Source organism: Convolutriloba macropyga, chromosome 5, assembly GCF_964194025.1.
Source record: "Convolutriloba macropyga chromosome 5, txConMacr16.3, whole genome shotgun sequence".
Lineage (NCBI taxonomy): Eukaryota > Metazoa > Xenacoelomorpha > Acoela > Convolutidae > Convolutriloba > Convolutriloba macropyga.
The window spans coordinates 3,103,043-3,175,131 of NC_134472.1; the positions used below are offsets into that span (position 1 = coordinate 3,103,043).

The 72,089-nt window shown below is 35.0% G+C and overlaps 1 protein-coding gene across 1 annotated transcript; it reads right to left on the reverse strand.

Moving 5' to 3' along the window:
• Positions 1-27,989: 27,989 nt before the first annotated feature.
• On the reverse strand, positions 27,990-52,697 carry LOC142339722 (sodium-dependent dopamine transporter-like). The gene is made up of 9 exons (XM_075389953.1): positions 52,485-52,697; positions 45,254-45,614; positions 40,799-40,948; positions 38,035-38,232; positions 35,657-35,827; positions 34,594-35,118; positions 30,764-30,942; positions 30,361-30,551; positions 27,990-28,315 (listed from the first exon to the last, which is right to left on the reverse strand). Exons 2-9 carry the CDS (start codon positions 45,564-45,566, stop codon positions 28,111-28,113), a joined length of 1,932 nt encoding a protein of 643 aa, XP_075246068.1. The 5' UTR covers positions 45,567-45,614; positions 52,485-52,697; the 3' UTR covers positions 27,990-28,110.
• Between the last annotated feature and the right edge of the window lie 19,392 nt (positions 52,698-72,089).

Genomic DNA, 72,089 nt, shown 5'->3' on the forward strand with positions numbered 1-72,089 from the left:
AAGGACGCTACAGCCGAGGTTGTGCGAAATAAAAGACTTCTGCAGAGATCGAAGAATGGGAAACTCAAGGAAACTTACTGAACTTTTGCATCCAAAAAGCCATGATAATGAGACCAAGGACTCGCTGGAACTTCATAACACTTCTGCTTGTAATTATAATGCGCTTTCACTTTGTTAATGCAATTCTTTTAGTTTTTAAAGTCCGAGTGGGTGGTGTAGAAATGGAATATAATAAGATATCTTAAGAAAATTAGGAAAGTTTAAGAAATTATAGCAAATTATTAACTTGGGTTACTTCTAAGATGTTCCGAATTCAATTATAATGAAAGAATAATGGCTAAGTAAGTTAGAACTGTATACGCGGTTTATTGAACAAACATTGATTTTGATTAGTACTGATAGTTCTGTCTTTGTCTAAACAGAACGGATTTAGAACCTTTAATGAAATTTAAGATTTTCCTGCTCAAATAAAAGGTTACCTACCAAATTGGAGATAAACCCAATTCAACCATGTGATTTTTTGGGGCAACCATGAAGGAAATCGGACTTGATAATATCTATAATATTTACTTTTGAGGAGTATATATACCGCTCGATTTTTGTTGATTTTCCGAGCTTCTTTTCAATTTAACTAAAGTCGCCTAGAGGGATAAAATAGAGGAAAACAATACTTAGCAAATACTCAGGAAATATTTTCAACACTTGTTGGAATTTAGAGGATAAGGCCCCCGAACCACCTTAGCTGAATTTTAAATTGTACAAACGGTAGATTGCAAAAACTGAAACTAACATCGCAATACTTTAGAGGAAATGAAGAAAAATGACATGCAAAAGAGTTATCATAATGTTTGTCTATCCTAAAATAAATACTAACCGATATTTTTTGAAGGTAGTTAAGCAAAGGAAGCCCTTACCTATGGAATATAATTTTTCTTGCAAAACAGATAAGAACGGAAAAATAACGAGAAATTTGGGAAATCCAAATCTCATTTTTCGGCTATTTGAAAACGATAATTTCAATCAGAAATCAAAGTAACTAACAGATAATTTTGGAAAATATAGAAAAACATACATTTCACTTATTTCCAGAATCGGTTTTAATTAAATCAAAATGGAAACTTTATATTATAGATAAATTAGTTAGGGTCTTATTTTCTTTTTGGTCAGAATTTCTTGCTGTCCATAATGAGCTATTAATATTTTGACTTCGTTTCGGTTGAGCAAACTTAAGATTTCAATTAAATCTAACAAATTTAATCTAGATTTCTAGTACAAAAAAAAACAGTTTACTTTGCAAGCGTGTGTTTCTGAGACAAATTTTAATTAGAAAAAAGGAAATATTTTAATTAGAAAAAATATTAGAAAAAAAGGACAGCTGAGAACAGGCTACTGCCTAATGTTGCTCCGCTGCGATTACGCAGAAACAATTTATTATTATATTTATTATTATATTATTAATTGATTACGTTGAAAACAAAACTCTGACATGACTTTATCTATTTTTGGTTATTTGCCAACCACATATGCGGGTAAATTTAGAATATTTTGGAGGAAATTTCTCAAACTAATTTTTTCCTTAAAATCTCTTTTTTACTTAAAGCTCCTACTCGTGATTTGCGCGTGTTTTAATAGGCGCGCATTATCTTTTTTTACACTACTGATTATATATACTTCGAACAGTTTGATCAGAGCAAGTCATTAAATTTAACTTTGAAAGTGAAGTTTTAATTTCTGTCTCTTTCTGCAGTTTCTAATTCAGATAATTGCGTTTTGTTGTCCTTATAAAATAAAAAAAATATTCAAAACAGGAAGAATAACAAATAAAAGGACAGTTAGCGTGGTGAAACAAGAAAAGACAACAAATACAACAACAACAACAAACATGCCACCACAAGTCCAGTGGAAAGACTAGTTGAACAAGCTGGGCCGAAAAGACTGTTAAAACATGCCAACCGAGTTTGCAGAAGTACAGGATCGCAATCTATCAGTTAAAGTGTGAAAAAGAATCATTTTTAAACTAGACATTTTGCCAGACAATTCCGACAAGTCATGTACTGCCGCTGAAGTTCACAAATACCAGAATGCGCCTCAGAAGGGAGGAAATTAAACAGACGTTAGTAATTTTGATGACTTTGATGAAAATAAAATTAGCAACAAAATCATGTTCGCAAATTTGAAAACGATTCTCATCGAGCAATGATGACAACGGAATGACATGTACACCTATTGTAGGCCACAACAGATACTGATTGAGAACCAAAAAGGATGACAAGAAGAACAGTGCTCTGCAGCTGAGACAAGCAAGTCGGCGACAGAAGCTGTGGCTGCGCCCGAACTGCAGAACACCATTGAGGCTACTATCAAAAAATCATACAGTAGACCTGTCTTAAGTTCAACTCAAACGTTATTGGGAATTTAGTAAAAAGCTTTTAACTCTGCTGAAAACAAATACACTGTGTCGATTGAACGTCATCTCGGTGTTTTTTGTAATATTTTGTAATACAATCGTTCCAACCTCATAATGCCAAATCTTGTACAACAGTTGTTTATAATTTAACAGCATAAAAGTTTTTGCACAGTTGTAGAATGGCAATTTCTAACTTCAGACATCTTAGAAAAAGTTTAATTACAAAGCTTAAGAAAATACACCAAAACCACAAACCTTATTTTCCAGAAGTTTTGATTTGGATAAGAATAAAAATACAACGGTTAAGTAAGTTAGAACTTTATAGGAAGTTTATTCAGCAAATATTGATCTGGATAAGTAATGGTAGTTCTGACTTTCTCTCAATTTAGATTTCTCAGCTGTTATTAGAGTTTATTTTCCAGATAGGGGTGAACTTGTTTTCACTATTCGGGTTTACGGAACTTTTTTTTCAAATGATTAGTTTTTGAAATAAAACTTGGACTTGGTGAAAAGAGGAAAAAGGATAACTTGATCTTCTTTAAAAAGTAGTTTCATTAAGAGGGATACAAAAAAAACAGTTAAACAGTGAACATAGAAATAAAAAAGGGAGCGCAAGCAGGGATCGTGTGTTGTTAAGGGACATTCCAAAAAACATTTGAGGTAAAAATTGAAGATTTTGTATGAGACATTATAACAAAAAGAGAAAACGACAAGAAAAAAAATTACATCAGAACTGCCGTAATGACTGCTATTATTTGAAACCATTCATTCAAGAAACGTAAATCAATTTTATCAATTGCTCTAAAACTTATCAATTGCAAATTTTTCCTTTTGTTTCTTCACTTTTTATCCTTAAAAAAATCTTCGATGAGTAGAGGTTTACAATAAACCAGTTTTTCTTATAAACAAAACCTAATTTTCCATGAAGAACAGAAACTATATATTAACTCAGTACAAAAAACACGATAAACAAAAGACAAACGCAAAACAACAACAAAAACAGCAACAACAACCACAACAACAACACCCAGCTACTCGTAGTGGCCGCACAGCTATACCTTCGAGAAAATTCTATAACCTCCCAATTCTCCAATTCAATAAAATACGAGGCCAACCAGCACTAACAAACGAACAAGTGGTGGATGCACTCAACAATAAGTTTGGTGTCTTTCCAACCGCCGATTGTACAAGAGCCTTACTCATGAACCTCCAGTATAACGAAAAGGAAAGCATGAAAACATTTTCAAAAAGAACTACAAAACTGGGAGAAGCAGCAAATGGTCACTTGAATGCGGCAGGGCGGCAAGAGGCAAACAAGAATGCCCTAATTGATGAATTAATAAATAATGAGAAATGATATACCTCTCTCACAGACTCTCACACTTTCAATGCATCCGACCAATAGTCCATATAATTTCATAGCCCATATCATCCAAGGCAGACATGAAATTGACGATGGAAGTAAAAAAACGTCAATGAAAGTGGAAGGAACGCTGAAATCCGAGACCTGCAACAAATGTGGGCATACGGCTCAAGGATTTGATGGCTAACCAGATCAAGATTTTCAAAAAAAATTGTTGGAGGAGAAGCAACGGTGCTCGCAAACAATGGGGAGGATCCTCGATAGCAACAGCTATTCTTTAAGAGAACTTGCACCAACCCAGATGATAATGAACCAGTCCATCCAGATTGCAGTGAAACAACAACGTAAAATGCTACCATTGTCAAAACATCGGGGCATTTTGCAAAAAATTGTTGCGATAAACTATGCAAGCTCCAAAAAAGCACGATGGTGGAAACGCTGAAACCCAACCAGATCGTCAGGAGAGCTGGACGACATGAAATTCTCAACAGAGTTCTGCAAGTATCTAGAAAGCTAGTGTTAATTTTGGACCAACTGCTTATGTCGACGCAAAGCTGACTGGTGAGTTGCACTATGTGTTACTTGACACAAGGCAGTTACTTGAAAATTATATCTAAACAGATTTTTATTCGCCATCATTGTTAATGTGTGATTTCCAGGATAAAGACTTGTCAGTAACCAACAATCGTTGCCCAATTCTGGCAAAGTTCACTGGAATTCTCGCTTTTGGACCAAGAATGGTTGTTAAAATGGAATTTCTTATTTCTCCGGACAAATACGTACCCTTAATCGTAGGTACACCAAAAATAAACGTCGATTTGCTTTTGATCAAATGAACATGCGATGAGCACGGAAATAAATACAGTCAATTTTGGTTTCTGTTGGAATAGGAAAAACCAGGACAATTGAAATTATTTGGCGTGGTAAGTGAGACTCAACTCCACAAAAAATGAACCATAAGCAGACGGACTTCATAAGCCAACGTCAGAGGACATGGTGAACGAGATTTGCCCACTGATAAAACCAAAACCAACTGACGGTGGAACTGGACTGCAGAAACTGAGTACAGTGGAGACGCTGGATACGCTCGACTAGTTAAACTCGCTCCCATCAACTAGCACCAAGAAGGATGGATGCTCTGAAACGAGAAGTAGAAGACATGCTCTCTCTGAACCTCATCCAGCCATCTAAGAGCCCCTATACCAATACAGTGGAGCCATTGTACTTGCAAAAATAAGAGATTGTAGCAACAGAATGTTTTTGGACCTTAAAACACTTAGCGAAGTGACCAAGAAAAATGATTTCCCTTTACCCAGAATGAATCAAATCCTGGAACATCTTTTTTGAGCCGAGGTTTTTTACGCATGTAATTGGCCTCGGATGCTCTAAGGTTGCCCTGCATAGTCAGTGGCGCCAAAAACTGCTATTGTATTTTGTGAACATGGTCATTGCGAATTTATGTGACTGCCATCAGGACACTGCATTGACGCTTGTCAACATTTGATCAGAGCACGTTTAAACAAATTCCTTGAGAACTTAGTTCTCATGACTTCGGCGATCTTTACGATATTTTTGTTTTCAACAAAATGGAGGAAGAACCTCAAGATTATCTTCAGATTGTGTCTGAAGCCCTGAGAAAAGCAAATTTGAAGTTGAGGTCAAAAACTGCAAATTATATCCGAAATCTGTCATATACTTGGGTAAAATCTTTTTGCTCTAAACATATCTCTGATATCCGTGGTAACAACCAACGCCTTGAAGGAATGGGAAAAAACAGATAGAATCACGAAATTTATATCATTCATTGAATCTTGCATCTTTGCCGGAATAGCAAACCTGTAAACGAAATCAAAAAGAAGAACCAGAGATTCACCTGGGCACCATACAGTCATGCAGCTTTCGAGAACCTAAAACCTGTAATGCTCGAAAACACAAATTTATCCCAACCAGACTACGGCGAACTGCTCGTGCTATATACAGATTCATGTCAAGTTTCTTTGGGATAAGTGCTCTCAAATGCCATAGATGGTGTTGAGTATTCTGAGGACTTAAAAAATGAGTGCTATCAACAGCCGTGCGCAAATCTTGAACAACGAAACAAGAGGATCTAGCTGTACTCAGGCCATCAAATGATACATGCAAGATCTCTGTGAAAAGAAATTTGTGTCGCGTACTGACATTGAATCGCTTCAACGGTTGTTACGGCAAGAACAGGATGGAATGATCTGACGAAAGAAAAAGAGATTCCAAGAAATTTACTTCCAATTGATCCATTGTCTAGGTGGAAAACATGGGAACACAGAAGACAGACGGAACTTCACGACAGTGTAACCATACACCAAAACTGTTCGAAGAAGAGAAGAAAGACTGGTTTGGCGGCTGCCCCCACTGAAATTTTAAGCAGGTCACTTGGCCGTATCCAAACCTTTCAATCAGAATTCGACAGACCTGATTTTGACAATGGGACTATAGAATGGACAGAATCTGATACAGATTCCGATAGCGGACCTCAGAACAAGAAAAACTGCTTCCGAAAGATCACAGTGAAAGAAAGCTTAAAAGTAGGCAAGCAAAGATGGCTATGAACACCAAAATCCCTACCGAATAATTCTCATAACCTCGATGAAGCCCTCATTGAAGAGCGGGCTTCAAGAGGAAATCTTGGTTTCGAATGGTTGGTCGACGAGGAGAGTAATTACTGCAGCCGACGAAAGGTGGAGGATTTTGATTGACCGCAGCAGCCTAAATTCCCAACAAATCAGAATCAAAACTTCCAAAAACCACAAGAAAAGCGGTTGATTATTCAAGCAAAATCGAGAATGGAAGATTTCCAATGACCACAAACTCTGACCACAAACCCTAGCGCATCTTTAATCGAAACAACGAGACGTCATTGGCAATCATTCTAGAGGAGGGCAATTAAGTGGCACGAGAACTTCAAAAGTATAATCTATCAATTAAACTCTATTTCAACGGGCCAGTGGTGACCAAAGCGCAGTCTAATGCAGGTCAACTTCCCTCGCAAAACTTAACGTGAACACATCAGCGGTATTTCCAGACGCGGAAGTTGCGGTGGCACTCTGGTGTGTATGAGAACAATACCTGAAGGAAGAAACACTAAAATCAGACATTTTGTGTACCCATCGGTCTAGGAATGAAATTCATAGAACACCAAATTGACTCATTGATAAAAGAATGCGATTCGCGTTCAGAGAAAAATTCCAGGTCGAGGAGAAAAGTTTTTGGTGGCTAATTATGAGAACAGACGTCGAGAGAAAATTCGAAAACTGTTTAACCTGTCAGTTGCAATCGACAGCTAGAAAGACGAAGAGGAGAGCACCATTGCAAGCAACAAAAGTCAGAATCCGTTCCGATAAATTTGCTGCAGTTATTTTGGGGCCAGTGACCAAAACAAAAGGAGGAAGCTACAAATATCTTCTCGTACTGAGGGACTATTTCACCAAGTTTGTAGTCAGTGTGCTTTTGCAAAACACTATCACAGAGACTGGAGCCAGAAAAATCGTGAAAAATTATATTTTGTTGTCTGGTGCTGCCGATTCAATTCATCCTGATCCGGGCTTAAACTATTGCAGTAAATTGATTCTGGAACTTTAGAAGCTATTGGGCATGGACAAAACGATGACCTCGCCTCAACAGCTTCAAAACAATGTGGATGTTGAACAGATGCTTTCGAGTTGCTGGTGATGTTTTTCGAAGTACGGTGCAAGGAAACCAAACACTTGGAACGATGTAATTGCTTCAATATCTGAGCTTCCTTCAAAGCAGTACAATACGTAAAATTACAGGACATGCCCCAATTGCTCCAGTGTACGGTGATCGATGCAAGTACCCAAATGAATCACTCTTACTCAAGTGATAAGGTAACAAACGTCAAAACTTTGAATTTACTGGCGGCTAAATGAATGCTTGAGAAAATCATGGATGCAACTAATAAAGGCAGAAATACTCATATCATAAAGAAGTCTTCCGAGATAACTGTAGCGGTGGTGATTGAAGTTTTTCTTAACATTGGACGGTCCCGATGTTATGATGCCCACTCAAAGACAATACTAAAACGAGAAAGATTGAAAAATGGCAGATTGTTCACCATTACGAGCTTAAACCAGTGAAGGAGAGCCAAACGAACGAAGGGTCTCGAAACGTTCTGTACAAGGAAAGCGACAGCCAGATAGCAACATAAAATTGACCAAGAGAAAACAGCTAATCAGCAAATGTTCTCGGGAGCTCCTGTACGAAAGCTCTTTCTACAAAGAAGTTAAAATTATAGAGGAATGAAAGAAGAGAAAGATTTCAAGCGCATTCCTTTGGGAGCGGAGAAGCTGATCACAGTTGCCAGAAATGAGGCAAGGAAAGAGAAGCAAGATTTAAAAGAGGCAAAAGAAAGTGAACAAACTTGACCAGATGACACAAGCGACATAACAAAAGACAATTTCATGATCGAAAAGCCAACCTTTTCACCGCAGACCGGGTATCATTCGGAGATCGATCAACCCTGAACTGAAGAAATTCCATGACCCTCATGAACTGAAAGGAGTGACACCAACAACAACAACTATTAAATTCTTCACAACTAGTCATAGTCTGTTGTCAGAAATAGAAGGACACCAAAGCGAGCAAAACGGTTTCCTAAGGGATACGGAATCTATTGATAATGGCAAAGCATTTTATCAACATGAAGAAAAATTCTAACAACAAACTTGACACAAAAACTAAACACACAAAACTAAACACCCATTCACAGAAAAGAGTGAGACTAACGAAAACATTACTGAACACCGAGCCATGGCTTGTTGACAAATACAGAAGGACGCCAAAGCGAGCCAAAACGGTTTCATCAGGCATACGGAATCAATAATGATTGACAAATTATGACTCAGCATAAAGGAAAACTCTACTAACAAACTTGACACAAAAATTAAACACTCAAATGCTAAACATCCTTTCATAAACTGAAAGAAGTGAGAGGAGCGAAAACAACGCTCAATTTCTAAACACTGAACCATGGCCTGTTGACAAAAACAGAAGAACGCCAAAAACGAGCAAAGCTGTTTCCTAGAGATATAGAATTAATAATGAATGACAAAGTCTTGATTCAACACGAAGGAAGTTTAAACTGACAAGTTTTACACAAAAAATAAATACTCACGAGAACAAAATATTTATCTTTATAATTTTTTTTTACGATCAACAACACTAACAAAAATGTAATCACTCGCGAAGCATTATGAAAAATATGGTAGGAGAACTTGTAGGAACTGACTAAAGTCCCAATTAGAAATGGAATAAAACCTAGTCTCAGCAATTCACAGTTGTTAAAACGGAGATCAGACTATAGATAATTATTCAGTTTCAAAAAAATCTTATTTGAAAAAAAACTTTCCAGCCAATCAGAAACAAATTTTTACGGGGCTAAGCACAGTATACCATGGAAGAACAAGTTTTGAGAATCCAAACAAAAAAAATCAATTATTTAGAACCAAAGTTCAATGCAACACTACATGCAAAAAAGATTTACACGAAGAAAAAGTGCAGATCGTTCAATGTGATAATGCCCGAACTATTTATATTAAGAGGTGCAATCTCTATCTTGATATGCATTTGACTCTAGCAGGAGAATTAACAATTCGAGAGAACATTGATTTCCACAAGCTTCCATCTCTCTAGTAGACTCAATTGAACTGTAGGAAAATGCAGCGCTCATCTGTAACCTCTGACAAAAATTGGAGCACATTAACAAATTCTTCAAAAAGCGTTAGAAAAATATAGGCTCGTGTTTAGAGAGGGATGCACTTGCGATATTCCCATCCACATTTTTTCAAAGGAGTGCCCCTTCTGCAACCCATTAGCAATTCAACAACTGCTTCAGTGCCAATTTTCAAACGTTATTTTGTTTTCGTCTCAGAAACTACAACAAATTTGCCTCAAGCAGATAAAGGGCAGATCGTTTAAAGCCCAGAGTAAAAACGACATTAACTCTGTGAACAACAATTTTCAGTGACTGGATATCAACAAACTGGTTGTCTGGTCGGTCTAATCTCCGCTCATGTGGCAGCAGCTTAACAAACCTGCAAACTTTACCTCATCAATCTGCCAATAACACCAATTCAAAATGATCAGGCACTTTCCAATTTTCTTCTTTTTTCAGCTACTACAAAATAATGGATAATGAACACTAAACAAAAACTCTTAAGAGCTACAAAGCCTTAAGAATTATTAAAGCCTTCTTAGAGCTACAAAGCTAACTGTTTCTCAGTTACAAACTATAGCTTCACTGCAATGGGATAACGGAAATATCTGATGGCGGAGTAGTCCTTTCACTCTCAAAGTACACCTGTAAAAAAGAATAGGGGCTGATTTTCACCGTGAAGCTGAGCCGCTTACTCCAAGACAATCTGAATCTACAGCTACCGAAGATACTGAAATCGACCACGTCGAACTGCAAGCAGATCCACAACTAGGCATTGACAGCAAAGTTTTCACAGGTATAGTGCCAGATTTCCACAAAGAGAACCAAGAGCTGTCAAAACAAAACCAAGAGAGAGCAACTGTTAATAATGTAGCAGACTTCTTGGGACTTTTTCTATGGATTTTAACCCATTGTATCACGTTAATTTTTTAACTATGGAATCGGAAGAAGTCGTGTTCTAAACCAAAGCGCAACTATACGTCAGCGATGAAAATGAAGCAACATCGAACAGTCAGCCAACAAAACAGCACACAGAGTTTCTCTGCACAGTCAGGGAGCAGAATATACCAGGGTCTCCTTCTTTTTAATAAGTGCTCTTCTAACTTTGTATTCTTATAATTGTTTTCACTTCAGAATTTTCTCAAAAGGTAGTAATCACCTGTGATAAACTTCAAAATATCCAAGAGCTGAGCCCAAGAGGCAAGTGCAAAAGTTAGAAAAAAAGACTTACAGAAAACACAAAATTAAGAAATTTTGGCCAACCTTGAATTCTTGATGAACTGTACAAACCAACACTACCAATAAACTTAGCAGAAAAAATGGTTGTCTTCACAGATCAACATTTAATTTCTTTCATTATTTTCTCAAACTAAATTTGTACCAATTTTAAATTAATGCAATTTTCGGACCCGGTAATATTAGACAGTGATTTAAAATCATAATTCGAAACTCCAAAAAACTCAAGTTTTGAACAAAGGTCATGGAACCTGTTTTTTAGACCTTAGTTAATACGTATGAGTAATTAAAAACCCTTGAAATTGGGCCCGGTTTAACATTTTTCGGCATTTTGCAGGCTAAATGAAGCCTGCGGACTCAATTGCTTCACGATTTTAACAAAAAAGGTTTTGGGGCCTTTCTGTTAACCCAGTTCCTTGATTCTAAACCAACTTGCTAATTTACAATCTTTGTTAATCTCAGCGATAACAGATTTTCCTTAATTTTGATTTCTCTAAGTTCTTATCATTCTGCGAAAGAGTTGGTATAGACTCAAATCTCGAACAGAAAATTACAATTTAATTACGAAACTCCTTCTAGAATAAAAACTCCTTCGACGAAAATCCCTCTGGTTTTGTAAGACCTATATCTCAGAACTAGAGACTGGCATTAGCTGCCTATAGCAACAATTGCAACATAGCTACATTTAAAAAACCAGGTGGTTTTAGACAGATTGGACAAGAAAAAAAATTAAGTTAAGATGTCTTTGCATTTTGAAAATCAAAGTGGTTGACGACCAACACCAACAGCCGAGTGTTCGTTAAAAAGTCTATCGCCGCATTACTCTGGAGACTGAAGAGTGAAGCCGCTCTGAAAGTGTTGTTGTCAGTTCGTTGAAAACTTGCCAATCAGGGTATAGCTCAAAAAATATAGAAGGGCGAACCATATAGACATTTAACAAGTTAGGCACTAAACCTGAAAAACTGATGCAATAGATTCTACGTTTTTTCAAGTGCTTGATATTTGTCTGGTTAGGTTGTGGAGTGAGCAACGACAGTCTTCTCCTCAACATCACCACGTAGTAGATCTTAGGATTACTTATTGAAAACTTAGTCTAAACTACCTGTATTGAGAGTTTGCTACACTTCTCTGTCATAATTCATTCTGCCATTTATTTCATAAGTTCTATCACTTTTCTAATTTAGATCAAAGTTGAGAGAAGCAAACTCGGAATCAAATTTTGCTCATACCTTTAGTATCCAAATTATTGTCTCATATTCTGTATCTTAAAAGCAGTAGAAGGACCTGGTATATCCTTTTCAATTACTTAGGATAATAGGTTTGCAAAGTTACCATCTCTCCTGTTCCTTAATTTAACGAACACTGTTTTACTTTTTTTTTTGGATTTGACTAGGGGAAACCCCACTCCAGATTTTCATATTTGAAATTGGCGCCCATGGGGGGATTTAAAGTTTTGAAAAAATTGGACGGTTGGGAGAAAGATTGGAAATCCGGTTAATTAGTAATGTTTTTTTACGAAGCTTCAAAGGTTTGTTTTACAACTTGAGAGGCCTTGAAGCTCTTATCGATTGTTTTTTTGCTACCATTGTAAAGAGTGCTAAGTTTTTGAGGCGGTAATTTGTTTATTTCTTAAAATTTCTTTATAAAATTTGATATCAGAAAATTTTATTATAGTGAAAACTCAAATTCACTGTTTATATCAATCGTCGATTGATGTAATTCGTAACCGCCCCAAAAAGGAATAATTTCCCACAACCGTTAACAAAATGGCGAATCGTTAACCGCTTTTTTAATGAACGTTTCTCTTTGGAGTAGTTTTCGTCGACTAAGCTTTCAGATTCTAGTTTATCTTGCTAATTTACAATCTTCGTTATTATTCCGATAACACTCTTTTTTTAGTTTTGGCTTTTCTACGTCCTCGGGACTAATCGATAGAGGTGGTCGAGACTCAGAGATGGAACAGAGATTTAAAAGTAAGTTATGAGACTAATTCGAGAAAAATTCTAACTTTGATTTAGTTAGGAGCAAGGTCTGTAGTAATTGTGCCACACTCTATTTTTAAGACTAATTACTTAGCGTTAGAGTTAGGCATGAGATAATCTAGAAAGTATACGTGATTGTAGAGAGATCAATCAATAATCAATAGTTAGCAATTATCAAGCAATTAAGAAATTCTACGCATGGGTATTTTACGATAAATTTACCCTTTTATTGTAATATAGAGTTACTCTTTTTAGAGTAAGATTTTTGGAGTTACCTTAGTCCTGTTAGATTTTTTTAAAGGATAATTTTCCTATTTTGAAGGATTCTTGAATTAATCGTTCCTCACAAAACTCAAATTTATACTTTGAAAAACTGTTGATACTTTTTGGTGAATTTAGCAATCCATAGGAGTGCTAACTTGAAGAAAAAAGTTCAAAATTCGGAACAAAATGTCGGACGCTGCAAGTTATCGAGCCGCTAAAATTTTACGGAAAAATATCCTGAAAGCACTGTAAATCTCTATACACTACAAAACTCTCAAAAAAATGGCGGAAACCAGACTTGTGCACGTGACAACACCTTGACTACAGAAGATGAGCTGGCGAGATTGAGTAACTGGGTTTTTGAAGGCTTGTTCGATGAGGCCATTAAAAAAGAGCCGAGGCAACAAACAGATGTTGGTCTGGCCGTTACTGTGCGCGAGACAATTGACTGGAAGCTGAAGATCTCCTTAAATGGTGATGATAAATATGATGATGACCGGTGCAGTACGACAGATGTTGTCAACATGAGGACGAGGGGAAGCACACAAGGAGGAGGACGCAGGCCGAGCCCACAGTATAAGTGGGCTATAAGCTCAGTTCTATCGGAAGAGAACGGGGCAAAATACGTCAGGCATGGATATTCTTCTGTTCGGCTAACTTGTTTTATTCGGATGGCAACAGGAACAGACTGCTAGCAGCCTTTTGCTTCACAATTGCGGACAGGAAGGGTACTATAGTAGAGGCTCTGCCCAAATACGGTGGACCGCGGCAAACTCCGAGTTGATTTTGGATTTTGAGTGAAGTCTTGAAAACTCTTCATTCAGTAAATGAAGGAAAAAACTCACCATGAGTTACATGCTTATTAGGTTTAGGCTCTTTTTTCAGCAAACAAATTTTATAAACAATCGGTAATTTTTGTCTAACAGTGTAGAAAAATGCCATACAGTACATTCGGCAAATTGAATTCTTAAAAAGTTTGTTAGATTTGTGAATTTTCAAAAAGAATAATATTAGCATCTTTTCTGGCAGCACAACTTAAGTTCCGTGTTGTAGTGTTTAATGGAAAGTTTACTGTCGATATCTTCTCTCACTTATCGATATCAGATTTGTCGGAATTAGTCTTTCGACCAAGTTGATATTGTGACCTCTTTATTAAGACTGGTGAGTCTGACACTTTGTTAAACATTTCCTTTTTATGCTCTCACTCAGACCGAAGAAACCGAAAGAAGTGAAGTTCTTCCATTATAACAGAGTCAATATTTGCACAATCGAGTAAAAACACCGCTGGTGTTTGCGGTGAACGAGCAACAATTAAGTTTGAGGATTTGGTAGCAACATCATCATTTGTCGGCTAATCGATCTGAGAAATAACTGATAAAACATTAATTCCAATAGACCGCTAAAGACTGTTATTGTCCCATCGACTGGCAGGAACGTTTATAGGACTCGAACATCTGCGGCCAAAAACTTTTCTATCGAAATCCCAATGAACAATATAATTGTACAGTTTAGTCAAAATAAAAAATACTAGAAGCATGGTAACTTCACAAGCCTATCGTCTTGAGTACGAGAAAGGGTTATACCAGACCCCCAACCTACTCTTTTTTTAAAAAAAAAAATTGAGGCAAACATTTGCATATTACGTGAAGAAGGAAGTTCGATTCCGAACAGTATATCTAGTCTCAACTAATATCTAAGGGCTGGAAAAGGTATTAATATAGGGAATAGGTGGCACTATACTTGTGGAGGTGGAGTATAATAAATTCCAAATAGGAGAACATTACACTAAGAGAAAAACTCGTCGTAGTTCATTCAGCAACTCAAATAGGCGAGCTTAACAGCAGAACTTTTATATTGTCTACTTCTTTCGCTCTTCCATACTGCATGGATTGGTCCTAACAGGCAAGACTTCAATAATCAGGCACCTTTACCCTCAGAGTGGCTTCCCTATTTGAATTCTGATTGGTGGAGACCTTAACTTAAATTATTAGTTTTGTGAAAACTGGATTGCTACAAACGACAGCACAGACCTTTTTTTAACTAACTCAAAGCTAAAATCCATCAACGTTTATTTCGTAAAAACTCTCAAAACCTTTTGCTCATTTTCTATTCGATATTCAAGTCTACACCGACTCTATCGAATAATCCCATGAGCTTTGAAAACTGAAATTAACGATAGGAATATTACACCTGCAGATAGCGTATATTAAAAGTGTTTATTATTGGCTTAATTTAGAATCAAAAATTTTTGTTAAGAAATAAAGCCGAAAATCAGCAGGATTTACTCTAGCTTTTATGTTCATATCTGGAGGTTTTCCAGTACGCGGGCCTAATTTATTCTGTGAAAAGTAATTTTGAGGGAATAAATCGGCCTAATGTCAAGGTTTTTGTATATACGTAAGTTTTGAGTAAGGCCCCAAAGTTAATTTAGAGCTTTTTTTGTTCATGACTAAATACCATAAAATTTTGCATTATAACTTAGGTAAACTTTCTAGCAAAGTTGGTAGTCTCTTTGGATATGAAGAAGAAGATAATTTTGAGAAGCAGTACAGAAGCAGTTGTCAAATGGTCAAGGGTTTGCAGGTGAGAAGCCCTCCTTTGATGACTTTTTGGTTAAAACTTAGGTAAACCAATAATTTTCAAAAGGATTCCGTTATTTCCGACAAAAACATTACAAAATGTCAGTACAGTACATTGTTCGCATTGAAGACGTGGTAGGATTTGTTCTTGTTGTTGGGCTCAACTAATCGTGATTGTACTCTTACGTTCAACATCTCCTCGAAAGAATCTCTCACTTTAGTACAGTATTGCCTGAGCTAAAAGCAACTGCTCTTCAAATTGACTCCAATTTAATGCAAACGAACGTTTGTTGATCATTTTTTGAGTTTTGAGAAAGAAAGGGGAATAATTGTCGGTCTTGTGATTACCAATTCAAACCGACTGTTTGTGTTCCTTTCCCTATGAACTCCAGTTGAAATGCAGTTGCGACCCAGGCCGAATACAGTGATCATATTTTCGTTCTTAATACTTGTGTAAAGATATTTTTCCTATTACTCGCGTCTCGGATCATTTCAGTCTCTTGTTTTTAGATTTTTGCATTGTTGTGAAAAATTTCGTCTATTTCGAGCATTTCAGCTTTTTGCAGTTGCTATACATAAATGATTTCCTCTTTTCAGTGCTTTGGAAAAATTTGTTGATGCGCCATAAATGGTATCCAAGGGTTTGGGGAAGGACACTGCAATTTCAGGTAGCACCATTGAATCCGCTAGCGAGATCAGTATGTCTGGGACGAATGGAAAGTTTGCTTCTTCAGAAGATGTTATTGTATCAGAAGTTGAACCGCATAACAAGAAAGAGATGGAACCACTTGATCTAATAAAACTTTCAGGAATAATACAATTAACTAACTACGCTTTTTCTTTCTTTTTGCATCATTTTTACAATAAGCAGGAAGTTGTACGCAGGAATGAAAATTAAACTTAAGCGTTTGCTGGAAAAAAACCAAATTAATAATGAACTTGAGTTATTTCCAACACAAAAGCGAATTCTAAACTTGAAACTGTACAAAGATAATAATGGTGAAGAATTTTAAACTGATGAGAACGGTTGAATAAGTAAATATTGACCCTGATAAAGATTATATCATAGATCGAACACCAAAATTCCCACCCACGCAATATTTGATTAGAAACCCAAATTAGGGGCCTAAGTTATCAAAATCATGAACGACTTTCTGAAGACTTTTCCCAAAAAGGTATTTCTCACGCAAAGATTAGGAACTTCTGGTAAAAATAGGACTAAACGATCTTAACAAAACATAGATAAGCAGTATATATACGGCTCGATTTCGGCCAATTTGAGTAGAACAATTTGTGCGAATAATTGTTGTGTTGCGTGTTGTGTAACCAAAATCAGTCTGAAATTAATTATATTGTCGTGATAATCGAAAATTCGGAGTAAACTTGATTCGCCGAGTGAGTAAACAGATCTCTGTCATGGTACTGAAAATCGTAATAATTGTTTGAAATTAGTAAATTCGGGTAACTATAGTTTTCGTTAAATTAACTTAGTAAATTTTTCACTATCTTCATTTTCTAGACTTCTTCTAACAACTTAAACGTAGAAACTAAAACCTGTATCTAGTAGGAATAGACTATACGTTCCGCTAGTTGGGATTAATAGAAGTCATAAACTAGTTGTTCTACAAAAACGGGAACCTAGTATTCATTAATACTAAGAATTTGCTAATTAGTTTCAGTTTCTCCTAAATCGAAAGCGCACAATTGTACAAATTTAGTAACTTCACATCACATTTTTAATGACTTAACAAAATACTTAGTTTCAGCTTCAATTAACTGGATTAAATTCAGTTTGGTGACTAGTAAAGTAGTGATCAACCAATCAAAAATTAGTTTAGGTTAGATTAACGAAATGGAGGACAGAGCCGAGTCCAGGACACCATCCAGACTATTGATTTCTAAGAGTATTAATCGGCCAAGCTCTTTCCAGGAGACCGCATAGTGAAGCCACTCTGAGAGTAGGCTTCACTGCTCGTAGAAGACTTGGCAAGTTAAGTCATCCCATGTAGTATGGAATGGTGAACCAAGTAGACAATTGAAACGGTCTGCAGTAACCTGAAGTACCTGATGGACAATGTCTTAACGTTCTATCAAGCTGGCTAATACTCATCTAGTTGGGTTGTGGAGTGAACACGGACGAGCGCTTCACGTCATCTACTATTTTTTTTAAGTATATTGGTTGATCAATTAATTGGAAAATGAAATGAGGATCTGGTATAATTTTCAATCTTAGAGTCATCAATTTGTTTCATTTGGTAAAACATTTCTTAGAAGCTAAACTATCATAACATAGAGAGGCATTACAAACATATTCTAATATTATCATTATTATTGGCAATTGACTAAAGTTCTATAACGCCTGAAAATATTTTCTTTAGGGCTTGAACGGAGGGCCTGGTATAACTCTATCATCTAATTAAGAGTAGTAGGTTTGTGAAGTTTCTATCCAGTCCTGTAGTTTTCTCTAAAGATAGATTCTGCGAATAAATGTGGAATTGTGAATAGGGTAAAACCTCCACCCTAAATATTCAGATTCTATATTGGCGACCACAGAGGGATTCTTCTGATTAGAAGATAGTTTTATTGACCTTTCATTCTTGAAGAACTACGTTTTCCGTACAATTTTTTTAAAATTGGTTCTTCACCATTGGAATCCAAAAGGATTCCGAGGGTGAAAAATAAATCAAAAGACAGGAAGTTACCTGGACAAAGAACAGAGATGTCAGATGCCACCTCCAAAATCCCGCCAGCCTTCCAGCAGAGGGGAGAGAGCTTGACAAGCTGGGCAGACAGGGCAGTAAAACTGCACCGGAAAACGGGCACAAGCATCAGCACTCCAGAACTGGATCGCCTTGCTAGCTGTTTCTTTTTGGAGGGAATTAGAGACGAACAACTCAGGCAACATCTGAGAGAGCTGCCTTATATTAGATTATCTAACCCTAGGCAAAGATATCGATTTGACCACGGAGCGAGCCCAAGACGACTCGGACAAGTGGAGCACTACGGCTGTCGTCAATCCTACTCCGAACAGGCCTCAAGATGCTGGAAGCTGTGATGACTTAGGCGAGACCCAGCACAGAGATGAGAGCTTCAGCTGTACGGTTCTCTTCCGAATGCTAGAGCTATTCCTCAAAGAACAACAGCAGCTTCGAGGGGACATGCACTGGTTTCTTCGAGGGCGACAGAATCTAATTGAACAGTAGCAATCAGCAGCAAAAAAATAGTGCGCTGCAGCAAGTGCAAGCAAGTCGGCCACTATAGTAGAGGTTGCGCCCAAGCTACATAGCGAAGTTGAGACCAGAGCAAAGAATTGGAAAACCAGACGTTCAGTTATTCCTTGAAACTTTCTTAAATGCAACATAAAATGGATTGCCTAAAATTTGTTGTTCGGTGCTGGTTGAAGATCTAGTCACTCAATTGTCATTTTTTTGTTAAATTCGTTTTAGTTATTGCTCTTACATTTATTCAAAATAAACGATTTTTTTTTTATTTTATCTTTTTTGAGGATTTTCTCAAGAAAGGACCGTAGGCAATCAAAACGAATTTTGTTTTTTTTTAAAAAAATGCTTTTGGGTAAAAACAAAATCCAGTAATTAACAAACCCTTGAGAATTATTTAAAAAAAATTTTGATGAAACCAAAGTCGTTGTTCATTTAAAATAGCGATAACATTCTTTACTACATTTTTTTGAGAATTCTTTGAACAATTTTCCTATCAAGGAACTGTTTCGTTTGGCAAAAGAAAGCATGAAGTTATCACCTAGTTTTCTTGTTTTTTTTTCAAAATGTGCTCCAAACCAAATTTAATAATAGAAGTTGTTCTCTCCTAGGTTCTATGCTCTGGCGACGATTGCAGGGTCAGAGAAATGCAAAAAAGGAGTCAGTTCAACTGGATCAGTATACCTTTTAGTTTTTTTGAACTCGAATAGGCAACTCTTATTAAAAAAGGAAATCCCAAACCGCAAAATGGAAACTGGATTAATTGGGTATGTAACAAGGGTTTCTGAAATCACTTTTAAATTCTTTTGAACCGTGGGTAAAGATCAACAGTCTGCGGTTCAATCGACCATTGTCCACACTGATTAGAGCACTTGTCCTCCCAGTACTGAACCATTTATTTTAATCTGCCAGAATTTAACATCGTTGTTAATAAATGCGAGTCTTAATTAAAAAAAAATGCACGAGCTAAATTAAAATAATTTCTTTTTATTTGGATGACATTACTCCGCGAGTGCAACGGTTTAGGAAACAAAAATTCTCTCAGAGAAAGGGGTAACAATTGGTAACAAAAAGAAAACAAAGGTAGCAAAACCTCTGCAGTTTTGCTAGATATACAAAAAAGACCTTTTGCAGAACTCTGTAGTATTCCTTCTAAATATATAGAGAGAATATTACTCAATGGGCGCAGTAACCAACCTGATTGATAATATGCTTAAATTTCATTTGATTATATTTAAGTGAACGGTAGGACTGTAGAAGAATATGCATTTTTCAATAAAAATATCTTGTTATTTCCTCAACTACAACCATGGCTACGAACTTACACAGTTGACTTCGGATTTCTTTGAACAAAGTAAAGGGAAAGAGACAACATTTCCAGAGGATCAACTTATTCCACTCAATATTATATGAACCTCGCATTAACTCGCATCTTCAGAGTGGTCGAGACGGTTAAGGCATTCGATTGGGCCACTACTCTACATCAGTTGTAATACTCTACTTGACCAGTCGAGGCCCAAACGAAGCTGACCTGACCAGTCACCCTGTCGTGTCTTCTGATCACTGGAGCATTCTGTTCGTAACAACAGCAAGATGTTATACACAGAGAAAAAAACAACACACCACGACGTTGACCACTGATAACAGAGCAGACTAAAATGAAGTTCTAGGTTGTTCCAACTTCATAATAAATGGCGTTTCCAAAACCTTATCATGGATGAGTGGATTCCTGCTTGCAACCCATTTGACAGTGGAGAAACCTTACATTTTAAACAAAAAGAGAGATCCGATGGAGAGTCCGCCCACTGATCGAATCAGAGATGCTGGGAAGGCAACTCATATGGAATAAAGACTTGGCCTTGTAGAGAGAATGCGAACCAAAGACTCTCAAGTCCAATAAAACTGTTGTACCGCTAAATTTGTATGATGGTGCTTTTATATACTTTCACTTTATACTCTAATTTCACTGTGTTGTGCTATTCAGGAGAATAGTTTAGTCCAGATGGTTGGGATGTAGGAATGGAAAGTTAAATTTAAGCGTTTTTCGGAAAAGAACCAAACTAATACTGAACTTGAAATATTTCCAACACAAAAGCGAATTCTAAATTTGAAAATGTACAAAGATAACAATATGAAGAAATTTAAACTGATGAGAATTGTTGAATAAGTAAATATTGAACCTGGTAAAGATTATGTCTAGGATCGAACACCAAAATTCTCACCCACGCAATATTGGATTAGAAACCCAAATTAGGGGCCTAGGTTATCAAAATCATGAATGAGTTTATGAAGACTTTTCCCAAAAGGTATTTCTCACGCAAAGATTAGGAACTTCTGGTAAAAATAGGACTAAACGATCTTAACAAAACATAGATAGGCAGTATATATACGGCTCGATTTCGGCCAATTTGAGTAGAACAATTTGTGCGAATAATTGTTGTGTTGCGTGTTGTGTAACCAAAATCAGTCTGAAAATAATTATGTTCTCCTGATAACCGAAATGGCGGAGTAAACTTGATTCTACGAGTGAGCTAACAGATCTCTGTCGTGGTACTGAAAAATGTAATAATTGTCTGAAATTAGTAAATTCGGGTAACTATAGTTTTCGTTAAATTAACTTAGCAAATTTTCCACTATCTTCATTTTCTAGACTTTTTTTTACAACTTAATAGAAACTAAAACCTGTATTTACTAGGAAAAGACTATACATTCCGCTGGTTGGGATTAATAGAAGTCATAAACTAGTTTTTCTACAAAAACGGGAACCTAGTATTCATTAATACTAGGAATTTGCTAATTAGTTTCAGTTTCTCCTAAATCGAAATCGCACAATTGTACAAATTTAGTAACTTCACGTCACATTTTAAATGACCTAACAAAGTACTTAGCTTTGCAATTAGTTGGATTTATTTTAGTTTGGTGACTGGTAAAGTGGTGATCAACCTATCAACAATTAGGTTAAGATAGGTTAACGAACTGGAGTCCAGGACAACACCCAGACGATTGATTTCTGAGGGTATTAATCGGCCAAACTCCTTCCAGGAGACCGCATAGTGAAGCCACTCTGCGGGTAGGCCTGCCTGCTCGTAGAAGACTTGGCAAGTTAAGTCGACCCATGTAGTTTGGAATGGTGAACCAAGTAGACAATTAAAACGGTCTGCAGCAACCTGAAGTACCTGATGGGCAATGTCTTAACGTTCTATCAAGTTAGTTAATACTCGTCTGGTTGGGTTATGGAGTGAACACCGACGAGCTCTTCACGTCATCTACTATTTGTTTTAAGTATATTGGTTGATCGAATAATTAGAAAGTGAATTGAGGACCTGGTATAATTCTCAATCTTAGAGTCACCAACTTATTTCATTTGGTAAAACATTTCTTAGAAGCTAAAATCTCATATAACATAGAGAGGCATTACAAACATATTCTAATATCATCATTATTATTGGCAATTGACTACAGTTCTATGGCGCCTGAAAATAATTTCTTTAGGGCTTAAACGGAGGGCCTGGTATAACCCTTTAGTCTAATTAAGAGTAGTAGGTTTGTGAAGTTACTATCCAGTCCAGTAGTTTTCTCTAAAGATAGATTCTAGGAACAATTGTGGAACTGTGAATAGGGTAAAACCTTCACCCTAAATATTCAGATTCTTTATTATGTAATGTTTCATTGAGCCTTGGTTCTAAAAAATATGTTATTTTGTTCAACAATCACTTTAATTGAGATAAACATCTTGTCTGATTTCCGTTCTGATGACAGTTGCTATCTCCTTTTGTTCAGTATGTTCAGTTGATTGGGCCTCTTCTATATCCTACATCTCTTTTGTTTTCCCTCCTTGTGTGACTAAAATGGTTTCCTCAGTTCTTCTTAGAGATTGTAAAAAAAATTTCTTTCGCCATTTATAAATTTCTTTCACAGCTTTGTGAGACAACCCTTCGTGCAGAGGCTTCCAGATTATTCCTTGGTCCGCTTTTTCCAGGTTGTCCATCAAGTCTTCAGCTGGCTGTCGTCTTCCTGGTGCGGGGAGAGTAATTAAACTGCGCTTATCAATGACATTTTCCTGATTAATTTTGCTTGTATTGTACTGGCGTTTTCAAGATGTTCCCTTTTTGATGTTTTGTAGGAGAAACAAACGTTCTTTCTTTCACCTATAAGGTCCATTTTACGACAAGAAAACACTCTGTTCTTGCAACTATCGAGTAAAGTCATGGCTGGGAAATCGTACCTTGTCGCCTTGCATAACTTTATGTCGATTGCTCACTTGCACAGTTGCCCATACAATAGAGAAAGTAAAGTACGTTCTGCTGCTTTAAGTATACTGCTGTGTTTTAAAAACGACGCGTCTTTTTACCGCAGAGTCTTTCGAAATGACATCGAACCCGGTTTAATAGTTCAACTATGCTATCGCCTTGAGTGAGGGAAGGTGAAGCTTTCTCTATTCTGAATAACTCGCAGAGTTCTACAATCAACTTAAAGCATAAACTTGAGCACCACATGCAAATGAAATCCTGTTCTCCAAACATGAAATTTCCTTTGGCCAAAATTGCTCATTACTCAATTCAATGCTCCGAATCTTTGTTTTGCTGAGACCGTGAATACAAAAACTCTTGAAAATTCTCCGTAATCTTGTTTCAATAATACCACTTTAAATGTCGGATTTATTAAAGAGAATTCCAAGTGATCAATTGTAATTGTGCTCACTTCATCTTTTTAGTTTTATATCACGAATGACGCTTTGGAAAGATGTTGCAGTTCCTCTCGAATTCTTTTCTCAGATTTGGCTACCAGAAAGTTTGCCTCGCTTTTTTAAAACTCTATCTGAAACGCTAACTGTTGTCCACTTATCTTGGATTCTGGTGGTTGATCTGAAACTTGTTCAGATGTTAATGGGCTCCACAAATTGTCTGTGTATAGTGTTTGTTCCTTCCACCAGTCATCCAGTCATTTTCTATAGAGCACCATCTGCCAGTTGTTGTTGTTCCCCTACACACAAAAAAACCCCGGAACCCTCTCAATGTGTAATGGCTAATGATGTCTTCACATTAAGATTTTCCAGGTGTTTGCGTGCAATTTTGGTCTGGATGGGCCCATCCATTGGGAAGTAAGTTCAATTTTAGGCGCTTGATGTTCTCGGGCTGCTTTTTTGCCACCTCTATGATGAGTGCCTTTGATGTTGCGTCAAGATGAGAAGTGTTCAAATTGGATATGACTGGTTGACATGATGGCCAGTATTTGTGGTTATTCGAATTCTTCACGGAAATATTGGCCTGAGTTATCGCTTTCCCCCTAGTTCTAGAAAAATCTAATGGGTACTTCGGGATTGCAATTTTATGTGGTTAACCAAAGACCTTCGCACTCGGTTCCAGATCGAAGAAAATGTTCGTGACCAAATTTTACTGATGATGTCCGCTCCTCTCTCAGGACATATAAAAGTTTGTGAAAATATACGCCGTAAGAGATTTTGTATTCTTGGTCATGGTCGCTCTTATCCGTATGATTTCTCTTTTGATAGGATAGTTCAGAGTAAATGACTATATTCTTTTATTGATTTTGGTGGTTTATACACAGCAGTCCATTTTTGTATAACTTCAGAGCTTCTTGTCAAAAAAATTGTCTAAATGAAATCTCTCCTTTCTGTTGGTAGGGCAGAAAATGTATACCTATAGTATTGTTTTGTTGTGTTTTTCTGTGGAAGCATATGTATTTGTAGCTAGCTAATGTAAGATCATTTCTATTATAGATCTATGCCCGTTTCTATTGTATTTCTGCAAAAGAAGACAGCCATAAATTTAATGAAAGTCGCTTGGAGGACTAATTTATAGAAAAACCTTAAGAGTTTCTTTAAAACTTGTTGAAAATCACAGACTACTGCCCCGATGACCTCAAGAGACATTTGTTTTCTAATTTGTTGCGCACAAAATAATTGTGTCAATTGGTGCTGTTGTCAGAGGTTGAAGTTTCAAAATCTTTTGGGTCGTATCAGTTCGAGAAGACGTAAAATAATTGTCTGAATTTCCTGAATTGTGCTCATTTAAGAAGATAAAATAACTAAGAATTTCTTATGCAGACACGGTTTTTCGTTAGAATGTAATTAATGTAATTTCTCTACAAAATATATCATTCAGCACAATGGGAAAAATCTAACCAATGATCTGGACAGCTCTGGATGAAACGCTAACAATCTGGATCAAATGATGAGCTACATGTTGACTGAGGGCCCATTTGATGAACCAGCTTGATGGTCTGGTTTTTGTGAAAAAAGAATCGATAACTGATTAATCAAAAAATCGATTGATCAAAGAACAGTCAAAGTTTCGTTATGAGCTATAGGCGGACCTATGCAATTCTTTGAATTGTTTCCTAAAGTCTCTTAGAATATATTTGTTTTAAGAAAGTTTCGGTGAGGCTTTGCAGTTTCTTTTATCTTATTTCTGTCCAATTGTAGCTTAATCTTGATGTGTACAGTGGAAAATTTATGCCAAATGATGCGAGAAATAATCTATATAATGGTTTAAATTATAAGTAATGGTTTCATGGCTTTCTTACTACCAAATTTCATAGATTTTTGCATATTTGCCTATATTTGAGGTAATTTGTTCCCTTTTCAAATTATCACGTTAAGGATAAATCAAATTGGTAATGAAAGAATGAGCAAAAGAACATCTTTAGAGACTTCAGTGAATAGCTTACAGCTTTAATGGACGCAAAACCATTCTCTCGCAAAATTCAGTAGAAATTTTTCGTTTTGCTCTTAAATGTCGTTCTGATGTAGTCATACTGTGTATTTTTCACAACCAGAGGCCTTCATTCCTTCTACGGATGTTTAAATTTGATTGCAGTTTATAACTATCAGTTTAAGGGAATTTAATCTAATTTTCATTAAGAAAAATACTTTTGTACTTCCGAATATTTGTTCTCATTGTCGTCAATAAGCAACAAGCAACTTAGTCTCATCACTGACAGAGCTCATCAATTTTAGGTTAGTCCCAACAATATTTGTGCTGTTTGTTATGTTTTGACTGACGTCTTGAGAAACGTGTTTTTGTAGAATAATCGTGAGTTTTTGATACTGGTCAATTTTTGAGGCTCTTCTTCTTCTTGTCTTTTTTATGAGGACTATCTTCAGGGAATATAATCAAAATGAAAACAAGCGAAAGCGGAAAAGTCAACCCTAATTTGTAAATTTAAATTTTTTTATTTGCTTTTAATATCTTATAGTTTTAAGGATTCAATACTGTGTCTTCGATAAATTGTTTGGGGAACTTTGAGTTCTGTTCGTATCGCGTGTTTGGTGTTTTGTCCTTTTATGATTCGGTCTAACTAATAACAAGCAAAACTAGCATTCTTGGCATATGCACGTTAAAGTTTTTGTTTGAAATTGAAAGCTTATGGTTTGTTTGATTTTTTGAAATTTTTTGTTTTAAAAAATCGGTGAATTCTTGAGCTTTACCATTTTTATCATATTCCTATCCTTTTAGAAGCTTGGTCTTTAAAACGGCAAGTCGAATCCAGTTTCTAGTAAACTAAGATCTAGTCCTTATAATGGTTTTGTTTTCATTTTACGGTTACTTGGCTTCGGTTTTCTCGGCAATTTCATAAAAGAAGACTGATTTTTGGATTTCTGCCGATTTCTGAATTTTTAATTTCCTTCCTCATTATCACATTAAGGACGTTGCGCAATTGGAGTTGAAAAATGTTTTTTTGCCGTTTTTTCCTGTCTTCGTACACAAAATGGATAATAACAGGTCTCAATTGCTAACTTTCTTAGAAGCCGAGTTGATATGTAATTTTTTTAATCGATTTGAAATTGGTTGTTTTCAAAAAGAGAAACGTATTTTTGAACTTTGCTCTTTTCGCTCTTCTTTGTCGACCTGTCAGGGAATATCCTTTTTGATAGGTCTCATATCTGCTCTAATTAAATGGAGGTTAATTTCTTAAGTTCAGATTTTGTCTGATTTCATTTTTGCCATTAATCGTTAATTTTTTAATGTATACATTGAGTTTTGGCGGTAATTAATGTCTGCTATTATTCGATTTTTATGTTTGTCGTTTTGATTACTCTCATTAATGGCAAGTCTCATCGGCCCTCTTATCCCGCATTATTTTTTCACTTAAATCTTTCTTTAACAATATGTGAACTTTCGGAAAGCTTCCAATCTCTTCCTCATTTGTCGACAATTACATCAAAACGTGACTGAGTAGGGTCGGGACATTATGTGCAAACGTGCATTACCGAGCCTCCTTGTTCTATCTATAAACTCAAATTTCAATCAAATAACCCTGCTATTTCAATCTATAACAGAAAGAAATTATAGATAATGCTCATAGCTCGTAATAACCTTTTTTACGGCGAAACATTTATCGGAGTCAAAAATTTCGTGTAATGTCATTGTACAGAATCAAAAATTGAAAAATTAAAGTGGATTTAGTTAGTCTGACATAACTCTTAACCAGTCAGATGCCTAAAAATCTAACCCCCACAGATTTCAAAATGTACTGAATTTAGCTTACAGGAGGAAATTCGCTCAAAACTAATTTACATCTAAGGATACAGGTCTCCAATGAAGAGAGAGAAGCTGTCACATGAATGTAATTAAGTAAGTCTTGTTTAGTGAGTGTTTTGGTATAATCTGTTTTTGGGAATGTGTACGTGCACTTCTGCAATAGACGATGTCATGATACAAAAAAGAAACAAAAACGGAGAATAGCTTTGAAAGGCCCGAAGACAATAATTTAGAGCCTAACTTTGGAGTCAAAATCTTTTCTTAGAAAACTCGATAACTAAATCAGGTTCGTAAACATGCGCTTAAGATAACTGTGTTCGATAATAAATATATAATTTATAATGGACTATAAATTTTTAGACGTAACTGTGTCCGATTTTTGTGTTCAATAATTAAACGAAACCATCAAAACTGTCCAATAATACTGTTTAATAACTCAACTATCTAAAAAACGATCCAATAAAAAGATCGGAAATGAAATTGTACTCTGAAATTTAAAAAGGTTTTTTCTTAATTTCAGAAAATTAGAGTACTGCTGTTTGATACTCCTTATTACTGGTTTTACTCAGCCTGTAGCCGGGTTTCAACCCATTAATGGCTCGACACATCAGAAAATAGTAGTCGAAAATACATTTATCAGCCAGATAGAAGATGGTCGACAGATTTCTGCTCAAATATGTCTCAAAATGCTTAAATTTGATATATGATTAAGTAAAAAATGGTGAAAAACTTGTGAAAGACCGATACAACCTAACTTAAAAACTGTTCACTTCGCAGCTGCTGAACTTTTGAGACTGAATGCAATATACAGACATTTGGAGAGATCACGGTATATTTACGAGAGAATATTCTAGAAGGTGGTGTAATGTTGCAGTTCGAATCTCTTCACTTGTCCGTTCTTGATGAGAGCCCTGTCTTTCTCGGGTGAGATGGCGTGGGCTATTTTGGAGGAGAGGGAGTCTCCTGGACTGCTAACTAACACAGTGTATAGTCCCATGCCAGGAATGCACAGCATGGAGGAGAGGGTGATGCACCAGCCAATCAGCTCAGACCACCTGTCAAAGCAGCCCAAAATGACACTTCAAACCCAAATTCACCTGTCGCTTCATGGGGTGAGGTGGTAGAAATATATTCAACTATTCAATGTCTATGGTGGGAACCCTCAGCATTAAGTACATGATCTGGACAATTTTGGTCCCACTATTCTAATTCATAAGTTCGACTCAGTCTAACCAGCATTGAACCATAAATTGGATCTTTTAACCTGTAAAAAATCAGATAATTGTCATTTTTTTGTCTGGTTGCCTATAATTTTTGACCAATTTTTGTCTAATTTTTATGACTATTTTGTGTCTGAATCAGACGGTTTAGAGCTCCTCACAATGAGTGAATTTAACTCCGAAAAATGTATTTTGGGATAGTTGTTCACCGTTAACTTTATCGCACCCCGGGCACAAGTACAGAGTGCCAAGTTCACAATGTTACTCTTGTCCGCCATACATTTAAGCAACGTGCCAAATTGACGGAAAAGAGTTAAAACCTTCTTATTGGCAACTAATTTCATAAAAGTCCTTGGGTAACTAAGTTGGGATAAGGCATTTTTTTCAGTTGCATCGAATTTTAAAATGAAAATATTTTTCCTATAATTTTAAGAATACGAGCAAGTTCATTACACATGTAACCATAATTTTTTTCAAACAGTGAATCAATTATTTTTAACTCAGGCTATTCAAGAGATTAAAAAAATCACTCAATCGATCGAACCAAAAATGTCTTCCACTAAAACAAGTTGTTTTCATTAATATCGATGCAACAGAAATTAGTTAATAACCAGTGTAAATAATGCATGATTTAGAAACAAAAGTTATCCTGTTTTAAGATCTGGCGATATTAGTTTATGTGATTCAAAGGGGGGTGGGCTTACTGATTCCGGCACAGATCGAATGGAAAAAAAACGGTTATAAAACACAGCCGGCGGATTGCCGAAAAACAGCCGCGATAGAATCTTGTGGCCCTCCATGAATTGAAACAACTAAAGAAATAACATAGACAGATCGACCACCAGTCCTTTAGTAGACCACTAGACTTTTTGGGTTGTATTCAGACTGTCAATTTTATGACACATACGGTCTATAAAAAAGCCCTAAAAGAGCTTTTTCAAAATTGATATTCGAAATCAAAAACTCAAGACTAATAATCAAGCATTAGGGCATGTAAGTTTGGCACTACTTAGATGCACACCATTAACTAGTAAAAGTTCATAAAATTTAAAGTTCTGTAAGTGAGTTCAAAAGTCAATTTTTGAGTGAGGTAAGTCAAGAAATTGGCCTAAAAGCTGAAATAACGTCACGTACACAAATTTTAACTGCAAAGCAGTAGAAGTCACTGAAGTCCTTGAAAAAGTCAATTCCAAGAAGTCAGGTCGGAAGAATCATCGATGGAGACGACGAATTAAAAAAACAAAGCAGGACAAGTCCTGACGTACAATTCAAAGAATTTTCATTGACTAAACAAAAAAACTAGACCTAGAACGGACTATGACTGAATTGGGAAAACCATTTTTAAAAAATGAGATTAAAAAAAATAAAAAAAAAACAAAAAATTAATGTCAAAATGCCGCATGTGGACAGAAAACCACTAGCGAGAAATGGAAATTTGGTTCAAACAAAAAACAAGGACTAGAATGAACTATGAATGGATTGAGAAAACAAGTTAGAAATAAATCCGATCCAAAAATTTTGAAAAAACAGTAACAATCAAAAAGAAATTGGCGCATGTGAACAAAAAACGAGTAGCGAGAAAGCGAATTTTTGTTCAAACATCGTTTTCTTACTCCAGTTTAAAATTAGAGCAAAAAAAATTCACGCAGCAAAGCTACTCGCTTTATGGTTTCACTTTCTGTTTCGGCGTGATCAAAATCACTACTCCAATTTGACTTCAAAAATCATGAAAATGTGTGAACAGATCTTTAAAAAAACAGCGCCCCAATACAATTCAAATTCTTTGAATTGTACAAAATTTTTTGAATTGTAAAAAATCACGATGTCCCCAATAATAGCCACTAACGCTTCGCGGCTATTAATAAACAATTTTAACTTACTTTGGGTAGACATATTGTTCATACGTTGGTGGACTGTATGTGACTATACTGGACAGGAGAACAGCCAATAGGAAGAGAGGACTGATGAACTTCCAGACAAACCTCCAGCCACGACTGGGTCTGAATCCCATCATCTCGTTTATATCCTCACTGAACTGCTTCGTCCCGTACAACCAGAACACACCAAATGCCTAAAATGTTTTCCATCTACTTTTCGAAATTTGATCGATATCAGGCACGGAACGTTTTTGGCTCAACTTTATCATTTCTACCCGACTTGGCCTCGACTGTAAATAGTCTGCTTGAATCCGGGTTTATTTAAATATTCACCCTCTTCCTGGACTTATTAGATATTTCCATAACTTCGAGGTCTCGACTGGTGCGTTGCTTCCATTGTCCTTACCTCGAACATGACAGTGCATAGAATGGACGTGGAGGCTGCGTAGGCGTCGAATAGAGTCACCAAATATGCTCCCCCATAAGTTGTATTTGTGAGTCCAACACAAAATGCAATGCCCACTATAAACAGTGTGAACAGCTCTCTGTGCTTGCGAAGAGTTGTTTTGAAGTCATCCGAAATTCCTGCAAAATGAAATGAGTCACGTCTTGAGAACTATGGTATGTTTATTCATTGGAATAGATTTGTTTACGATTAGAGGGGTCAATATTTTACCAGGGAATGTTGCATTAAAGGAAAAATAACGTTTCACCGCACAACCCTAGTCTGAACCCGTAATTATTAAAAGACCGTCCTTGGTCGATTTAAGGCATAAAGAGACTGTCCTCGACAGATTTTTAGTATGGAAAAAATTTGTCTGGACTTTGCGTGATGACCTCGACTTTGGCTGGAACTAAAACAATCGACCTAAACTTTGGCTAGACAATAAAACCTGTCCTGGATTTTGGCTGGACAATAAAACGCTTCCTAGAATTATGCTGGACAATGAAACAAGTCCTGGAAGAGTAAACACTTTACGTGTAATTTTATTGCTATTATTTGTTTGTAACGTAGTCAGCTTGCTCCTTCATTAATTTGCGATTTAGAAGAACCGACAATCAATCAAAAATCATAATCGATTTTGTAAAGAAAGGATAAATTTGTAAATTTCAAAGGGAAAAAATGAATAACGCCACATTTTTATCACGGCTAATGGGAAGAAGACCACTACAATTAAACTGCCTAGATTCATTCAATCAAGTTTTGTGGTAAAATAGTCCAGTTGTGATAACCACTTCATCCTGCGAATAGCAAAAGCTCTTAAGTCTTTTGGCAAATTTCTAATGGTTTTTTAAGTTAACTACTCTGGTGCAATGCTGTTTAGTCTTGCACGGCTGCTCCATTTCTCTGTACAAAAGCAGAAAAACTCAAATATGATAACAAAAGCGACTTATTAAAAGACTTTTGCTGTACCCATGAAAAGATCATGCTCAAGCCAATTTAACGATGAAGAGACCCTGCTTGACACAAAATGCATTTCAGCCTAAAAAAATTTTGACTGCAATAAAAAAACTGATTTGGCAATTCATACCAGGTTTCTAGAGAAAAAAACCGTTCACAACAACTAAAAGTTACACAAAACAAAAGAAAACATAAACTAGAAAAATGTGAATTGTTTTCGTTTTTGTTATCATCTTATAGAAAAGTTATGGTTGCGAATAGAGACATTTTATGTGCTTCAAAAATATTACCCTCAGATTTGTTGCAACACGATAAAATTACTGCACCTAAATTGAGTAACCAAAAAAATTACAATAATGATAAGAAATTCTTCTGCAATATAGGAAAACGTTAATTTGAACACAAAAATTTGTATTTTTAGACATTTTGGCCTAACAAATAATAGTTAGACAGAAAGACGAATAAAATTATTGAATTAAATTTGTGCGACGCACAAAATATGAAGTTGAACTCTGAATCCTGTGACAGAAGTGTTTTTATATATATTTCAATCAAAAACACGCAAAACGTTTTTCATGGTCAAACGTGAAAATAATTATATTTAGCCGTATTTTTTTCGTTTAAGATAATTCATTTACAAAATCTAATCAGACGAAGTATTTAAGAAATGTTTTTAAAAATCTGTCCTAAAAAACAATGTTCATTGTGCAGGATCAGACAAACATCTTAACTGATATAATAATAAGACGAATTCAAAAATTTGGGAATCTTACAAAACGGAATTTCGGAGACACTAATATAGTTAACTGTGTAGTAAATAGCTACAGCCTATTTTGATGTTAATACAGTCATATTGAAAGGTCTTTTAAATAGATAAATTTTCGGTAACAGATTCCTCGATTGAGACATTTAAGTTCTAGATGTTTAGATCTATTATGCTTAGTCCGCCCTCCCCTAGTGTCTTTATGACCCCCCAGTTACAAATTATGAGTTGTTATATAGCACGTTACTATGTAAAAATAATGCACGTGAACAAAACATATATTCCGACGAAGCTGCGGGGGGGGGGGGGGGTGGTCAAAACAGAATAGATCTATAAATTTCTGCAAATTATACAAGTTTGGAATTCTAGTGAAAAAATTCTAATAGGTTCATTTTAAATTTTTATGGGAATACACAATAATTTTAGTAAATTAGGAAATTTAATATTATTAAACTAATTTTGGATAAACACTGGGCCCATTAAAAAATGTTATGAACAAAATTGCTATGTGTTCAGATAAATAATAAGTTTTGAACTTCTATATCATCCTTATATAATCATCCTTATATAAGAAAATTGCTGCACCCATGCTCATTTTAGTATTCAAGTGACAGGGTTCAAGGTTTTGACGAGTTTATTTTTGTTTTGAAAAAAGAAACATTCATGGTTCGAACTTCAATGCATCTGTTCTTTATCTCTTTACAAGTAATCTGCTTTTAAAACAGAGTTATAAGCGTTGCGGCCACTTTTGTATATCTGTTAATGGAAATGAGACAAAAATTTTAAAAAATCAAAATTACTGCTAAAGCAGGTTGCCCATCATACAGTTTTCCTGGTAATCAATTACATAATATCTTCGTGCTGTACCCGTTTATCCTGCTTCTCATTTCAAAAAATTGCAAAATTTGTTCAGATGAAAAAATTATCAGATAAAAAAAAATCATTAGTAAATAAACTGCGTTAAAAGCAATCGACATGACTAATATAAATAATACTAGCTTGCTTTTACAGGAAATATTTACACAAATTTCAGCCTTGAGCTGGCAGCCATGTTTTGGCATTTGTCTTAGAAATCATTGCAGGAAAAGTTGAGTTCCTTGATTTCATGCAAAGATTACCTGGAAAGGCTGAGACGGGAGTTTTAGATTACGTTTCCCAACATATTGTGAACAGGATTCACCATAAATAATTATTGTTCCGATGCAAATTTTCAGGTGACGAAGCTTTGCCAGGAAAACCTATTTTGTTAGGACGTCTCTCCTTCATGTTTTGTCGGTTGCTATTGAATTGAAAGCAATGTCATTCTAAAACTTTTCACAAATTCAATAGATCTGGTAAAGTAGATTATTAAAATATTGCTAATTTTATGATAAAACTAGGCTCAATTTTTATTATTTTCCACTGAATCGAACTACTATCTCAATTTGAAACGAGATTCTCTCAAAACGTTGTTGGTAACACTTATATACCTTTTAATATTGAATTATTTTTTCGGTTAATGAAAGGTACGTGTGGGCGCAATAGAACAGCAGGATTGCATCAGATAAACTAAAAAATGTTTGAGTTTTGTATATATGTTGCACTGCTATAAAGAAGGTCAAAAGGTTGAAATCACAGCAAACGAGCAATTTTCCTCAGTCAAAAAATGATTTTGATTTGTTTTAATCAGCTGTTTGTGTAAAATGTGAAGAATTCAATTTATTTGAGGTATGCTTTTAAGAAAAAAATCTTTTTAATTACAACAAATCAAGCAAATGCTTTTATTTATATTGTTGTTGCCCAGTTTTTGTAAGTACAGTTTTTCTCTTTGGTAATGTGTTTATTTGAAATTACATGTCTACGAAGCAACCGCTGTTATTTTTATATCAATTTATCGGCTATGAATTTAAAAATCCATTCATGTTGATTTGACTCTTGGTCGACCTTTATTGAAGGAAACATCTGGGGTGCAACAATTACTGGGCTTCCCACAGCTAACCAGGCTCGTTTTGTCTATTTTTTAACTCTCAATCCAATTCTGTCATTTTTCTGATAGGATGTTTCATATTTGAACTCAAAAGATTATTGTTACCTGTAATAACTGATTCCAATCCGCCCATTGAGCTATCCAGACCCAAAGTCAACAACATGAGGAAGAAGACAATAGCCCACACGTTGGGGTAGGGCAGGGTGCTGATTGCCTCCGGGTACACCACAAACACCAGACCTTGGCCCTCAGTTGCCACATCTTCAATCGGCACGTTGTTCTTAACCGACATGTATCCCAGAATCGAGAACACGACAAATCCTGAGAGGAAACTCGTGAGGCAGTTTATACTCGAAGTGCAAAGTGCATCAATGTAGCAGTTATTATGGAAGTTATTGTAGCTCGAAAATGCGATTAGGACTCCAAAACCGACTCCGAGGGAGAAGAATATCTGGATTGCAGCGTCGATCCAGACCCCGGGTTCTGAGAGTTTGGAGAGGTCTGGTTGCAGGTAGTACTTGATGCCAGTTGCAGCTCCTGGGAGGGTGATGCCTCGACACAAGAGGATAAAGAGCATTATGTAGGGAAGAGTGGCTGTTATCCATACAATCTTTCCCGACATCTTGATGCCTAAAATATACTGGAGTGATATAATTGTCAATAAATGTATTTCCTGGGCGTTTATAGGCGTTCTCATTCAATTCCCGCAGTTCTAATGTTAATTGATCAATTTTGGGAGGAATTTTTCTATTCAATATAGTCTGCTGTCTTCAGTCATCATATACAAAAGTTTCAGAAAGATTTTAATCACGAGGCCAGGACTTTTACTCCATTAAGTTCTCTGCTTAACTTGAGCAGTAGAATTAAGTACGCCCTTTTCTCTCAACGGAACTGGCTCGATACTAAGGGCGAGTGAAACAGCTAAGAATATTTTTGGGAAATAGGTATAGAAATAATAAAGTTTTATAAGTCCAAAAACATCTGGAACCACGTCCTAAAATTTAATTTGATTGGGTTCCCTGAAATAGGTTCAAACAGCCCAAACCTTGAAAAAATAAACAATTTATTTTAGGAAACCCATCTGACACTGCTAAAAATTGTAGAAGTTCTGCTAAGTGAGATTTCTGCTCAATGAGCGCTCCAGTAAATGGTTGACATATAATGCAACCTTTCCAGAGTGAGAAGTAGAGGAGTGTGAATATTCCGAATAGGCAGAGAGCCAACTCCCACTGTACCAGTCCCATGTCATGCAGTCCCTCACTCAGGTGCAGTTTCAACACCCTCCTCTTGTAATACTCCTCTGCTGGGGACACGAACGATGCTGTCGAGTTGTCACTATCTACATAAACGGTTCCCAGGTTTACACCTCGACTTATTAAAAGACCACAAAAATCGTGGGGAGAGGGTTAGTCTTAATTTGACTGAAAATATACATTCGAGCTTCCTAATTAAAGTTAAGGAAAATTCTTTTCCTGGTCCTATCAGGTTCAATTGATGACCGAACCGCTCGTTGAATAACCTATAATAAATGTTATAAAAAAATGGGGGAAAATAACCAAATTTCGCTTGAGATCAATTAATGGGAGAATTTGTCAGAGAAAAACGCTTCTTCACCATAGCAGAAGTGTCTTATTTCTGAAAATATATATCAAGTGGAATGCTATAAAGACTGTTGATCCGGCCAATAAAACTGAGGGCTTCTTTAGATGAAAATATTCCATCTAAAATAAAATTGAATTTATATTACAAATCTAAAATTTTGGCGACGCACCAGCCAAACACTGTCTGTTTTTCTTTTATGGACTGATTTCACGGGATAAATTTGTACATGGACACCGCAAAAGCGCGCAAGCCAAAACTTAGAGTGACTTATAAACAAAACATTTGAAAAACTACAAAACTACTTCAAGAAAAAAAAATAGGAAAACAATTCCAGAAAAGTATGCAGATCTATCAAATCAAATCATCAATGGCAAAAAATATTCACCGTGACACCAAGTTAACAAGTAGAACAACAAGAACCAGAAAAAAAAAGATGCAATGATCTGGCTCGAACAAAAATCAGCCAACCAAAGAAAGCAACAACAGATCCACAGGATACTTGGAGAGACCAAGAAAAATTCACTTTGCCACTTTTCAGAACGAAAGTGGAATTCGCTGAAAACCCAAGGAAATTGCAACAAAAACATAATCAACTAACATCGGTAGAGTTGCTCTCAAACGATTAATGGGAGCTCAAATCTATTGCAGCCTGCTTCAGTGGGTTATTAAGGGGGCTTCAAATGACGTCATTAGAGGATTTTATATACCAATATAACCCCTAAAAAACTTAAGGTGCACAAACTACACCAATTCCGGTGCACCTCTCATTTGACTTTTAGTAGTGAACTGCCGCTACGTGAGTTCAGCTCCTGGCACTTGTGAATGAGAGAGAAATTTAGATCACACAAAACAAAAAAGTCAAGGGTGTAAAAACAACTCAAAAAGTCAAACTGGTCAAGTGAAATTTTTGCGTAAAAAACCAGCACTTTTACAAAAATTATTAAAGAGATAAAAGAAAAAATTACACAAATTTCCCCGATCCCCATAAGACCATTGGGATTGAGTTTTTATTAAACAGATTTAAAGCAAACACAGTGCTAGATACGGCAAGCCCCATTTTAATTTAATCATTAAAATTAGCAAATCTTTTAGTCCGTAACCAAACTACATTTGCGGATGCGTCATGAAACCACGAATTTGCAGGTTTTATTTTGTAGACACATTAAGGGGTCAACTAAGGTTTCAAAAATTAGGTGCATTTTTCAACGCATTACGAGATTTTTCTTTCGCACATTAGTTATTGAACTCAAAAACTTGAGTGTGTATCAAGCTCAATCTGCATTAATAAAACATTTTCTGTACGAGGGCCTGCCTTCTGGCTAAGATTTTGGAATTAAAATTATCCCAAAGAGGTTTCACCGCTGAAATATGAACCGTATGACCCAGACAGAAATTGAACATGATCAGACGTTACAGGCAAAAATCTCTCATTTTGAAGATCCGACAGAAACACTTTCGGTGTTAGTTCCAGTTATAAAGTTGATAGCAGAAGAATCTTGTATTGGGTTTCGAGTCAACTTGCAAGATTCTTTCAGGCTTTAAATTCGCTCATCTCTAGTTTTACTAAAAGACGCTGAGAGATACAACGTTGTTGGGGGTGAATTACTTCAACGTGTCAGTATTCTGATAGATAACCAAAATTTAAGGAGACTTGAGGCTCCTTATGGGACTCAACTCCTCAAAGAGCAGGACCCCAGATGATCTGCGCACCGATGCTCTAGTTTACTTTGGCCAGGAATTCATTCCTCTAAAGGTCGGTAGACAAAATACCCAGGACTGTGAACAAAGGGGAGGCGATCTGCAACGTGTATTTTGATGCAACGAGGTGGGACGTTGACCGAAAACAAAATGAAAATGCAGTAAATGCCCCCTCCCCCCGTAGTACCTCTAGTCAGCTTCTTTTAATACTTCTCGGGCTGGTAACCACCAACAGTCTAAACGTACCATTTGACAGAGAGCCGAGGGTGCATAGGTCTGTGTTCCAGAAGAAGGTGCATGCTCCCCAGGGTAGCTGGGTACGGAAGGAATTCACCAGGTAGTAGAGAGCCCAGGCTATGATGACATTGTAGTAGAATGCCACATAGAATGCTATGATACATGCAGAATAGCCCACTCCCTTCAGCAGAGGGCAAATCTTCCACACTGCAAATAATCATATAACGCATAATCATAATACACTAAGAGGGATTCTTCTAGAAGTTTCTAGAATACTTTTTATGAGAAGTACTAGAAGAAGACTAAAAGAGCTTTCACAAGATTGAAGGCATTCTCCTAGAAATTTCAAGAGTGCTTTTTATAAAAAAAAGTACTCGAAGAAGACTAAAAATGCTTTTAGAAACTTGTAGGGAATCTTCTAGAAGTTTCTAGATTATTTCTATGGACAGTACTATAAGAGTAAACGAGCTTTCAGAAGCTTGCATGTTGTTATTTTCGTTGCCTATGATTTCAGTGGAGCCTGAGTTGAACTGAATTGAATTAAAATGAAAGGATGATAAGCTCAATTTATTGTAGATTTATCTTTCAACGATTTATTTCTTGAGAATGTGCCGATAAATTGATATAAGATGATATATTATGAGCTTCTATTCTAACATTGTTTGACAGTCTGCTAATAAAATTAATCACCTCGGTTCAATTTATTATCTGAAATCTTTCTTTCATTGTGCATTGCAGCTCATGTTGTGTCAAATTTGTTTAATGTATGCCCAGATAAGGAGGAATCACCATGTAATCAAGGAAATTCACGCGTAGGAAGCACTCCTTGGAAAAATATGCGTCAATGACAAAAGAGAGATCCTTACTGGGCCATGGGCGCGTTCTCAAGAGTCTCAGAGAGTTAAAAATGAATTTGATTACTGGCTGCAAAACATTTCCTTCATTAATCCACGTCCCGTCTATTTAATTAATCCTATCACTGGCGTGTCCGGACAAAAAAATCCCGCACAAAACAGATAGTCCCAGATAATACAGTCCCAAATTGCAAAATATTCACAGGCAAAAGAGTCCCAGACAAAATAGTTCAATAAAAGCAGAGAAAATATTCCCGAATAGATATCGAAACTATTTTAAATACAAACTATAAAAATTAATAAGCAATCTAAGAGTTTTAGCTTCTGAATGTATCGTTCTTACTTTATATGAATTAAGATAAAAATTTCGTTCAAAATACAATATTTTGCAAAAGCTATCCTAATATTTGTTCAATGAAATACAATAATATTAATAACTTAAGGAATTTCTTTTTTAATTGGTGTATTATGTTCAACTCGATGTTTAGTTGAGACTATTTCGTCTGGGACTGTTTTGTCTGTTCACCATCTCTATTCTTGAATATCACTTATTCTTGAATAAGAAGCCATTAAATACTCAAGACAGTTTCAGATTGATGACTCAGCACGAATAAATTGAATACCGTACACAGAAACTAATAATGAAAAAAATAGGTCATTCAAACTTAATAAACGAAGGAGAAGCATATCAGAGCCAGGAAAGTTTTTTTCTCATAGTGTTAAGTCAAGAAATCAACGCGAAAGAAGGAATAAACATTCATTACGTTGCAGAACTACGTTTGCTCATTCTGGGGCTATATTGGCCTTTAGCGGACTACATTGACAAAACTCGTCAACATAAGGTCATCAACTTTTTGACGGAAAAGCTATATGTCAGCCGTGGAAAAACTCGAAGGAAATGGCGGATCTTTTCCTTTTGTGCCCCCAGTACAATATGCTTCCCCCAGGTGCCATTAAATAGTAAATCATTATGTAAAAATATGGCAAGTGCGTCTGGGGGTGCAAATAACATGCACCCACTAAGCGGGTGGCCTCAAACGGAAAAGATCCGAAACGGCATAAATTTTGTCACTTTTTTTGGCAGATAACATAACCAATGTCCACGACTTTAAGCATTCAGATAACCCAAAATTATTTTGCTTGAATTTAATTAACAACTTTTCGAGTCATTTGAGAAATTCAATTGTTCTTGTGAGCAGTGATATGGGTCTAGCTAAACTTATGAGTGTCTTCTTAATCAACAGTTATTTTTGTGAGAAACATTTCTGTAAATAATCACCAGTAAGGTTTATTTCAATTCGGTCATTTTGACAGGTTGTTAGTTATTGCAGTTAGTAACGGTTAGTGAAGACGAGGACAAGTGTGACAAGGATTGTGGACAAGAGTGACAAATCTTGTCACTGTTGTCAACGCTCGACCCAAAAAAGGCATCGTAGATGATTGTGATGGATATTTCCAAGCAAATTTAAACTAAATAGGCTTACTGTCCCGAATGTCCACATAAAACCTATTCTTAAGAGATGATTGTAAAAAATAGTAACAAATTCTATTAAATTGTAAAAAATAGTAGCAAATTCTAGTAAATTGTAAAAAATAGTAACAAATTTTAGTAAATTGTAAAAAATAGTAACAAATTCTAGTAAATGTGCCCGAGCAAATGTAATTTTCGTAACGTGTTGATCATTGAACCATTTCTTTCCACATTTTCCGCAAACATTTTTCCAGAACAAAAATTCACCGCAGATTAAAAAAATCGCAGGTAATAACGAACCACAATCTCACCTCAGTTATCACATCATTTGAGAAAAACCAATTTATTGCTAAAATGACCAATTTTACCGCCACTCCTGTTATTTTGCGCTAGAAGTTCACTAATTTTACTGAAATTCTTACTGTTCTGCGCTAAAAATGCAATTAACCTGAAATGGGTCCCTCTCTCTGGTACTGGCCGAGTGCCAACTCCATGTAGAAAAGGGGGATACCCCCAAATATGAGCATGAGGAAGTAAGGGATAAGGAAGACCCCTCCCCCATTCTTGTAGCACAGGTACGGGAAACGCCACAGGTTGGCTATAACATACAGCCTCTGTTGTAATGACATAAAATGGACGACGTACAAGCATCGATGTACTTGATACTTGAGTCAGTTCGACACATACATACGTGCAATGTGAAGTTTTAATCTAATTCCCATTTTAAAGAATCCCGAAGAAAATATTTTGAAAGCCTACAAATTTTTAGCATCGAATCGCGAAGAAAATTTTTTGAAAATTTATGAGTTTGTAAGATTAAAAATGTATTTGAAGGCGCTTGAGAAGTTATCAGAACATGAAATAGATCTGGTATGACTGCTGAGAGCATATGCGCAACTTTCATAAAAAGTCCTTTTTTCGTTGCTTAAAATATGGGGTCTGTCCCATTATACGTGATACCCCCCCCCAGCTTAGTGGTCATATAACACAACCACCCAACCGTACCAAGCATGTCATAATGTGGTGCAATATTTTCGGGTGGGGGTTTTAGGAGGGAAGGACCCAAAATTTGCTTGTAAACACATATAAACAACGATAAATAACGATTTTTTCTAAATTGTCAGCTGTAATCAAATGCAAAAGGGTTTTGAACTGATAGTAATGTAGTATGTAGAGCTAAAGATGCGTTATTGGGGCTGCTGAAAAAAAACTAAAAGATAAAGATGAAAAAGTAACAATACTCATGTGAGGAAACCAATTAATTTATAAATGAAAAACAGCATTTTAAGAACGAAACTAAGTTTTCAATAAATATCGACAATTTTTTTGATGAAAAAAAATTATTAGACAAAACAAATGGTATATATGCTAAAAAGGCATGTTTTGAAATAAATTGAGAGCCATTGCAAAAGACGCAAAGAATTATTAACGTTATTATATTAACGTTGATTAATTGGGGGATGATTAATTAAAAAATTAATAACAAACAGTTTTTTGGGGGTCATTCACAATTTACTAATAGGTACTAATTTGTATGCAAAAATTGACAAACAACTTAAAAAGGATAAATGGATTCAATTCAGGTCAAACAATACTTAAACAATTAAGGTGTGAAGAAATTAGTCAACAATCACATAAACAGTTAGACAAAATTATTAAAATCTTTGCAACAGCTTCTTTTCGTCACTCACTTTTCATATATAACAATTTGAGGATTAAACTAGGAGTCCTCTTCCCTAAAAACCCATTAATCCACAATAAACAATTAAAATGTTATCAGACTTTTGGTAAACAGCAAAAACGACGCTGCTTGCCTGTACATGTGACGTGTGGCGACAACTGATTAAAATCGGTGAAGCAAATGCATCAAAAATAACATTGTTTGGCATGAATTTTACAGATTTTTTCAAAATTTAAATCACCTTAGAATTAGTATCAAGTCAAACACCATGAAGTGCCTCACAGAGAAATTTGCGTAATTTTATTTTATGGTAAATTATAATCAAAATTTTTAAAATGCTTCTTCATCATTAAATGTAAACTTTGTTGCTTATGTACAAAATGCAAGAAGCAAGTTACAATACTCAAGTGAGAAGATGAATCATTACAAAAATGATATACAGCATTTTAAGAACGAAACAAAGTTTTCAAAAAAAATCGTTAATTTCTTTCGATGAAAAAAATATATTAGCCAAAACAAAATAGTATAATTGCTGAAAAAGGTTGTTTTGAAAAAAATTGACAGCCATTGCAAAAGTTGCAAAAAATAAAGACGTTATCATTGATTAGTTGGGATATTATTAATTAGAAAAATACCGCAAGATTTTTGAACAACAAAACTGAAATCAAAAGTCATTCAATAGCAGTTGAAAGTCTCAAAACATCGAAAAATACTTTTCAACGCATTTTTTCAGAATTACCATTAGAAAGTTGATGTAATTTTTAACTGTAGTGATGCACTTAATTGCAGTGTTTGAGTGTTTGGTTTTCTTTTTTGACGTCTCAAGAAAATACATTTTAACAACAATCAGGCTGCGCATTTTTTAGCATAAATTTAACCAATTGGACAAAAATAATAAAGTAGTTGCCATCGCTTCTTTTCGTCGCTGATTTTTCATATATAACGTTTAATCGAGTGAACTATGAGCTTTCGTTCCTGACAAAAACTTAATTGATAAAAAACAATTAACAGGTCTTCCGAATTGTGTTAGACAGCAAAACAACGCTGCTTGCCTGTACGTGTGACAGATGGCGACAACTGATTAATTAACGGTCAAAAAAGCATCTAAAGTAATAATTCCGAGCATGAGTTTTACAGAACATTTTTAATTTTAAATTACCATACAATCAGCATCAAGTCAAACACCATGAAGTGCGTAACACAAAAAATTGCGCTAGTTTATTTCTTGTATATGTTTTCAATGTTTTTTTAAATGCTGCTTCATTATAAAACGCAAACTGTGTTTTTAGAATGAATAATAAGTTTAGTAGCACTCAATTTAAAAAGTACCAAAAAACCTTTTTAAAGAAGAAAATAAAGAAATCATTGACATTATACCTCTCCACCCGATTGCGCATTACAAAGAGTTTCCTAATTCTTAAAGCCAATCACACCTCTAATAATTCTAAGTATTAAAAAATGTACGAATTCCTAATTGGAGCTGTTACATTTTATTCATTTCTTGCAGACTTATGAAGGTAGAACAAAAGCATTTTGTTTTTTTGAAAAAAAAAAGATTGAATGAGAAGGCAACAATCAAATCCTCCATTTGATTCCTTCCCAAGAAGATACCAATTTGTTTGCTAGTTTGATGCTCATGAGAAACCTCAACCAGGAAAGCCTTTATTTAAAATAATGGTAAAAGATCAAGATAACCTACTGGAAAAACTGCAGGAAAATTTATATATTCTGATTAAAATCCTCTCGCCATAGTTTTTTTAAAACATCTAATGAATCCATATATACAATAGGATTGCATACTTTTAAATTTTGATACAGTGTTTATTATCAGTAGCAGCAAATAAATTAACAGTTGCAGAGAAATAAAATACCAAACTTAAATGGAATCTTGACCCGACCGAAGAAATCAAAATAAAATAATTGCAGGGCATAATCTTGAATGTTGCAAAAACCAATTCTTAAGGAAAGCCTACCGCCAGAAATTGCGAAAGAAGTTGCAAAAAATTGAGCAACACAAAAAAATCTTTCAATCTGTTTAATGAAGAACAAAATGCAAAAGAGTATTGAATGCCAAACAGTGACTCATATCTTTCCTCGTGTTGGTTAAAAACGTTTTTTCCCCAATTTTGCTTCATAGCTTTTTCTCCACAATCAAAGTTAAGAAAAATTGTCATTCGGTTTTCTGCCTACTAAAACACGTTACTCTGATAAATTTGAAGATGATCAATTTCGCCTGATTTTATTTTATATTCATAGTGTTCATTCTGATTTCAGATTCAAATTGCAGGAACAAGTTACAGAAATGACAGCTGATTTCAAGGAGACAGTTTATTCATAATCTTTTTTTCACACCAATGTGAGAGCAAGATATTTTTATCGCAAAAATGCATGGATGGGGTGGGCTCGCAAAGAACTTAATGCGCGCCGAACGCTACCTGTTTATCTCGTTTTTGAGGACGAAAAGTCAAAAAGGGTCAGCAGAAGAATTAGTCAAACGAAAGGTGGCATAAAAAAGACCACAGGACAAATATAATTCCTTCAAACTTCGTTTGAGAGCAATTATTTAGACGCAAATTTTTAAAGGGAATTTCTTAAAGTCAAGATTTTCAACTAGCTGAAAAATATCTCTATTTTAAGAGTTTTAGTATGTTAATACCAAATGGGTATGGTTCTTGGACGAAACAAGTTTCAATAATTCTGATGAAAAAATATAGTAGGAAAAATCTCTTTTGGAAAAAAAAATTCAAAGTTCTTTAAAGTTTAAACAACCAAAATTTTCACCAACAATTTGCATGACTATTTCAATTTGAAGTTTCATTTCCTATATCTAATTTTTTTCGGAGAGATCGTCAAAATAAACTTCCCCAGTGAAACGAAGCTTGATAGACTTTGCCATGTCATGCAAGATCTTAATAACTCCTACAAAACTTACCGATCTTTCATGATAAATCAAGATCTTGGTAACTTAAAATCAATTTTACAACTTATTCTGTCTTGCCACGTCATGGTTGGTTTCTTGGTTCTTGGTCATGTTCTTGGGTTCTTGGTCATGTTTCTTGGTTATCTTTCCAAGATCTTGTACTCATTTAATGATCATGCAAGTTCGTACAAATCTTGATGTTATCATAGCAAATACCATGACAAAATCTTGGCAAGATTGACCATGCTTTAGTATGTTTCTTATCAAGGTGTATCAAGATTCGGTATATTGAGTCAACTCACCCAAATCGACAGCATACCCAATAACCGACAACAGGAAATCCGCCTTCGTGCCCCAATTAACCCGATCATCATTCGTATCTTTCAAGTGCTCGCTCTCAAAGCTCCCGCTGTTCACGTTTTCTTCATTGCCCGCGTGGCAGAAATCAACTGCGTGTGAACAATCTGCAGCTGAAGTTAAGTTCACAGCAAAAAAAATCTCTTTTTCGGGGTGGTGGTTTAAATTTTCAACGTCTTCGCCTTCACTGCTGATAATTGTTTCTTGATTGTTGAGGCGGGTTGCGGGCGAAACGAAGTCCGCGGCGTGATCTGACATTTTAGCCCCGTACGCTGAATAAAATCACCTGTTTTTCTTGTTCGATTCCTAAAATGTTCAATATTGCTTCAAAGCATGAACCCAAATTAGATCGGGTTCTTTTGTGTTCTTTGAGAGATTAGTTTGCAGCAGAGAAAATGTAGTTGTTATTTCGATAATTGAATAAAGATGGAAAAAATGTGTGTTTTATGGTTTGAAATAACGGACCAAAATGTAACAAACTTGTCCAAATTTAGAAGCAAAAATTAAATACAGGCCCGTTGTGAAACATTTAAGCTGAATTGAATAAGTAATTATAATTATAAAAATCAAAACTATTATTTAGGGAAATTAAATTCATGGACAAAGTTGGCGAGACAAATAATAAAAAAATTCAAACTGGTTTTCATACATGAAAACTGTTCGCTTGACTTAAAGTTTATGACAAAATTTAAGCGCAAATTCACCCGATAATTTACGTAATTGTCTAGCCGGAGTTTTATTTTGAGGCATAAAAATGTGCCTGCGGAATTTGGTGCTATGTCACGAGAGATCTTACACCCGAGTGAGAATGCATGGAACCCAAAGGCTGCTATGATTTATGGTCTATTATCCCAGTTTGAGAATAGAAGGGCATAAACATATCGATCTTTAAATTAGAGATCAAAGTTAAAAGTAAACTTATAATTGCAGAAGATTCTTAGCAATGACATTTTCTGCTTCTTCCCAAGTACAATTTTACGTGAAGTGACATTTTTGGTAAATTAATCTGTAGTAAAATGGATTTAAAAATAATTGCAACCGAAATCGAAATTATAAACAATTTGACTGAAAGATAATCTAGAAAAATTTTCTATCAAAGTGGTGTTACATCAAGGTGGTGGTATAAAAGTGGCGTGAAAAATCTCAAAACAAGGAAAGTTTTCAAAATGAATTTGTTGTCAAAGCAACAATTTAGAACTAGAGGTTAACAAGGAGACTCGGTAATGTGCAATTGCACATAAAGTTCCGACCCCGCTCATCCACAATTTTGGCATAATTGTCTACCAAATGAGGAACAGATTTAAAAAAATCCAAAAACTCAAGTACTTTTTAAAAACAAATTGGCGTACGAACGAAAAGATAGCCTGTAAAGCAATTTACTCAGGGAGTAAAATGTGATGCATTACATTGATGAGATATGCCAATATTAAGAAAGTGAGTCAAGACGAACAGAAAAATCAAACAACGACAACAAACATTTATTACAACAAAAACTTTATGTCTGTTTGAAAAAATTATAACAAAGTCAAAAAAACGCCAGAGAAAACCAAAACTAAACAAAACAACTTCTACTTCACCAGAAGAGAGATGGGACGATTCCATAATAAGGCTTTGTATCAATTAGACAAAAAAAGAACAAAAACGTTAAAGTTTAAAAATTCTCTTAATTTTTATAAAACAATTAATTTCAAATTAATGAAAACCATTCGAGATCAACTAAGATAACCCATAGATTTAAGATTACCAACGTTTCTATAGAGGGGCATCAAGACCTGGCCTTATTCGATTTTTTATGTGGTTACAAAAAGAACAACAAATAGACAACGAACGAAAAATCAATTAAAACTTGCCTGAAAACGCTGTGGAAGCCGTAAAGCCTTTTTGGCCCTCAAATTATGTTCAATTGCGCCTTCTTCGAGCACCAATAATTTAAAATAAGACTTTACATGGATGAGACTATGTAAAGAGTAGACAAAAATTAAAAAATGGCAAATTTAAATAATACTTTTTTTTCGAAATAATTAAATATGTTCCTTTATTCCCCAAAAGGACCAGAATTTATCCAGAACATGTCTTTCTTCTACAAAAAGAACGTGAAATATGACAAAAATCAAATATTATTTTCCTTTTTTTTTAAAAAAAACCCTTGTCAAAGTCAGTAAAGTCATTACGAACTCATTGAAAACATTAGATTTTGTGACGCCACTTTTTTTACACCCTTTCATGACACCAATAAAGTCATATTTGACCTGTAATTAACGATACCATTAACAATAAGACAATAAATGGAACAAAAATGCGAATTAAAAAGTGTTTTTTTTGGAAAACAACTGTTTTCAAAGTCATGAAAGGCATCAGCTATTTACTAAAATCAAAATATTGGCTCATCTTTTTTTTTATGAAAAGCCAATGAAACCTGTCATCATACATGAAATTTTAAACGACTCAAAACACGATTAACAAATTCAAACGACAGATAAAGACAAAATTTAAAATAATTCTATAAAATTCTTCAAAAAAGTAATGTCGAAACCGTGAAATCTATAAATTTAAGGATTTTAATATGTTCAATGTGTTTTTCTTTGAATGCCAAAATAAAAATATGTGACCTGTCAAAATTGTAATAATGTGACAAAACTAGAAAACGTGAAACATGGGCAATTGCCCTAGAATAAATAAAAAGTAAATTCTAGTAGTATAAGTTCCAGAAAACCATAACTCAAGATGTAACACCGCAAAGGAAATTAAATTTTAAATGAGTAGAAAAAGAAAACGTACTTTTTTTGCTTGCACTAAGCTACAAATGACCAAATTAAAAAAAGAATTAGAGGCAAAGTTTAAAGAACCATCATTTTTTTTAAAAATCAATTATTTTTAAAAGGCAAGACAACCATAAGCTTTCAAGTAAAAAACGAGATGCATTTATTTAGAGTTGTTTAGGAAGCCAATTGGACTCATCATTACTGAGCTTTGATTTTAAACGCTCTGTTCTTCAATTAATTTTAAAAAAATCGAATTTTACAAAAAAAATATCAACTGATTTCAATCCGAAATATTCTTGGATTGTAACAGTCGAAGAACTGTCCAAAACTAGCACTGCTAATGCTGTTTGTCCATTAGAAACATTCAATTTTTCGAAAGTTATAGATATAGAAAATTTGTTTAAAAAAACCGAAAATAAGTGCTGCGTTTTTGATAATCAATGAGTAAAGTTAGCAAAAAACGGCAAAGCTCTAATAACAGAGCATTATCAACGCATGTTGAAAAAGGAATAGCCACTTTTTGGGTCAAAAAATTTGTGTGAGTGGTTTTTGGGTGTGTACTTCGTTCAAATTCAATCAAATTGAATTAAAAAATTTTAATTCCAGCTGTTTTTGATGAAAAAAGGCTGAATTTTGAATTATTTAGCCAGAATTTTCAATTAAAAAATTTAAATAAAAATAATAGACAATATTTTTTGTCTTAACTCAGCTAACAAAATCATCAACACTTTTCTTAATATTTTTCAAATTTTAGCTAAATTGCTGAAATTTTAGTCAAAATTTCCGGAAAATGTGAATAAAAACAACGGAATTCACTGTCCTTTTCTCAGCAGTTTAAACCTCGTTAACTCCCTGTAGAAAACGAAAATCAAAAAAATCTTTTTAATTCTACATTCTACGCTGGACGAGCTTTCTAATGATACCAGTCTCAACTCTCTACGATGAATATATTGATCGGCGAAAATTGTCTGAACAAAAAAAAACAATTGAGTTTATAGTTCCCTCCCCCCTCAAGAAGGGTCGGAACAAAAACATTCCCTAATCAAGACCAGATGCCTTGGCCAGATTATCATGCAAGATCTCGGAAATTTTTTCGCCAGATTAACTTGACCAGATTATCTTGCAAGATCTCGGAAAATTCTTGCAAATTAATTTATCTTGCCAGATTCACGTTCATTTCGGTCAAGTAAGAGTTGCGCGCAAGTTAAAATATTTTTCTAAAGCTCAATCAGCTAAGCATAACGTGTCGAGCAATAAATATTGATCAAAAGAAATTTGAATATAAAAATCAAAAACTTCTGAAAAGTTTTGATCAGTTCCTTGTTTTTTGTGATCTCCACCATCAATCAATCAATTGTCTTTTTCTGTTAATATTATTTTTAAAAAAATTTTCTCATCCCTAAATTTTTCTTCCCATCTCCCAAAGTTGACTGGTGTTGATTCCTTTCTCCAAAAATTTTGCTTAAGACATCATTTGAAATCCATTTAATTGCTAAACGAAGGACTGGTATTGGTTAAACAAAAAAGCTGGGCTGTTATAATGTTCCGAGTTTACAAGAAACGAGATGCTGAAAAAAAAACATATTAAAATTGCTCCGAAAAACCAACATGCATTTTTTGCCGATCAAAAAATCCATCGTACAGTGTTGAGAGTGATATCATTAGAAAGTTGTCAAGCGGAGAATTGCAAATAAAAACAAACTTTTTGAAACTGGATTTTTCAGAGGTGTAAAGGAGGTTAATAATTTTTGTGGACGTTAACCGCACTTCCGTTGTCTTGTTAGTGATTTCCGTTAACCTTGCTTAAGTTTTGATCAAATTTTGCTCATAATATGATAAAATTGTTTACGATAGTCTCATTGGTTTTATGTTTAAAGATACCAGAGAGTAGCCTAATTCTCCGAACCAACCCTATTTCGCTTAATCCTAATAACCGGCGCGTTATCAATCAATTCAACCTTCCTTGAAAAATCCCATTTAACTCCAAATCAGTTTCAATTCACCATTATTTTTGTCTCACAGTAAAGTTCATGGTTTTCATGGCTCGGACAAATTGTTCTCATAAAAACTATTTGAGTTGTTGATTTTTTTTCAGCATTTGAAGTTAATTTTATAGTCCGATGACAGAGTCTAATACATCAAAGGTCCTATTCGGTAAATTGGTATTTAGGGAGCTAAGAAAAAATTTATTTAAAGCTTTCAATTAACAGATAATAGTTTTTCGATACTTTATCTCGATAAGCATCCAAAATTCATCATTTATAATTGATGAATTGACTATTGGTCAAATTAGATATATCGGCTACAAGTGGAAAATACTTTTGTTTTTATGAGCCAGCAGCAATAAATGTGAAGTTTTGGTCTAGTGGTGAAATTTTACTGTTCAATAACTATTGGCATTACAAGGTGGCGCTGTCCTTTTTTTGAAAAAAAAGAGATATGTCTCATTTGGTTTTCTAAGTTAGTCACAGACCAAAATGTTTTCAAAAGATAAGGAAAACTATGAACAAGTCAAATCTGCGTGCGAAAAAAGCCAATAAGTCTGCATGAGAAATTCAGTGGAAAACTAATGGCTGTTTGGCTTCAACACCGTTTGCAATAAATGGATTATTACATTTTGAAGTCAGACCCTTTCCGTGTTATGTTGAAGTCTTTCAACTTAGGCCAAAACATGACACTTCTGATTGGCTTCCAAAACATTAAACAAAATCATTTTCTTTCTCATTTTTTGTTTCATGTTTGTTCGCATTGTTTGCCACTTTTAATTTTTTTCCCCCACATTTAAGCTTAATCTCAACAAATGGCGAAGCTGCGTTCTCTTCCAAGGGAAGTAGAAGGCAGTCTTCATCGCTGTTTTATCATTTAAGTAATGGCTTTTTGTGGTTGATACTACAAGTTCTCATAACTTTTTTTTAATTTCGAATTTTTGAAGTTCTCTTGTGCTGTATTGTCCCATCATCCTACTATTGCCACAAAATAATGGCGTTGAAATAAAACGCAAATTATTCATTTCTATGTTTTTAGTGAATGGATTCCGTTTTTAAGTTCTTTGATAGCGTTTCCTTGCAAAACTGAAATGAGTTCTTCATTTTTGCCTGTATTCGTTCTTTATATAGTCGTATGACATTCTGGATAATGACAGGTCTCAATGGTTCTGCATGAATGTATAAATGTAGCCATTGACTAATTTCAGTTGGTTGCTAAACTCTTTGAGGATTTAATTGTTTTGAAAAGCGTAAAGGTGTTTTCTGAGTTTACCCTTTTTGTTTTCAGTCTACTTGTTAATTATTCTCACTAATGAAAGTTCCCATATCTTTTCTGGTAAAAATCAGGTCATTCGGTTTAGGTTAATTTTTTTAAATCCAATTCAAGGAACATATCATAATAATGGCGTTAGAAGATGACATAATTGATTTCTTCCAATGTCTTTATTGAGAATATTATATTTTTTTGGCTTTGACAGTGTTACCTCGCCAAACGGAACTAACTTTTGATTTTTGACGGTATTTGATCTTTTCCAGCCGTATGCAATTCTGGATGATGACAAGTCTCAATGGCTGGATATGGCGGTATAAGTGACTTCATCCAAAGAGTTTAAATGATAGCCAAAGTTTTCATGACCTTAAACTTAATTGTTCTCAAAAAGTATACATGTATTTTTGAACTTTACCCCTTTTTCTTTTTAGTCTGCTTGCTAATTATTCTCAATGAAGATAGGTGCCATAGTTTTTGTCTGGTCAAATGTAAGTCAATTGGCTTAGTTCAAAATTTTATCTGATGGTATATTGACTTTTTCATGACTTTTTAAAAAAGAAATTAGGCAAACATTGAGTTTTGGTCTTAAGTAATGATCCTTGAATTTATTGATTTTGGTTGTTTGTCTTTTTTACTCTATTTAATTGCAGGTATCATCGGCCCTCCAATGATTTATTATACTATTTGTAAACTGTTATTAAATGTATACAACAATTAATTTCGAACAAAATATTAAGTTTTTAAGTTTTCTATCTCCTCCTCATTAAGTCAGAAACGTGGTTGATTGGGGTTGGAACATTATGTGCCAACGCACATTACCGAATCTCCTTGTTTGAAAATCTTACTTATTGGGATATATATACTTATTAGCTTGGCAGTGTACGACATTAATTTTAAAAAATTATTGCAAATTCATTTAACTTTCATATGAACTCATCGATAGCCATTTGTTCTACAGATTTTTAGCAAGCAAGGTAAATTATCAAAAAATACTCAGGTTCCAGACCCATTAATGAGTACAAAATAGTCCTCAAAAATGTTTCTTTGGTTTTTAGAAGTGCTAAAAAAAGCTGGTGTTTATATGTAAAAAACAGCTCCGAAAACTCCTAGTTTTTGAGGTATACAATTGATATCATTTCGAACGCTTATTTGAACTCACCGATTCTCCTTTCAATATCAAATTTGAAGACCCAGCTCTATAATAACAATTTTTTGCAAAATTTGTAGCTTTTATTTCACATATTTGTTGGAAACTGGTTACGATATATAAGGAATATATGAACCGTATCAAAAGTTTGAACAACTAATTTTGCATTTTGAATTAAGTTTTGCTGATAAAATTTGGGGAATTTTACCACTTGCGGTTACCATGGCGACCAGTGGGAAATTTTGGAGATATAAATAAGTTTCGAGATGTGGAATTTGTGATGTGGGGGATAGATTAAATGCATATAAAGTAGGTACTTATTTGATACTTGAAAAGGAGGACTACTAAATTGTTAATCTAATTCGTGTTGCTTGTTAAGCTCACTTCAGTATAAAGAAGGACACACATGTTAAGTTTAAAATAGAGGCAAAACGACAATTTAGCATCTGTTTATAGTCTTGTGTAAATGAAAGCTTGAAAAGCATTTATGGAGCTCGATTAAAGGTCATTTCTCCTTTGATTTTAAACCTGAACTGGGTTATAAGAGATAATTTGATTAATGAAATATTGTTGGACAAATAAATATCTTACAATTGTGAAATAAGTGTGATAGTTTAACGTCGACTAGACAGTTGTTAGAAGTAGCCGCTCAATAAATATCATAATTTTACCAGAGTGTTTTTATACTCACTATACCAGCTGTGTCCTGTCCGGACTAGATAATATTTTGTCCACAGATAACTGTCTGATTTTGTGAAATAATGAAATCAGCCCATTTCGAAATCAACTTAAAAAATATATAAAATAATATGAGCAATTAGTTACTACTGTCGATTGAAATAAAACTAATAGTTCTCTAAATCATCAAAAGTTTTTGGTTCCTGGTCAGATACTATTAATACCAAAAAGGTGTTTCAGATGAAAAAATGACAGAGACTTTCAGAAAACAAGTTACAAAAAATTTGTTCTTATTATTTATTTATGGTGTCCGATCTCACCAAAAAGAGCCCACCAAAAAGAAAATTTTCCTTTGCGTGTACTATTCAAGCTAATCGCTTATCATAGTCCTCTCAACAATATCGAGAACTTTGAAAGTCATGATAATCAGTAAAATTACATCTGCAAAAAATTCATAAACACTTATACAAGTAACAACTTTTATCCAGTCAAATTTAGACAATACCACAGTTGGAAAGGCTTGCAAATACTCACTTAACTCGGTTAAGTACAGTTCAAATTTTAAAAAACACAATAAAAAGCTTGCTTTTTTCAACAATTGGCTATTTCAATTCTTATATTTAAAACATCCGAGCGACAAAAATGCTTGAAACATCGTTAGTTCCCTTAGTTCTCTAAACTTTACATTTCAAAATAGACGTGTCCCAGTGAAACGAAACCTGATTCACCTCGCCAAGACATGCAAGATCTTGACAGTCTTGACAAAACATGGATTATCTTAGCACGATCTTGATAGGACAAAATTTCTTGGTACATCTTCAGGACCTTGTTGAGGACCTGTTAATTATCAGTAGTAGATGTGTCTGATGCTCAAAAGAATTACAGGTTGTACATAATTGTAAAACAAGAGTTGTCTTTCGTGGGCAAAAATTCGTCGCTCTCAAAATTCTGCTCATTTTAAAAGTTAAAATTTTTGTTCTTTTCCATTTTGTTTTTTGCTTGTTGGTTCATGATTCATTGATACCAACTGCATGGATTGCACTGATGTGCCCAAACTCCAAGATTTGCTGATTTTGGAAAAAAATCATTCTTTTAATGCGTTCTGTGTTTTTTTTAGTTTAGATGTTTTAAGTACTGCAGCTGCTTAGTTATTGATCAGTTTACTGAGCTTATTGAGTCTCCCTTCATTTTTTTGATGTTGCTATATGCCATGTTATTTTTTTTAGGTTTTTAATATGGGATTTTAGTGGGGAGCCTTGTCGGTGGCTGTCCTGTATAAGGTGTGTACTATGTACATACGGAGCTAGCATCCACTCAAAAATTTGGTAAGTCTTGCTTAGTCTTTCGATTCCGTGCTAATTCATGATTTTAGGTGCTGTTGAATTTTAAATAATTGGTACGTCTTGAAATATCATGGTTAACTTTTCTTGGACATCTTGCCAAGATATTGTTTCTTGACACTCATGCAAAGATCTTGCTCGAAGATCAAGTTTGTACATATCTTGATATTATCTTGTCTTGTAACATGGCAAGATTTCGGCAAGATTTTCCATGAATAAGTATGTGTCACTGGGAATATACCGATGCGCTAACATTAGAATTCTTGTTCTTTAGAGCTGTATTAGTCCTAATAATGAGTTTAGAGAATTAATAGGCATGAAATGACAAGTTGTCAACAATCGAAACAAAATTTTCAAAAAAGAACAATCTGACTAACACGTGCAATGACCGAATCGATAATTAGGTTGGCAAATCACTGCAACCTAGGCACATCATCATTGATAGGACTATTTGGCTTCTTTAAAATACAATTAAAACATAGTGGGTAGAAGACCAGTGGGGTGGAAAGTAAAGGGGACTGTAAATGAGTCAAACATCTCAAACTGTTCTTTTTCTAGATTTTTACCAGCATTCACTTACGTCTGAGCATTCGAAGCATGCGTTTTATTCCCAAAGTGATCATGGCTCACTTTCTAAAGCTCAAGTCAACATTTCGAAAAAAATGTCAAAAGTCAAGCTGTGAACAGATGTACGTCAGCTTAAAACACGAAAAATCAATACTTCTCTTTTAGGGTACAAAAGCCAAGCCAACAGATAAATACCTCCCAAATAAAAATCATATAAACTGATTTAAATAGACCACTTAAACGAAAACAAATACTTTGCTGTGCAAAATCCTAAAATTTGGCTTTCCCATTCTATCCTTATTTTGAAACAGACTCGCTAATTACTTCATATTTTGTGACATAAATTGAACTTTAGGTACATTTTATATTCGGTGTTTTTGCCGAACCAAATCATGTATCATCAAAAACTGTTGAACTAATCCCGGTTACACAAAAGTTATTTATATTTAAAAATATAAAAGTAGTAATAGGGTGAGCAAGGCTCCCCGGGGGGGGTGTAGACCCCATGTATTAAGATAGGGTATAGGAGTAATTTTTGAGAGAGGGTCTACACTAATGTATTAAGATAGGGTATAGGCGGCGTACATGTATTAAGATAGGTTATAGCGGCGCCACGTATTAAGATTAGCGGGCGCCACGTATTAAGATTAGTAATAGCGGGCGCCACGTATTGAGATTAGTTATAGCGGCCACCACGTATTAAGATTAGTTATAGCGGCCGCCACGTATTAAGATTAGGAATATCCTCCGCAATGTATTAAGATTGGGGATAAATCTAGGGGTGTTCCAGGGGGTGAGTAGTAAGGCAGGAGCAGACCAGGGTGATTTTCCGGAGCCACTTGTCACGTGATTTTAGAGGTCATGTAGGGATTAGCAGGGAATTATACATGCAGCGTGCAGGGAATTGTACAGTCAGCGCGTACGTACAGGCGCGGAATTATACATGCAGCGCGCAGGGGAATTGTACAGTCAGCGCGTACGTACAGACGCGGATTTATACATGCAGCGCGCAGGGGAATTGTACAGTCAGCGCGTACGTACAGGCGGGGAATTGTACAGGCAGCGCGCATTAACGGTTAATTTCCCTCGCAGTAAATTTCAACATTTTTTGGTTTAACCACAGCAATGTTTTAAGATTAGGTATAGCCGCCGCAATGTATTAAGATTAGGTATAGCCGCGGCAATGTATTAAGATTAGGTATAGCCGCCGCAATGTATTAAGATTAGGTATAGCCGCCGCAATGTATTAAAATTAGGTATAGCCGCCGCAATGTATTAAGATTAGGTATAGCCGCCGCAATGTATTAAGATTAGGTATAGCCGCCGCAATGTATTAAGATTAGGTATAGCCGCCGCAATGTATTAAGATTAGGTATAGCCGCCGCAATGTATTAAGGTCAGTTATATCCACTAAAATTGAGAAAATTGAAAATTTTTAGGAGAATGAATTATGAAGGTACAAAAAGACAGACACAGTATTAATCAAGTACATTATAAGTAATTTTAAACACAACAGAGAGCGCTCAAAATACGAAAATTGATTAAATAAATTACAAGTTCAGGGGTACAGTATGAATTCCATCAGATAACACTTTTCGTTTAGGATAAAAATATGAGAGTCCTTTCTTTGTTTGTTCATAGGTAGCGACGCAGTGGTTGATTGTCCGAAATCCTCTATTTGTAGATGTTAAATTGATGATTTCTTCCATCACTCGCCGATATTTTTCCAATGGTCCATCTCCGGTCTCTTCCGATGTTCGTTTGTTCAGTCCTTTGCTGCTGAATTTGTACTTATCCGATTTGGCATCGTAGCAACAACATGTTTTGCTACAGAGACAAATCATTTCAGTACATCTAAATTCTTCCTTGAACAGACCTGGTTGACGCTTATCGTGCTTTTTATGTTTATCACAACAAGTTCTAGGGAAGAAATTTTGTACAGCATCAGCTTTGAAAGAATCATCACAATCGTGTTCCCTCAGAGTTTCCCAATCTGCTTTTTTAGATGGACGAATGCAATCGTACAAATTATCGTGCGCTAGAGCTAAGTATAAGGAGTCAGTGTCCAATTTTAACTCTTCGAACGTGTCGACATCGCAAAATTTATCAAAAAAACTGTAATAAAGCTCCATTATACGTAATTTTGCGTACTGAAGTATAAAAAAGCCGACTATTATCGGTTCACGGTGCTCAATTTTTGATTTTACAAGTTCAACTTCGTGAAGTTCTTTTGACACACTGTTAAGTCTCTTAAACAATTTCTCGTTGATAGCTTTGTGTGTCTTTTCATCGTTCAAGTATTTTGTCTCTGTATGTCTGCTTCTGTCCATGATTTGGTAACCATAGGAACTATTCCCTAACAATTTCATTGCTTCTGCTACAACGCTTTATTCAGGATTTTCATCTCCAACTCTTCTAGCATCAACAACCGATTGGACAAAATTGTTGAAGCATTTTTTGGTTGTGTACTGAACGAAGCGATAAATTTTGGTGCATTTTAGCCCAAGACTAAGTCAAAAGTTGAGTAAAGGCGTTATGACTGTTGCATTCTCCAACTTGAAGCTTGAAATTAACATGCGTTGCGGTTGCTTCAGTAAATCGTTATCAATTGCGTAATCCCTCATATAATCACCAATATCTGCTCGACTAACATTAAAGTTTTTAAAGATTGGTGGAAAGTTCGAGAACTTGTATTTCAACCCATCTGGAACTTCGAGATCACACTGAACGTAACCAAATAGTTTATCTTCTCTTATCTTTGTAAGTAGAGATTCTTGAGTCAGAGGTAGCTTGAATGGGAAATTGTTTCTCACGTGAATTTTTACAGACTCATCACCTTTGACAGTTTCCCACCAGTTACATTTCCATATCTCAACAACTTTATATCCTTTGTTTCGCAAATAGTCTCGTCTTAGTTCATCGTATTCCGGTTTCTTTAATCCTTTCTGAGTCTCTTCCTCTGACATGCTTCCTCTTGCTTCCTGACATGCACAAAAGTGAAAGTAACAACCCATTGCTTCAAAAATAGTTTTACAGTGAGCACAAAATCCGTCTACATTAAAACAATCAATCTTTTTCTGAGTTCCAGTTGTGTAGTAGCTTTCAATAGTGCAGTTAGGACGCTTAGATTGTAGGTACGACATAACCATGTTCTCAAATTTCCTCGATTTATTTTGTCTAGCTTTAAACTTCTGAGAGTCTGAATCAAACACCCATCTAGTGTAAAGCCCAGTGGGCATTTCTTGACACATTGAGAAGGGGTAAAGTTGACTGGCGTCTATACCCACAATTGATTTGCAAATGTTTTCTGTGTTTCGAATATAGGTTTGATCCACAATCGCTTTTCTAGTAAACACAATAGAGGGACCACCGGTCATATCTTCGCGTATTTTATCATGTAAATCTTTGTCTGCTTCAACGAAAGGATAGAATTTGCTATTAGTTGATTTGTGTAGACAAATGTTTGCTAAATTAGGTAGTGTGCAACCCAGTTTTAGCATATCAATCCCTTTGTTATGATAGAATTCCATCATTTTCTGCATCGCTTCTAGTGTCGGGACAACATCTTTGTTATTATACCACCTGACAAAGTCTTGAAAAGTTGTCATTTGTTCGTGCTCCCACACACTTTCCAGGTAATTGTAGTTGTCGAATCCCGAGGGGGGCACTACCTTCAACCTAAGTTTTTTCAGAGCCTCCTGTTGGGAAATTCCACTATTCAACAATTTTGTGAAATCCGTAAATTCTTTTTCCAAGGGATTGTGATCTCTCAACTTACTAAAGAAACATTCGTAAGGGGGAAGAAAAGTTACATCCAATTTGTTTGGTGAGTCGAACCATTCGTAAGGGAAAAATCCTTTGGTCTCATTTGTCTTGTAAGCTTTGAGGAACGAATCTAGTGATGTTGCTCCACCAAGAAAGTTTAGAATATCGAGAAATTGAACATCACCAAATTTAAAGGATACAAAATGATTAGCTTTCTTAATAACCGTTGGTTGAATATCGCGCTCGTGAATGTGGTAGGGTAGTAAATAAGACTTGATAAGATTCAGATCATATTTCCCGCTGTTGAATCCAAATACAGGTAAAATGCTGACATAACGTTCACAATGTTGTTGTAGTTCGAGAAGTTGATTTTTCTGAATTTGGAGGAATTGAGTCAACATATCAATTTCTTCTTCTTCGATATATTGAAATTCAAACATTGGAGTACTCTCATCTTTCCTTCCATTTAGCTTCTCGAAAATAGAACTTACTCTGTTTTTAATTGCATTTTCAATTGAGGAAAATTTTTGCAACATTTCTGCTTTACTTCGGCTAGCTGGTTCTTCTAATGCTTCAACAAAAGATACAATCAGTGTCCTCGGGTCTCTATTGCAAAGGAAAATAGGTTCTTGTAATAAATTAGAGGAAATTGACACAGATATTGGTTCATGTTTTCCTATACAAGTAGTTGTATTGGTATCTTTTAGTTCATTAGATGGAACGCAGATTGATTCGAAGTCAAATACAGCCAAGTTTTTGAACAGTTTTTGTTCTTCCTCATATCCAATTCCAAAACCGTCAAGTTTATCGAACAAAGTTTCTCTCAAAGTGTAAACACTCTTCGGATAAATGTGTTGTATCCTATTTTTACAAGATTTCACGTGACGGTGGAAATTACCAGCACGCTTAACAAAGGTATCACAATTAGGACAGCGGAATCGTTTGAAGAACGTGTTGATATCATCAACATAGCAAATGTGGTTGTTGTAGCGCAGTAGATTAATGTTGTTCTCGTACATCTCAATACTTCTTCTAGCAAGTTCACCTACAAAATCCCCGTCCTCAATGTCAATGTCATAATTGAAATTGTTGTGTTTTATAGCGTTTTCAACAAACACAAGGTGATCCATTGACACTCCTCTAAAGTTAACTGCGTCATGACCAGACTCGTGGAGAAAGTCACTGAACAACTTAGCTGCGTTTGTTTCCAGCTCAGCTGATCCATACAAGTGAACAGCCACAGCTCTAAACAAGCAAAGGTAGTCCTTGTAGGTTTCTCCGTATCCATTCGTAACAAGACAATTTACATCGCTTCTCCTCAACAACTGTTCAGGTATAACAGCATCTAAACATCCCATTGGGATATTGTTGAGAAGAGCACAGAAAACTGTTACATTCGTAGTTAGTGCATACCGCCATTTTGTGTTTACCCTTTCTTGAGCACAAGTCTCAATCAAATCCAATTTCTCTACTCTATCCTGAAGTGAGACTAAGTCTCCCTTAGAACAAAGTAAATGAGACTTCTCAAAGAAAGTGTTGTTCTCATGAGCATGAAAGTATCGGTATTCGTCTGTGTCAACATTTCGTAAAATAAATCCCAGGGATAAATTTATTTTTGCAGCACAGTTAAGCTTTTCAAACACTTCCTTCAGTTTTTCATTAATTTCGCTGGGATCAAGTCTCGACAATTTAAAATTGAATACTCTATGTCTCCCATTTTCCACATCAGTATTGTCAAAGAAGTGTTGACAGGCACTAAGTTCCTGCTGTAACTGTTCGTTGTTCCTATCCAATTCTTCCGATTCTGGTACTTCTTTCAAGCTTCCGCTGGATTTGGTTCCAACTTTGGTCGATGTTCCGTGATTCCGTCTCTTATGTTGTTGAAGAGAATAAAAACTTGGAAATTCTTCCAAGCATATAGTGCACACTGTACTAAGCTTCTTTTCTTGAGGAGCGTGATGCTTAGCAAGGTGGTAGTTCAAGTCCTCTTTCCTCTTTGTGTAGAAATGTGGACACTTGGGACATTTTAAAGTCCCACTATCACACGATTTTTTGTGTCGAGCCATTTGCTGCCTGACAACCATTTTCTCGCACTTTGCGCATTTGACAGGTAGATTTCTATCAAGAGAAGGCATTGTATTGTTGTGATCCAAAATAAATTGAATAAATTTTAAGTAAATTGCCGAGCAACTGTATCTGATAACAAAGTGAGAATGAATACAATTTTTGGTTTTTTAGTTAGAATAACTTTTATGACTAATTATTTCCATATAAGGAAATGACGTAATTTTTATTTTTAGTAACATTACGCAATACGAAAGTTCAAGAACTTCCTACGAAGCAGTCACAGTGTTACATTCTACATTGTATTTAAATCCAGAAAACATTCAAAATGTGTAACCTTATTCCTTGGAGGAAAATCGGAAATCTTAAGTTATATTTATATGTCATATTGCTGATTTGTGTTGCTTTTTTACAAAACAATACTATTCATCCCAAAACAGACTTCTTAACAAAATCTATCTGTCAGATGTTTGCTCACTTAGAGAATACAAATATTATTGTAAACAAACTAATTTTGTAAATTCATCGATAAAACACTAAATGTGTTTTTACAATAATATTAAAACATTAGAGAAGAAAACTCCTACTTTAATTGAAGATAACTTATACACAATTGACGTTAACGTGATTATATTACAAACTACAAATCAATCAAATTTTAGTATTAAGAAACTTGTTGTAAAAGTTAATGATATCGTTTTGCTTATCTCATTCTCTCTTTTAACATTTTTTTATTTTAATAGATTAATACGTGAAATTTTACTCATTTGTGAAACATGTTGATCAAAAACCACTTACAAATATTGAGGAAGATTTACAAGAGAAAAGAAGGTATACCTGATTCATACAAAATTGACGAAATCGATGTAGATTCATACTTTTTTTACAATTTTTTGGACATTTTCACAAAATCCAACAGAATAATCCGATTTAGTAAAGGACTTGAGTATGCAACGTTCTCTATTAAAAAGTTTGAATATGAGGAGTTTATTGCGAAACAGTCTTTCGATTTATCCTCAGAATTGCATTTAAGCAAATACGAATTGTTGTTCATTTTGAACTCCGTCCCCGATATATTGGAACAGTACAGAAATATTTCACAAACAAACTTTGTTCCTCTCCCAGAACCAATAACAATAACTTCTTCACTACAGGGTGCTTTGTACTTCCATTATTACAACGACTACAATGCAGTGGGAGTACTGATCAGGTTCGGAATTCGTTTACCTAACGCATATATAGAGAAATTTGATTCCAAAAATGGAACATTTTCCGAGATTGATCTGAAGTTTGACGAATTGGAAAATATTTATCAAAGCTTGACTTTTTTTGGTAAAATGTGTTACTTCATTTCAACTTAAATGGACCATTTTAGGTAAAAGCATAGTCAGAAACCTGTGTGTATCCTTCACTTCCTACCTTGTTAGAAAATTTTACCCAAATTTGGATTTGAATTTCAGTTCGTCCAGAAATTTTAAGCTAAACGTCACTTTTTCTCATAAAATCTTCCATCTTTAGTTACTGTTGTCTGATTGGACAGAGCACACTATATAAAGAGGTTGTTGATTTTGACATTATCATTTGATCCAACTTCTCTGAAAACATCATCACTACTTTCTCACATTATACTAACTACTCAACATTTTATCCTGCTATCGAGCTCCAACATTCACTTTCTTCTTATTTAAAAATACTTACTTTAGTTCTAACTTTTGTTTAAATCTAATTTATATATCCTGTTCCCTTCCTAAAAAGGAAATTTGCTGCTTTATAACTTTCTCTCCACTGATTGCTTTTATCACGTTCTCGACAAGAATCTTTTCATCCATTCTCATCACTTTCTAACAAAAACCTCTTCTATCATTTATTCCAAAATGGAGTTCACCGTTCAAAATAATAACCTTCTGTACTCATTTTCTTTTACTGAGGATATTGCTCGGATAGGAGTTCGAGATTTATCAAACGGACTGTATGAGTCTCTGATCACTTTACCCATTACTGTGTGGCACATTATTGAGCACCAGCGACAACAGTTTGATACATATCATCAAGGACAGGTCTCAATCACAGAGAATCAGCTGTGAACTCACGCGATGGGACACGAAGTTGCTGTTGTCAGTGGACACCACTATCCTCACGTTAATGGATCTGATTTTCCTGCCAACTACGTAGCTGGAAATATTCAGTACACATTTCCTTGGGAGGAAGGGCAAATTCCAAAGAGTTGGTTCACTACACCGGATGTAGGTGAGCTATCAGGCCCGGAGGTGGAAAATAATCTTCTCCAAATAGCTCCAAGAGCTCATAATAGAGAACATAGCGAGTTGAGTATCGATACTAGTACCACCACGTCATTTAACGATCTGGAAAACTTTGATCCAGCGCAGTACTATGGATCCACTGACATGTCAACTACACCCTCGATGACAACCCCTTCGATTGTGGAAGGAACAGCTCACAACCCTATCTTTTTGAGTGATGTACCTAATATCCCAGTCACTGTTCAACCAACTCAACTACCTGGTAGAATTGAGCGACAAAGAGGTTTCGGTAATGAAATTCAGAACTTACCAGAATATGTTATTGAAACTCTTTTTGAATGATTTCTATGTTCAATTTTGTTAACTATTTTGTATTTGTTCGTAAAAATTAAAAAGTTTCTGAATACTATTTGGGTGTTTCGTATTAAATTTACATTTTCAATTTTATAATTTTTTTACTACTTCTTTCAAGTTTTCCAGAATAAAAGATTAACACGAAAGGTTACTTGATAATTTAGGTACTTGGTTATTATGCAAAATTTGTTTTTCCACAATTAAGAAAAATGCCGAATTTAATTTTGATATTTAAGAAAATTGTCGAATTTATTTTCGATATTTAACAAAAAATGTCGAGAAAAAGTTCGATTTTTAAGAAAAAATTACTGTTAAAAATCCGATTTTTAAGCTGCAAGAACAGATTCAAAACTTGTTTTTTTAAAAAGGATTAAAATTTATGTTTTTTGCTTAAAATCATACCGTAAAACTGAGAAAAATGAGAAAAAAATTGCACATTTTGCACGCACAATTTGGTAACATTTTTGATTTTTAACGAAAAATTTGAGGTTCTATTTTTGACTTTTAACAAAAAATGTTGTGTTAAAATTCGACATTTAACAAACAAATCGACTTCAAATTTCGACTTTTAGAATATACACTAATAATAAAACATTTCAGTGCAAACACTTTATTACTTTCTAACTTCAAAGTACAACATGGGGTTATCAATTATTCCATGACCATCTAGTAAACAATCAACAATTTTTATTAATTCACTCTCATACTTTGAATTCTTAAGTGACTGAATTCGGTCGAAGAAGGATGATCTCAATGTTTATGTGCTTGCATTTCTTTGCTCAGCTCTCAGTAGATGCCTTTTAAACTTTTTTCTACTCAATCTCTTCTTAGACACGCTGGGTAGTTTTTCAACAAATTTGTTTTCCGAATTATGTTGTACCGCTCTCTTCAATTGGGTGAAAACAAGTCCTGCTTCTTCCTTTGTGTGACCAAAAAACTGATGTTTATATAAGGTGTATAAGCAGTCCACTGACTGATATTGAAAAGATAAATCATCCAATTTTTGGAGTAATTCATTAATGGAAGATGAAATGAGAATTACGTGATAAGAACAATTTTTCAGAGGACAAAAAGTGTAATTGTGAGACGCAACAGAGTATTCACTAGTAAGCAAGTAAGGTTTATAATCCTTAACTGATACGCAAATGAACAAGGCTTTCTCACAAAATTTTTTATAAAAGTCAGGTAAAACTTGACACATAACCGCTGCCATTCTGTAACCAAAGTGATTTTGGAGTGATTCTTTTAAATTACCGTATAAGGAAACAACGCAATTCAGTTCAAACGCAGCGAAAATTTCATTTGAAAAATGACACAGTTCAAGAGACAGCAGCTCAGAAAAATCCGTTGTTTTACTTGTTCTAAATATTTCAAACACTATTACTCGCTAATGCAACACAGACGTGCTAAACATCAAGATAAATATGCTGCTCTAGTTCAAATGTTTGCTCAACTTAAAATTTCTGACTAAGTTTCCTTATAAGGAATTTTTGCAAAATGACGCAATTGAATTTTCCATATTTGGAAATGAAAGAAGGATAATGAAATCATTACCAAATAAAGGTGATCGGAAACAATAGAGGAAGTAAAATTACAAGTCAAATCATTCAATTAATTTCTCTCTGTCACATTAAGTTGATTAAATGTCTCTCTCTAAAGTCTCTCCGTTTTACTCGAGTGCTCCGTCTATGTTTACCGATTCTCAACCTGAAACTGGAACTGATTCGGTTCCATTTTATATAGACTTTGGTTCTATCCCAAAAAGATTTGGGAGATTTACTGTGTCCCAGATTTTTAAAAACGGACAAAATTATTCCGAACCAACTTTCCAAGTCTTCAAAAAAGATACTTCTGGAACATTTGAGAAGTACCAACAACTTCGAATTGGAGATTACGAATTCAAGAAATTCTGTTTCCTCAAGAACAATATCCTGAATGGGGAATTGGAACTGAGTGAGCACCCGGCTCAATTTGATAAGAACCCATGTATGGAGGATGTGCTGCAACGATGTCACAAAGTCAGAAAGGTCAGCATAGGACGAAATCGACGAATATATGTGACTTTCATTCAATACGTTCAGGAGAATCCAGCCTCCGTTTATGTGCAGATTCGGCTCCTTTGTCGCAAAGAAAACAATGAGTTCAAGCAGGTGACTTATGTCAGCTACACTTTGGACGAGTTCAAGGAACTGATTCAAAATTTGAATGACTTTTCTAACATTGAACAATGTACATTTCAATAATATTTGTTGTGTGATTTTGTAATATTTCTTTGTCTTCTCTACAATAAATTTTTCATTTTAAAAATCTTTGATCTGAGAATGAGTTGTGATATTGGTTGCTCAAGAAACATTTTTTTGAGTCTCAGAGATAAGTCAAAGTTTTTTCACGTTAGACTTCATTACGAACTTAAAAGATATTCCTATACTGTTCTTGAAGCTCAAAATTTTCCCAAATTAGAAAATTTGGACATAGAGTCCCAAATTTCAGAATTTAAGTGGGTTATTCACAACGGATTACGCAGAACAAGTCTTATATATCGTTCAGATAGACAACAAGTTACCATTTCACAACATCGTTGGAACGGATATCAGAGGAGTTTTCTGACAAATATTGAATTGAAAAAAGAAGAGTACGAGAACTTACTAGAGCATCTCCCTACACTTTTATCTTATTTTGAGAAGTTTAAGAAAACTTGCATTGACATGGATGAAGGAACGCAAAGTTGATGGATATTGTCATTCTTGGCAACATATTCAATTGTTACGGAAGCATCCTTTCAATGTTTCCCGAAAATGAAAAACGCAAAAACTGTTTTTTGGCGGCCTGTAAAATTTGGGTCGAGAATATAAATTTGGAGGAAATTAACCAAAAATTTCCTCACGGAGGACTTATTGGTTATGGAATTTCCTTTTTAGACTTCTTCCTTGCTAGATTGAAAGTTTTTCGATTACATGCTATACTACACGATTCTGCTGGAGCGGTTAAAGCAACTACAAACAAAGGTCCAGGATACTGTTACATGTTACCAAATTTTCCAAGCTCATGTTTCTGGGGACATTTAACTGGGTTAATCTTTTGTGTCTTTATTAAATTTTATCATCCTCAAATTTTCAAAATGCTAGACTGCTAATCATTTTTGTAATAATTCAACCTAGAAAAAAGAATGTCTCTCGTTGTGTTTGATATTGAGTGCTTGGAAGGGAAAATTGTCAAGGAGTTGGGTGTTTTCAAGGATGGAATTGTATTGGGATACTGTTTCCTCCCACCCAAAGACTATAAACCTACTTTTCAAGCAAAGGGGAACACTAAAAATTTAGATGGGATTAATTGGAACAATGGAAAACTGGAATACACTGAGTTGTCATCAATCATTCACCAACATTGTTCACCTACAACAGAATACTTTGCAAAAGGGTTAGAGAAGTGTAATCTTCTCTCAAATTACTTGTGTAAAGATGTGGAGAATCTAGATGATCTTGGTTGTCCAAAAGTTTCCAAACTTCTCAATAACTCGGATACTGACTGGGATTGTAGCAATTATCCGTATCGACCCAAAAAGACATTTCACTGTGCAGAGAAGAAAGCTTATGCTTACGGAACTTGGACTCTGGATTTTTTTGATAACGTTTAATATTTGTAATTTCTATTTGTAATTTTTATTTGTATTTGTGATCGTTTTGTAATTTATTATTTTTATTTTACTACTTTTGAAATCAGAGAGAAGTTGCATTCCCAGTTCAAAAAATTGATTTTCCCTTAAAAATAAGGTATAAACGACCGAGCATACAAATAACGGTTTAAATTTAGGTAATTTTGTCTTTGATGATAATAACCAGGAACGACAATCGTGGAAATGTTTTGGACAGACTTGTAATAGATCTCTGGCGGTTTTTTTGTCCCAATTTTTTGTTATTTTGTTAATATTAGCGTGCTGTATAGTAAGAATAACTCTTGCCGAAACCTGTGAAGAAACAACAGTTTGGATTGCTATCTTATCTAGTACAGTCGCTTATATTTTACCTTCTCCTAAACTATGAACAAAATAATTTCTACTAAGGAACGCATTTATATTTCATTGGTGGGACCAAGCGGGTCTGGAAAATCTCATCTTATCCATGATTGGCTAATTATTGGAACTTTTCAACCCGATTTTGATAAAATTTACTGTTTTTATCAACATTATCAATCACTTTACGGTCTAATGTCCAAAAACATTAAGAACATTCATTTTATTCAAGGAGTTGACTTTGAGTTCATTCAGAGTCTACCCAATAATGGAACAAAGTATTTGCTGATTTTTGATGATTCTTGTGAGGAAATCTCAAGCTCGAAAGAATTTGTCAAAATCGCGACAGCTGGAAGACACAAAGGTCTTAGTACAATATATATAAAGCATAATCTTTTTCATCAGAGTAGGTTGGGAAGAGATATTGAGTTACAAAATACTCATATAGTTTTATTCAAGTCTCCTAGAGATGTTCTCCAGATTAACACTCTTAGTCAAAAGCTCGGGTTAGGATCACAATTAAAAGATTGGTATACAAAAGCTACTTCAATCCCGTATGGTCACTTACTCATTGATCTGACTCCGAAAACAGTCGACTCTCTTAGATTTTGCACAAACAGTGGTTCTATTCCCACTATTTTTTTTCTCCCTAAAACAAGACAAGAGATTACTTTTTTGAACGATGAACACACAACATCTCTCTACGCTGATAACGTTCCAAACGTATTCCCAGAACTTCAAGAAAACGTTCCTAAGAAATTGTCCAAAAGATTTCATTCAGTTTCTAAACGAATTCATAGTAAACCTTCTCGGGGGACAACTACAGGAAATACAAAAACAAGACGTAATAAAGTACAGAGACAAAATTCATCAACTCGTGCTAAAAAGAACCGGAATAAATAAAAGAAGAGCAATTTTAAGTTCACGAAAAGGAATAGAGCTCATATCAATTTTGACACCATCTATCATTAATCGATTGTCTTGAAATGGAACAGTTGGTTTTGATTCCTCAACACCTTTACGAACAAAAATTCAAATTAGAAGTTAAAAAGTTGGACACTTTTGAGCAGAAACCAGTTTCTGTCCCAACACATTTGAACCCTAATTATAAGGAAATCAGCAACAAAACCAGATCTTTAAAGAACGAATCAATTGTAGATCAAATTTTGAATTCACCGCGAGTCAAGCTATCTCTCAACGACACAATTTTATTAGATGGAAGAGATACAGAAGTAGCTTTCGCAGATTTTATTTTTGCATTAAAAAGAAAGAACGTTGATTTTCCCGACATATATTACACAATACTTGATGCTACCGGAATAAATCCGCAAAAAGTAATAAACAAAAATGCTAAAAGAAAAGACAGAGGGAGCTGAATTCCTTTCAAAATCTGAAAAAGCCAAGCTACAAAGGCTGTATAGAGATGGAAAAGCTGCATATGGATCAATTAAAAATCTACAAAAGGCAAGTGGGTTATCCAAAAAGAAAGCTGCATACTTTCTACACAGTAAAGATTCCTACACAAAGTATCGTCATGCAACACGACATTTCAAAAGATTAACAGCATTTGCTAAGCGAATCAATGAGATCTGGTGTCTCGATCTAGCTTTTATGGATAAATTACCGGATAGTAATAATGGAGTGAAGTATTTATTAGTATGTGTTGATGTCTTTTCTCGCTTTGTTCGTGTGCAACCAATGAAGTCAAAGTACTCTACCGATGCAGTTGCAGCTTTCAAAAAAATGTTGCGTAAAAAAGAGTATGCCAGCGAAAGTATGGGTTGATCAGGGAACAGAGTTTAGCGGCGAGTTTCGAAAGTTTTGTACGGACAAGAAAATCAAAATTTACTCTACTAGAAGTGAAACAAAAGCTGCTGTAGCAGAACGAGCTATAAAATCTCTGAAAAACATTATTTATCGCTATATGGAAGAAAATGGTGACAAATACATGAGAAAAATGGATTCCTTTCTCAAAACTATGAACACAAGAGTTAATCGCTCAACAGGTAAAGCTCCAAAAACTGTAACAAACAAAGACTTTTTGTCAATTTTTTACAGAAACCCAATTAACCAATATAATCGACCACGTTTTAAAGCGGGTGAAAATGTTCGTATATCAAAAAAAGATATTCCATTCAGAAAAGGTTATAAATCTCAGTTCACAAATGAAATATTCAAAATTGTTAAAGTTGCTACTTTTAAACCACCAACCTATAACCTTTGTGGAGAACAAGGTGATGAAATTCTAGGTAAATTTTATGAACAAGAGCTTTCAAAGTGTATCATTTAAAGATGAGTTCTTTCACTGTTGCGTTGGTTTCCAATGCGTCGCTTGATTGTTACCCAAATAATACACTAAGTTCGTTCACGAATTTTCTACCTGAACAAATTAATCTTGATGGAGAATGGGAGGTAGCGATAACAGAACTGTCGTATCCTTCCTTGTACCAAAACATAACAGAGGGTAAATTCTTCTATCTAGATGAAGCAACGCCAGATACAAAATCATCGGATTATTACACACTTGATCCAGGTCTATACACCTCGATCTCTGATATTGTCATTGAAATGAACAAAAAAATTCAGGAACGTGAAAAATATGAAAAAACACCAATCAAGATACACGTTGACAAAATTACTCAGCGAATATCTTTGAGTCTTCTTAATCAGAACTCTTTACTTGTCATTTTTAGTGCCGATCTTTGCCATGTCTTTGGATGCGAAGAAGCTGTTTATGGTATGGGTGTTTTCATGAGTGGTGCTGGTCCACATTTTCCCAAGTTCCCTTATCCTTATGACATTGTACGAATACACACCTTAATGATATATAGTGATTTTGTTGAATAAAATATTGTGGGTGATACAAAAGCTGCTCTTTTACGATGCATTCCGTTTATATCAAAAGTTAAGAATGGAGATATCATCTCAACGGGACAATACATGAATTATCAAAATTTTCCAAACTTACAATTTAAAAAAATTCTAAAAAACTCATTCCACAGCATAAAACTCGAGCTCCTGGACTCTTATGGTGAAAAAGTTCCTTTCAACTCTGTTGGTGTAACAAGACCGGTACTAATGTTTAGAAAGACTTCTGACAATCATTTTTAGATTTAAATTTGTAGAAAATGGTTGCTGATAGTGATTTACCGTATTTTCGTGGTTATTCCAGACAGAGGGGAAGAGGATTCGGAGCGTTAGCACAAACAATTGGGAGGACAGCTATTCCATTCTTGAGGAGATATGTTGTCCCAGCAGCAAAAAGAGTTGGTGCTTATTTGCTTGATATAGCTGCACCAGAAATTGGAAATGTTCTAACTGGAAAGAAAAAATTCAAATCTGTGGCTGCAGATGTTGGAAAGAAAACATTACGTAAACAGCTCGGTGGTGGAAAAGTTAGGAAACGTCGCATTATTCGAAGAATTCCCCCAAAAACCAGTCGACGTCGTCGAACTAGAAGAGATATTTTTTCTAAGCTAAAATGAATACAAGATCAACAAACGATAGCAACTTTCGTTATGGTCACTTTACGAACTCTTGCTTGGAGATTTTTGACAAAATTCCTGTTTTGGAACCAATTGAATCTTCTCACGTTCAAGAAGTTTATCCCAGTACTTCATTGGATGAAAGCAGCATCGAGTTCGAGTTTGAAACAGATAGAAGCATATACCTTGATATGAGAGATATCCACCTTCAAATCAAAGTTGGTTTACAAAAGGGAAGATTGTTTGATGACTTTATGAAAAAAGACGAGCATGGAAAAGCAGATATGGGAATGTCTTTCACAGATGAAGATTTACATTATCTAACTCACGTCAACAATTTATTGCACTCGCTCTTCTCCAACTGTGAGGTGTATCTGAACAATCAACAGGTTTACAAATCAAGTGGTCTCTATGGACACAAAGCTTTAATTTCCAATAAATTTAACGCTTCCACAAGAAATAATGAAGGTATTTTGGCTTGTCATGGATACGAATTTGAAAAAGAACCCAACGATTTTGAGAAAAGCCCTTTTATAGATCGAGCAAGAACTTTTGCTGAAAAATGGAACTACTTATTACGGTAAATTAGCAATTGATTTGTTCCAATGTGAAAAATTACTGCTACCAAATACAAAAATTAGACTGAAATCGATTCGTGCAAGACCCAATTTTTACATGATCTCCTACAATCCTCACGTCTCCCTTAAAGTTCTTGACTGTTCCCTGTTTACAAGACGTGTTGTTGTTAACGAAGTGTATCACCAGACTATCAAATATCAATCAACTCATCAACCTGCTTGTTACAACTTTATGGAAACAATTGCACGCACACTTATTATTCCTTCAGGACAGAACAAGTTTATTCAGGAAAATGTTTTTAACAATGCTCCAATCAGAAGAATAGCTATTGCGATGAACACAAATTCAGCATTCACAGGACATTTTCAAGAAAATCCTTTCCATTATCAGAAATTTGGTTTACGGGAACTAAGAATTGTTCGAGGAGTTAGAGCTATAGTATCAGTTGATACAAGCAATGACTGTAGGGCATATGTAACAACAATGAAAGCAATGAATTTTAACGAACAGATTCC

Coding starts and splice junctions, on each gene's coding strand:
- LOC142339722 (XM_075389953.1), bottom strand. CDS start 45,566: ATGTCAGATCACGCCGCGGACTTCGTTTCGCCCGCAACCCGCCTCAAC. Junction 38,233..40,798: donor GAGAGAGGGACCCATTTCAG/GTTAATTGCATT, acceptor GATTATTTGCAG/TGTGGAAGATTTGCCCTCTG. Junction 35,828..38,034: donor CCTCGGCTCTCTGTCAAATG/GTACGTTTAGAC, acceptor CCGTTTATGTAG/ATAGTGACAACTCGACAGCA.